This window comes from Ambystoma mexicanum, chromosome 9 (assembly GCF_040938575.1).
Source record: "Ambystoma mexicanum isolate Mex_15411 chromosome 9, UKY_AmexF1_1, whole genome shotgun sequence".
Classification (NCBI taxonomy): domain Eukaryota; kingdom Metazoa; phylum Chordata; class Amphibia; order Caudata; family Ambystomatidae; genus Ambystoma; species Ambystoma mexicanum.
The window spans coordinates 10790628-10862716 of record NC_090931.1 but is presented as its reverse complement, the minus strand read 5'-3'; the positions used below and the strand labels follow the sequence as shown (position 1 = coordinate 10862716).

The window sequence follows — 72089 nt, the reverse complement described above, 5'->3', positions numbered from 1 at the left end:
GTGTCTTGCACCAATAGCACCTCGGACGCATGTACCAATAGAGACTGATGTGCACCAATAGCACCAGGGACGCATGTACCAACGGGGACTGATGTGTCTTGCACCAATAGCACCAGGGACGCATGTACCAATGGGGACTGATGTGTCTTGCACCAATAGCACCAGGGACGCATGTACCAACAGGGACTGATGTGTCTTGCACCAATAGCACCAGGGACACATGTACCAACGGGGACTGATGTGTCTTGCACCAATAGCACCACGGACGCATGTACCAAACTGGACTGATGTTCACCAATAGCACCAGGGACGCATGTACCTACGGGGAATGATGTGTCTTGCACCAAAATCACCAGGGATGCATGTACCAATGGGGACTGATGTGTCTTGCCCCAATAGCACCAGGGACGCATGTACCAACGTGGACTGATGTGTTTTGCCCCAATAGCACCAGGGCGCAATAGCACCAGGGATGCATGTTCCAACAGGGACTTATGTGTCTTGCCCCAATAGCACCATGGACACATGTACCAAGGGGGACTGATGTTTCTTGCACCAATAGCACTAGGGATGCATGTACCAACAGGGACTGATGTGTCTTGCACCAATAGCACCTCGGACGCATGTACCAATAGAGACTGATGGTCACCAATAGCACCAGGGACGCATGTACCAACGGGGACTGATGTGTCTTGCACCAATAGCACCAGGGACGCATGTACCAATGGGGACTGATGTGTCTTGCACCAATAGCACCAGGGACGCATGTACCAACAGGGACTGATGTGTCTTGCACCAATAGCACCAGGGACACATGTAGCGACGGGGACTGATGTGCACCAATAGCACCAGGGACGCATGTACCAACAGGGACTGATGTGTCTTGCACCAATAGCACCAGGGATGCATGTACCAACGGGGACTGACGTGTCTTGCACCAAGAGCACCAGGGACGCATTTGCCAACAGGGACTGATGTGTCTTGCACCAATAGCACCTGGGACGCATGTGCCAACGGGGACTGATGTGTCTTGCCCCATGTACCAACGGGGACTGATGTGTCTTGCACCAATAGCACCAGGGATGCATGTACCAATGGGGACTGAGGTGTCTTGCACCAATAGCCCCTAGGACGCATGTGCCAACGGGGACTGATGTGTCTTGCCCCAATAGCACCAGGGACACATGTACCAACGGGGACTGATGTATCTTGCACCAATAGCACCAGGGAACCATGTACCAATGGGGACTGATGTGTCCTGCACCTATAGCACCAGGGATGCAAGTACCAACGGGGACTGATGTGTCTTGCACCAATAGCACCTGGGACGCATGTGCCAACGGGGACTGATGTGTCTTGCCCCAATAGCAGCAGGGACACATGTACCAACGGGGACTGATGTGTCTTGCACCAATAGCACCAGGGATGCATGTACCAATGGGGACTGATGTGTCTTGCACCAATAGCACCTCGGACGCATGTACCAATGTGGGACTGATGTGGACCAATAGCACCAGGGACGCATATACCAACGGGGACTGATGTGCCTTGCACCAATAGCACCAGGGACGCATGTACCAATAGGGACTGATGTGACTTGCACCAATAGCATCAGGGACACATGTACCAACGGGGACTGATGTGCACCAATAGCACCAGGGATGCATGTACCAATGGGGACTGATGTGTCTTGCACCAATAGCACCAGGGACGCATGTACCAACAGGGACTGATGTGTCTTGCACCAATAGCACCAGGGATGCATGTACCAATGGGTACTGATGTGTCTTGCACCAATAGCACCAGGGACGCATGTACCAACGGGGACTGATGTGCACCAATAGCACCAGGGACGCATGTATCAACGGGGACTGATGTGCACCAATAGCACCGGGACACATGTATAAATGGGGACTGATGTGTCTTGCACCAATAGCACCAGGGACGCATGTGCCAACTGGGTCTGATGTGTCTTGCCCCAATTGCACCAGGGACGCATGTACCAATGGGGACTGATGTGTCTTGCACCAATAGCACCAGGGATGCATGTACCAATGGGGACTGATGTGCCTTCCACCAAGAGCACCAGGGACGCATGTTCCAACGGGTACTGATGTGCACCAATAGCACCAGGGACGCATTAGCACCAGGGACACATGTACCAACAGGGACTGATGTGTCTTGCCCCAATAGCACCAGGGACACATGTACCGACGGGGACTGATGTGCACCAATAGCACCAGGGACGCATGTACCAACAGGGACTGATGTGTCTTGCACCAATAGCACCAGGGACGCATGTACCAACGGGGACTGATGTGTTTTCCATCAATAGCACCAGGGACGCATGTACCAACGGGGACTGATGTGTCTTACACCAATAGCACCTGGGACGCATGTACCAATGTGGGACTGATGTAGACCAATAGCACCAGGGACGCATGTACCAAAGGGGACTAATGTGTCTTCCACCAATAGCACCAGGGACGCATGTACCAATGGGTATTGATGTGTCTTGCACCAATAGCACCAGGGACGCATGTACCAACAGGGACTGATGTGCACCAATAGCACCAGGGACGCATGTATCAACGGGGACTTATGTGCACCAATAGCACCAGGGACGCATTAGCACCAGGGACGCATGTACCAACGGGGACTGATGTGTCTTTCACCAATAGCACCAGGGACACATGTGCCAACGGGGACTGATGTGTCTTGCCCCAATAGCACCAGGGATGCATGTACCAATGGGGACCGATGTGTCTTGCACCAATAGCACCAGGGACGCATGTTCCAACGGGTACTGATGTGCACCAATAGCACCAGGGACTCATTAGCACCAAGGACACATGTACCAACAGGGACTGATGTGTCTTGCCCAATAGCACCAGGGACGCATGTACCAACGGGGACTGATGTGTCTTGCCCCAATAGCACCAGGGACGCATGTACCAACGGGAACTGATGTGTCTTACACCAATAGCACCAGGAATGCATGTACCAACGGGGACTGATGTGTCTTGCACCAATAGCACCACGGACGCATGTACCAAACTGGACTGATATGCACCAATAGCACCAGGGATGCATGTACCGACGGGGACTGATGTGTCTTGCCCCAATAGCACCAGGGATGCATATACCAATGTGGACTGATGTGTCTTGCACCAATAGCACCAGGGACGCATGTTCCAACGGGTACTGATGTGCACCAATAGCACCAGGGACGCATGTACCAACGGGGACTGATATGTTTTGCACCAATAGAACCAGGGATGCATGTACCAATGGGTACTGATGTGTCTTGCACCAATAGCACCAGGGACGCATGTACCAACGGGGACTGATGTTTCTTGCCCCAATAGCACCAGGGATGCATATACCAATGTGGACTGATGTGTCTTGCACCAATAGCACCAGGGACGCATGTTCCAATGGGTACTGATGTGCACCAATAGCACCAGGGACGCATGTACCAACGGGGACTGATATGTTTTGCACCAATAGAACCAGGGATGCATGTACCAATGGGGACTGATGTGTCTTGCACCAATAGCACCAGGGACGCATGTTCCAATGGGTACTGATGTGCACCAATAGCACCAGGGACGCATTAGCACCAGGGACACATGTACCAACAGGGACTGATGTGTCTTGCCCCAATAGCACCAGGGATGCATGTACCAATGGGGACTGATGTGTCTTGCCCCAATAGCACCAGGGAACCATGTACCAACGGGGACTGATGTGTCTTACACCAATAGCACCAGGGGTGCATGTACCAACGGGGACTGATGTGTCTTGCACCAATAGCACCACGGACGCATGTACCAAACTGTACTGATGTGCACCAATAGCACCAGGGACGCATGTACCAACGGGGACTGATGTGTCTTGCCCCAATAGCACCAGGGATGCATGTACCAATGGGGACTGATGTGTCTCGCACCAATAGCACCAGGGACGCATGTACCAACGGGGACTGATGTGTCTTGCCCCATTAGCACCAGGGACACATGTACCAACAGGGACTGATGTGTCTTGCCCCAATAGCACCAGGGACGCATGTACCAACGGGGACTGATGTGTCTTGCCCCAATAGCACCAGGGACGCATGTACCAACGGGGACTGATGTGTCTTAAACCAATAGCGCCAGGGATGCATGTACCAACAGGGACTGATGTGTCTTGCACCAATCGCACCACGGACGCATGTACCAAACTGGACTGATGTTCACCAATAGCACCAGGGACGCATGTACCAACGGGGAATGATGTGTCTTGCCCCAATAGCACCAGGGACGCATGTACCAACGTGGACTGATTTGTTTTGCCCCAATAGCACCAGGGCGCAATAGCACCAGGGACGCATGTACCAACGGGGACTGATGTGTCTTGCCCCAATAGCACCATGGACACATGTACCAAGGGGGACTGATGTTTCTTGCACCAATAGCACTAGGGATGCATGTACCAACAGGGACTGATGTGTCTTGCACCAATAGCACCTCGGACGCATGTATCAATAGGGACTGATGTGCACCAATAGCACTAGGGACGCATGTACCAACGGGGACTGATGTGTCTTGCACCAATAGCACCAGGGACGCATGTACCAATGGGGACTGATGTGTCTTGCACCAATAGCACCAGGGACACATGTACCGACGGGGACTGATGTGCACCAATAGCACCAGGGACGCATGTACCAACAGGGACTGATGTGTCTTGCACCAATAGCACCAGGGATGCATGTACCAACGGGGACTGATGTGTCTTGCACCAAGAGCACCAGGGATGCATTTACCAACAGGGACTGATGTGTCTTGCACCAATAGCACCAGGGATGCAGGAACCAACGGGGACAGATGTGTCTTGCACCAATAGCACCAGGAACCATGTACCAACGGGGACTGATGTGCACCAATAGCACCAGGGATGCATTAGCACCAGGGACTCATGTACCAACAGGGACTGATGTGTCTTGCACCAATAGCACCAGGGACACATGTACCAACAGGGACTGATGTGTCTTGCACCAATAGCACCAGGGACGCATGTACCAACGGGACTGATGTGTCTTGCTCCAATAGCACCAGGGACACATGGACCAATGGGGGCTGATGTGTCTTGCACCAATAGCACTACGGATGCATGTACCAACAGGGACTGATGTGTCTTGCACCAATAGCACCAGTGACGCATGTACCAACAGGGACTGATGTGTCTTGCACCAATAGCACCAGGGACGCATGTACCAACGGGGACTGATGTGTCTTGCACCAATAGCACCAGGGACGCATGTAACAATGGCGACTGATGTGTCTTGCACCAATAGCACCAGAGGCAAGTGTACCAACGGGGACAGATGTGCACCAATAGCACCAGGGAGGCATGTACCAACGGGGACTGATGTGTCTTGCACCAATAGCACCAGGGAACCATGTACCAACGGGGACTGATGTGTCTTACACCAATAGCACCAGGGGTGCATATACCAACGGGGACTGATGTGTCTTGCACCAATAGCACCACGGACGCATGTACCAAACTGTACTGATGTGCACCAATAGCACCAGGGACGCATGTACCAACGGGGACTGATGTGTCTTGCCCCAATAGCACCAGGGATGCATGTACCAATGGGGACTGATGTGTCTCGCACCAATAGCACCAGGGACGCATGTACCAACGGGGACTGATGTGTCTTGCCCCATTAGCACCAGGGACACATGTACCAACAGGGACTGATGTGTCTTGCCCCAATAGCACCAGGGACGCATGTACCAACGGGGACTGATGTGTCTTGCCCCAATAGCACCAGGGACGCATGCACCAACGGGGACTGATGTGTCTTAAACCAATAGCACCAGGGATGCATGTACCAACGGGGACTGATGTGTCTTGCACCAATAGCACCACGGACGCATGTACCAAACTGTACTGATGTTCACCAATAGCACCAGGGACGCATGTACCTACGGGGAATGATGTGTCTTGCACCAAAATCACCAGGGATGCATGTACCAATGGGGACTGATGTGTCTTGCCCCAATAGCACCAGGGACGCATGTACCAACGTGGACTGATGTGTTTTGCCCCAATAGCACCAGGGCGCAATAGCACCAGGGACGCATGTTCCAACGGGGACTGACGTGTTTTGCCCCAATAGCACCATGGACACATGTACCAAGGGGGACTGATGTTCCTTGCACCAATAGCACTAGGGATGCATGTACCAACAGGGACTGATGTGTCTTGCACCAATAGCACCTCGGACGCATGTACCAATAGAGACTGATGTGCACCAATAGCACCAGGGACGCATGTACCAACGGGGACTGATGTGTCTTGCACCAATAGCACCAGGGACGCATGTACCAATGGGGACTGATGTGTCTTGCACCAATAGCACCAGGGACGCATGTACCAACGGGGACTGATGTGTCTTGCCCCAATAGCACCAGGGATGCATATACCAATGTGGACTGATGTGTCTTGCACCAATAGCACCAGGGACGCATGTTCCAACGGGTACTGATGTGCACCAATAGCACCAGGGACGCATGTACCAACGGGGACTGATATGTTTTGCACCAATAGAACCAGGGATGCATGTACCAATGGGGACTGATGTGTCTTGCACCAATAGCACCAGGGACGCATGTTCCAATGGGTACTGATGTGCACCAATAGCACCAGGGACGCATTAGCACCAGGGACACATGTACCAACAGGGACTGATGTGTCTTGCCCCAATAGCACCAGGGATGCATGTACCAATGGGGACTGATGTGTCTTGCCCCAATAGCACCAGGGAACCATGTACCAACGGGGACTGATGTGTCTTACACCAATAGCACCAGGGGTGCATGTACCAACGGGGACTGATGTGTCTTGCACCAATAGCACCACGGACGCATGTACCAAACTGTACTGATGTGCACCAATAGCACCAGGGACGCATGTACCAACGGGGACTGATGTGTCTCGCATCAATAGCACCAGGGACGCATGTACCAACGGGGACTGATGTGTCTTGCCCCATTAGCACCAGGGACACATGTACCAACAGGGACTGATGTGTCTTGCCCCAATAGCACCAGGGACGCATGTACCAACGGGGACTGATGTGTCTTGCCCCAATAGCACCAGGGACGCATGTACCAACGGGGACTGATGTGTCTTAAACCAATAGCGCCAGGGATGCATGTACCAACAGGGACTGATGTGTCTTGCACCAATAGCACCACGGACGCATGTACCAAACTGGACTGATGTTCACCAATAGCACCAGGGACGCATGTACCAACGGGGAATGATGTGTCTTGCCCCAATAGCACCAGGGACGCATGTACCAACGTGGACTGATTTGTTTTGCCCCAATAGCACCAGGGCGCAATAGCACCAGGGACGCATGTACCAACGGGGACTGATGTGTCTTGCCCCAATAGCACCATGGACACATGTACCAAGGGGGACTGATGTTTCTTGCACCAATAGCACTAGGGATGCATGTACCAACAGGGACTGATGTGTCTTGCACCAATAGCACCTCGGACGCATGTATCAATAGGGACTGATGTGCACCAATAGCACTAGGGACGCATGTACCAACGGGGACTGATGTGTCTTGCACCAATAGCACCAGGGACGCATGTACCAATGGGGACTGATGTGTCTTGCACCAATAGCACCAGGGACACATGTACCGACGGGGACTGATGTGCACCAATAGCACCAGGGACGCATGTACCAACAGGGACTGATGTGTCTTGCACCAATAGCACCAGGGATGCATGTACCAACGGGGACTGATGTGTCTTGCACCAAGAGCACCAGGGACGCATTTACCAACAGGGACTGATGTGTCTTGCACCAATAGCACCAGGGATGCAGGAACCAACGGGGACAGATGTGTCTTGCACCAATAGCACCAGGAACCATGTACCAACGGGGACTGATGTGCACCAATAGCACCAGGGATGCATTAGCACCAGGGACTCATGTACCAACAGGGACTGATGTGTCTTGCACCAATAGCACCAGGGACACATGTACCAACAGGGACTGATGTGTCTTGCACCAATAGCACCAGGGACGCATGTACCAACGGGACTGATGTGTCTTGCTCCAATAGCACCAGGGACACATGGACCAATGGGGGCTGATGTGTCTTGCACCAATAGCACTACGGATGCATGTACCAACAGGGACTGATGTGTCTTGCACCAATAGCACCAGTGACGCATGTACCAACAGGGACTGATGTGTCTTGCACCAATAGCACCAGGGACGCATGTACCAACGGGGACTGATGTGTCTTGCACCAATAGCACCAGGGACGCATGTAACAATGGCGACTGATGTGTCTTGCACCAATAGCACCAGAGGCAAGTGTACCAACGGGGACAGATGTGCACCAATAGCACCAGGGAGGCATGTACCAACGGGGACTGATGTGTCTTGCACCAATAGCACCAGGGAACCATGTACCAACGGGGACTGATGTGTCTTACACCAATAGCACCAGGGGTGCATATACCAACGGGGACTGATGTGTCTTGCACCAATAGCACCACGGACGCATGTACCAAACTGTACTGATGTGCACCAATAGCACCAGGGACGCATGTACCAACGGGGACTGATGTGTCTTGCCCCAATAGCACCAGGGATGCATGTACCAATGGGGACTGATGTGTCTCGCACCAATAGCACCAGGGACGCATGTACCAACGGGGACTGATGTGTCTTGCCCCATTAGCACCAGGGACACATGTACCAACAGGGACTGATGTGTCTTGCCCCAATAGCACCAGCGACGCATGTACCAACGGGGACTGATGTGTCTTGCCCCAATAGCACCAGGGACGCATGCACCAACGGGGACTGATGTGTCTTAAACCAATAGCACCAGGGATGCATGTACCAACGGGGACTGATGTGTCTTGCACCAATAGCACCACGGACGCATGTACCAAACTGTACTGATGTTCACCAATAGCACCAGGGACGCATGTACCTACGGGGAATGATGTGTCTTGCACCAAAATCACCAGGGATGCATGTACCAATGGGGACTGATGTGTCTTGCCCCAATAGCACCAGGGACGCATGTACCAACGTGGACTGATGTGTTTTGCCCCAATAGCACCAGGGCGCAATAGCACCAGGGACGCATGTTCCAACGGGGACTGACGTGTTTTGCCCCAATAGCACCATGGACACATGTACCAAGGGGGACTGATGTTCCTTGCACCAATAGCACTAGGGATGCATGTACCAACAGGGACTGATGTGTCTTGCACCAATAGCACCTCGGACGCATGTACCAATAGAGACTGATGTGCACCAATAGCACCAGGGACGCATGTACCAACGGGGACTGATGTGTCTTGCACCAATAGCACCAGGGACGCATGTACCAATGGGGACTGATGTGTCTTGCACCAATAGCACCAGGGACGCATGTACCAACAGGGACTGATGTGTCTTGCACCAATAGCACCAGGGACACATGTACCGAGGGGGACTGATGTGTCTTGCACCAATAGCACCACGGGCGCATGTACCAAACTGGACTGATGTTCACCAATAGCACCAGGGACGCATGTACCTACGGGGAATGATGTGTCTTGCAACAAAATCACCAGGGATGCATGTACCAATGGGGACTGATGTGTCTTGCCCCAATAGCACCAGGGACGCATGTACCAACGTGGACTGATGTGTTTTGCCCCAATAGCACCAGGGCACAATAGCACCAGGGATGCATGTTCCAACGGGGACTTATGTGTCTTGCCCCAATAGCACCATGACACATGTACCAAGAGGGACTGATGTTTCTTGCACCAATAGCACTAGGGATGCATGTACCAACAGGGACTGATGTGTCTTGCACCAATAGCACCTCGGACGCATGTACCAATAGAGACTGATGTGCACCAATAGCACCAGGGACGCATGTACCAACGGGGACTGATGTGTCTTGCACCAATAGCACCAGGGACGCATGTACCAATGGGGACTGATGTGTCTTGCACCAATAGCACCAGGGACGCATGTACCAACAGGGACTGATGTGTCTTGCACCAATAGCACCAGGGACACATGTACCGACGGGGACTGATGTGCACCAATAGCACCAGGGACGCATGTACCAACAGGGACTGATGTGTCTTGCACCAATAGCACCAGGAACCATGTACCAACGGGGACTGATGTGCACCAATAGCACCAGGGATGCATTAGCACCAGGGACTCATGTACCAACAGGGACTGATGTGTCTTGCACCAATAGCACCAGGGACACATGTACCAACAGGGACTGATGTGTCTTGCACCAATAGCACCAGGGACGCATGTACCAACGGGACTGATGTGTCTTGCTCCAATAGCACCAGGGACACATGGACCAATGGGGGCTGATGTGTCTTGCACCAATAGCACTACGGATGCATGTACCAACAGGGACTGATGTGTCTTGCACCAATAGCACCAGGAATCATGTACCAACGGGGACTGATGTGCACCAATAGCACCAGGGATGCATTAGCACCAGGGACTCATGTACCAACAGGGACTGATGTGTCTTGCACCAATAGCACCAGGGACACATGTACCAACAGGGACTGATGTGTCTTGCACCAATAGCACCAGGGACGCATGTACCAACGGGACTGATGTGTCTTGCTCCAATAGCACCAGGGACACATGGACCAATGGGGGCTGATGTGTCTTGCACCAATAGCACTACGGATGCATGTACCAACAGGGACTGATGTGTCTTGCACCAATAGCACCAGTGACGCATGTACCAACAGGGACTGATGTGTCTTGCACCAATAGCACCAGGGACGCATGTACCAACGGGGACTGATGTGTCTTGCACCAATAGTACCAGGGACGCATGTAACAATTGCGACTGATGTGTCTTGCACCAATAGCACCAGAGGCGAGTGTACCAACGGGGACAGATGTGCACCAATAGCACCAGGGAGGCATGTACCAACGGGGACTGATGTGTCTTGCACCAATAGCACCAGGGAACCATGTACCAACGGGGACTGATGTGTCTTACACCAATAGCACCAGGGGTGCATATACCAACGGGGACTGATGTGTCTTGCACCAATAGCACCACGGACGCATGTACCAAACTGTACTGATGTGCACCAATAGCACCAGGGATGCATGTACCAACGGGGACTGATGTGTCTTGCCCCAATAGCACCAGGGATGCATGTACCAATGGGGACTGATGTGTCTCGCACCAATTGCACCAGGGACGCATGTACCAACGGGGACTGGTGTGTCTTGCCCCATTAGCACCAGGGACACATGTACCAACAGGGACTGATGTGTCTTGCCCCAATAGCACCAGGGACGCATGTACCAATGGGGACTGATGTGTCTTGCCCCAATAGCACCAGGGACGCATGCACCAACGGGGACTGATGTGTCTTAAACCAATAGCACCAGGGATGCATGTACCAACGGGGACTGATGTGTCTTGCACCAATAGCACCACGGACGCATGTACCAAACTGGACTGATGTTCACCAATAGCACCAGGGACGCATGTACCTACGGGGAATGATGTGTCTTGCACCAAAATCACCAGGGATGCATGTACCAATGGGGACTGATGTGTGTTGCCCCAATAGCACCAGGGACGCATGTACCAACGTGGACTGATGTGTTTTGCCCCAATAGCACCAGGGCGCAATAGCACCAGGGACGCATGTTCCAACGGGTACTGATGTGCACCAATAGCACCAAGTATGCATTAGCACCAGGGACTCATATACCAACAGGGACTGATGTGTCTTGCACCAATAGCACCGGGACACATGTACCAACGGGGACTGATGTGTATTGCACCAATAGCACCAGGGACACATGTACCAACAGGGACTTATGTGTCTTGCACCAATAGCACCAGGGACGCATGTACCAACGTGACTGATGTGTCTTGCTCCAATAGCACCAGGGACACATGGACCAATGGGGGCTGATGTGTCTTGCACCAATAGCACTACGGATGCATGTACCAACAGGGACTGATGTGTCTTGCACCAATAGCACCAGTGACGCATGTACCAACAGGGACTGATGTGTCTTGCACCAATAGCACCAGGGACTCATGTACCAACGGGGACTGATGTGCCTTGTGTCCTGCACCAATAGCACCAGGGACGCATGTACCAATGGGGACTGGTGTGTCTTGCACCAATAGCACCAGGGACGCATGTACCAACAGGGACTGATGTGTCTTGCACCAATAGCAGCAGGGACGCTTGTACCAACAGGAACTGATGTGACTTGCACCAATAGCACCAAGGACGCATGTGCCAACAGGGGCTGATGTGTCTTGCACCAATAGCACCAAGGACGCATGCACCAACAGGGGCTGATGTGTCTTGCACCAATAGCACCAGGGACACATGTACCAATAAGGGCTGATGTGTCTTGCACCAATAGCACCAGGGACGCATGTACCAACGGGGACTGATGTGCACCAATAGCACCAGGGATGCATGTACCAACAGGGACTGAAGTGTCTTGCACCAATAGCACCAGGGACAAATGTACCAACGGGACTGATGTGTCTTGCTCCAATAGCACCAGGGACACATGTACCAATGGGGACTGATGTGTCTTGCACCAATAGCACTACGGATGCATGTACCAACAGGGACTGATGTTTCTTGCACCAATAGCACCAGGGACGCATGTACCAACAGGGACTGATGTGTCTTGCACCAATAGCACCAGGGACACATGTACCGACGGGGACTGATGTGCACCAATAGCACCAGGTACGCATATACCAACAGGGACTGATGTGTCTTGCACCAATAGCACCAGGGATGCATGTACCAACGGGGACTGATGTGTCTTGCACCAAGAGCACCAGGGACTCATGTACCAACAGGGACTCATGTGTCTTGCACCAATAGCACCGGGACACATGTACCAACGGGGACTGATGTGTATTGCACCAATAGCACCAGGGACACATGTACCAACAGGGACTGATGTGTCTTGCACCAATAGCACCAGGGACGCATGTACCAACGGTACTGATGTGTGTTGCTCCAATAGCACCAGGGACACATGGACCAATGGGGGCTGATGTGTCTTGCACCAATAGCACTACAGATGCATGTAAAAACAGGGACTGATGTGTCTTGCACCAATAGCACCAGTGACGCATGTACCAACAGGGACTGATGTGTCTTGCACCAATAGCACCAGGGACACATGTACCAACGGGGACTGATGTGTCTTGTGTCCTGCACCAATAGCACCAGGGACACATGTACCAATGGGGACTGGTGTGTCTTGCACCAATAGCACCAGGGACGCATGTACCAACAGGGACTGATGTGTCTTGCACCAATAGCAGCAGGGACGCATGTACCAACAGGAACTGATGTGACTTGCACCAATAGCACCAAGGACGCATGTACCAACAGGGGCTGATGTGTCTTGCACCAATAGCACCAGGGACACATGTACCAATAAGGGCTGATGTGGCTTGCACCAATAGCACCAGGGACGCATGTACCAACGGGGACTGATGTGCACCAATAGCACCAGGGATGCATGTACCAACAGGGACTGAAGTGTCTTGCACCAATAGCACCAGGGACAAATGTACCAACGGGACTGATGTGTCTTGCTCCAATAGCACCAGGGACACATGTACCAATGGGGGCTGATGTGTCTTGCACCAATAGCACTACGGATGCATGTACCAACAGGGACTGATGTTTCTTGCACCAATAGCACCAGGGACGCATGTACCAACAGGGACTGATGTGTCTTGCACCAATAGCACCAGGGACACATGTACCGACGGGGACTGATGTGCACCAATAGCACCAGGTACGCATATACCAACAGGGACTGATGTGTCTTGCACCAAGAGCACCAGGGACGCACAAACCAACAGGGACTGATGTGTCTTGCACCAATAGCACCAGGAATGCAGGTACCAACGAGGACAGATGTGTCTTGCACCAATAGCACCAGGGACCATGTACCAACGGGGACTGATGTGCACCAATAGCACCAGGGATGCATTAGCACCAGGGACTCATGTACCAACAGGGACTGATGTGTCTTGCACCAATAGCACCGGGACACATGTACCAACGGGGACTGATGTGTCTTGCACCAATAGCACCAGGGACGCGTGTACCAACGGGGATTGATGTGTTTTGCCTCAATAGCACCAGGGATGCATGTACCAACGGGGACTGATGTGTCTTGCACCAAGAGCACCAGGGACGCACGAACCAACAGGGACTGATGTGTCTTGCACCAATAGCACCAGGAATGCAGGTACCAACGGGGACAGATGTGTCTTGCACCAATAGCACCAGGGACCATGTACCAACGGGGACTGATGTGCACCAATAGCACCAGGGATGCATTAGCACCAGGGACTGATGTACCAACAGGGACTGATGTGTCTTGCACCAATAGCACCGGGACACATGTACCAACGGGGACTGATGTGGCTTGCACCAATAGCACCAGGGACGCGTGTACCAACGGGGATTGATGTGTCTTGCCTCAATAGCACCAGGGACGCATGTACCAACGGGGACTGATGTGTCTTGCACCAATTACACCAGGGACGCATGTTCCAACGGGACCGATGTGTCTTGCTCCAATAGCACCAGGGACACATGTACCAATGGGGGCTGATGTGTCTTGCAGCAATAGCACTACGGATGCATGTACCTACAGGGACTGATGTGTCTTGCACCTATAGCACCAGGGACGCATGTACCAACAGGGACTGATGTGTCTTGCACCAATAGCACCAGGGACACATGTACCAATGGGGACTGATGTGTCTTGTGTCCTGCACCAATAGCACCAGGGATGCATGTACCAATGGGGACTGGTGTGTCTTGCACCAATAGAACCAGAGACGCATGTACCAACAGGGACTGATGTGTCTTGCACCAATAGCAGCAGGGACGCATGTACCAACAGGGACTGATGTGACTTGCACCAATAGCACCAGTGACGCATGTACCAACAGGGGCTGATGTGTCTTGCACCAATAGCACCTCGGACGCATGTACCAACAGGGGCTGATGTTTCTTGCACCAATAGCACCAGGGACGCATGTACCAATAAGGGCTGATGTGTCTTGCACCAATAGCACCAGGGACGCATGTACCAACGGGGACTGACAAGCACCAATAGCACCAGGGATGCATGTACGAACAGGGTCTGATCTGTCTTGCACCAATAGCACCAGGGACAAATGTTCCAACAGGAGCTGATGTGTCTTGCTGCAACAATGCTAGCACTGGACACACGCTGTTTAAAGCTAAGTGCCTCTACGCACCCAGCATCAGCAGCTTCGATGCACCCAGCATCAGCAGCTTCTACGCACCCAGCATCAGCAGCTTCTACGCACCCAGCATCAGCAGCTCCTACACACCCAGCATCAGCAGCTTCTATACACCCAGCATCAACAGCCTCTACACACTGAGCATCAACAGCTTCTACACACCCAGCATCAGCAGCTTCTACACACCCAGCATCAGCTGCTTCTACACACCCAACACCAGCAGCTTCTACAGACCCAACATCAGCAGCTTCCACACACCCAACAACAGTGGCCTCTACGAACCCAGCATCAGCAGGTTCTGCGCACCCAGCATTAGCAGCTTCTACAAACTCAGCATCAACAGCCTCTACACACCGAGTATCAACAGCTTCTACACACCCAGCATCAGCAGCTCCTATACACCCATCATCAGCAGCTTCTACACACCCAACATCAGCAGCTTCTACACACCCAGCATCAGCAGCTTCTACACACCCAGTATCAGCAGCTTCTACACACCCAACACCAGCAGCTTCTCCACAGCCAACATCAGCTGCTTCTACACACCCAACATCAGGAGCTTCTACACACCCAGCATCAACAGCTTCTACACACCAGCATCAGCAGTTTCAACACACCCAGCATCAGCAGCTTCTACACACCCTACATCAGCAGCTTCTACACCATGTAATCAGCAGCTTCTACACACCCTACATCAGCAGCTTCTACACCCAGCATCAGCAGCTTCTACGCACCCGGCATCAGCTGCTTCTACTCACCCAACACCAGCAGCTTCTACACACCCAACATCAGCAGCTTCTACACACCCAAAATCAGCAGCTTCTACACACCCAGAATCAGCAGCTTCTACACACCCAGCATCAACAGCTTCTACATACCCAGCATCAGCAGCTTTTACACACCCAGCATCAGCAGCTTCTACACACCCAACATCATCAGTTTCTACACACCCAGCATCAGCAGCTTCTACACACCCAGCATCAGCAGCTTCTACGCACCCTACATCAGCAGCTTCTACATGAAGTATCAGCAGCTTCTACACACGCTACATCAGCAGCTTCCACACCCAGCATCAGCAGTTTCTACACACCAACACCAGCAGCTTCTACTCACCCAACATCAGCAGCTTCTACACACCCAACATCAGCAGCTTCTACACACTCTGCATTAGCAGCCTCTACAAACCAAGCAGCTGCAGCTTCTACACACCCAGCATCAGCAGCTTCTACACACCCTACATCAGCAGCTTCTACACCCAGCATCAGCAGCTTCTACGCACCCAGCATCAGCTGCATCTACACACCCAACACCAGCAGCTTCTATACACCCAAGATCTGCAGCTTCTACACACCCAGCATCAGCAGCTTTTACACACCCAACCTCAGCAGCTTCTACACACCCAGCATCAGCAGCTTCTACACACCCAACATCAGCAGCTTCTACACCCAGCATCAGCAGCTTCTGCGCACCCAGCATCAGCTGCTTCTTTGCACCCAACACCAGCAGCTTCTACACACGCAACATCAGCAGCTTCTACACACCCAACATCAGCAGCTTCTACATACCCAGCATCAGCAGCTTCTACACACCCAACATCAGCAGCTTCTACACACCCTACATCAGAAGCTTTTACACACCCAACATCAGCAGCTTCTACACCCAGCATCAGCAGCTTCTGCGCACCCAGCATCAGCTGCTTCTTTGCACCCAACACCAGCAGCTTCTACACACGCAACATCAGCAGCTTCTACACACCCAACATCAGCTGCTTCTACACACCCAGCATCAGCAGCTTCTACACACCCAGTATCAGCAGCTTCTACACACCCAGCATCAGCAGCTTCTACACACCAAACACCGGCAGCTTCTGCACACCCAACACCAGCAGCTTCTCCACAACCAACATCAGCTGCTTCTACACACCCAACATCAGCAGCTTCTACACACCCAGCATCAACAGCTTCTACACACCAGCATCAGCAGTTTCAACACACCCAGCATCAGCAGCTTCTACACACCCTACATCAGCAGCTTCAACACACCCAGCATCAGCAGCTTCTACACACCCTACATCAGCAGCTTCTACACCCTGCATCAGCAGCTTCTACACACCCTACATCAGCAGCTTCTACACCCAGCATCAGCAGCTTCTACGCACCCGGCATCAGCTGCTTCTACACACCCAACACCAGCAGCTTCTACACACCCTACATCAGCAGCTTCTATACCCAGCATCAGCAGCTTCTACGCACCCAGCATCAGCTGCATCTACACACCCAACACCAGCAGCTTCTACACACCCAAGATCTGCAGCTTCTACACACCCAGCATCAGCAGCTTTTACACACCCAACCTCAGCAGCTTCTACACACCCAGCATCAGCAGCTTCTACACACCCAACATCAGCAGCTTCTACACCCAGCATCAGCAGCTTCTGCGCACCCAGCATCAGCTGCTTCTTTGCACCCAACACCAGCAGCTTCTACACACGCAACATCAGCAGCTTCTACACACCCAACATCAGCAGCTTCTACATACCCAGCATCAGCAGCTTCTACACACCCAACACCAGCAGCTTCTAAACACCCTACATCAGAAGCTTTTACACACCCAACATCAGCAGCTTCTACACCCAGCATCAGCAGCTTCTGCGCACCCAGCATCAGCTGCTTCTTTGCACCCAACACCAGCAGCTTCTACACACGCAACATCAGCAGCTTCTACACACCCAACATCAGCTGCTTCTACACACCCAGCATCAGCAGCTTCTACACACCCAGTATCAGCAGCTTCTACACACCCAGCATCAGCAGCTTCTACACACCAAACACCGGCAGCTTCTGCACACCAAACACCAGCAGCTTCTCCACAACCAACATCAGCTGCTTCTACACACCCAACATCAGCAGCTTCTACACACCCAGCATCAACAGCTTCTACACACCAGCATCAGCAGTTTCAACACACCCAGCATCAGCAGCTTCTACACACCCTACATCAGCAGCTTCTACACCCTGCATCAGCAGCTTCTACACACCCTACATCAGCAGCTTCTACACCCAGCATCAGCAGCTTCTACGCACCCGGCATCAGCTGCTTCTACACACCCAACACCAGCAGCTTCTACACACCCAACATCAGCAGCTTCTACACACCCAAAATCAGCAGCTTCTACACACCCAGAATCACCAGCTTCTACACACCCAGCATCAACAGCTTCTACATACCCAGCATCAGCAGCTTTTACACACCCAGCATCAGCAGCTTCTACACACCCAACATCATCAGCTTCTACACACCCAGCATCAGCAGCTTCTACACACCCAGCATCAGCAGCTTCTACGCACCCTACATCAGCAGCTTCTACATTAAGTATCAGCAGCGTCTACACACGCTACATCAGCAGCTTCCACACCCAGCATCAGCAGTTTCTACACACCAACACCAGCAGCTTCTACTCACCCAACATCAGCAGCTTCTACACACCCAACATCAGCAGCTTCTACACACTCTGCATTAGCAGCCTCTACAAACCAAGCAGCTGCAGCTTCTACACACCCAGCATCAGCAGCTTCTACACACCCTACATCAGCAGCTTCTACACCCAGCATCAGCAGCTTCTACGCACCCAGCATCAGCTGCATCTACACACCCAACACCAGCAGCTTCTATACACCCAAGATCTGCAGCTTCTACACACCCAGCATCAGCAGCTTTTACACACCCAACCTCAGCAGCTTCTACACACCCAGCATCAGCAGCTTCTACACACCCAACATCAGCAGCTTCTACACCCAGCATCAGCAGCTTCTGCGCACCCAGCATCAGCTGCTTCTTTGCACCCAACACCAGCAGCTTCTACACACGCAACATCAGCAGCTTCTACACACCCAACATCAGCAGCTTCTACATACCCAGCATCAGCAGCTTCTACACACCCAACATCAGCAGCTTCTACACACCCTACATCAGAAGCTTTTACACACCCAACATCAGCAGCTTCTACACCCAGCATCAGCAGCTTCTGCGCACCCAGCATCAGCTGCTTCTTTGCACCCAACACCAGCAGCTTCTACACACGCAACATCAGCAGCTTCTACACACCCAACATCAGCTGCTTCTACACACCCAGCATCAGCAGCTTCTACACACCCAGTATCAGCAGCTTCTACACACCCAGCATCAGCAGCTTCTACACACCAAACACCGGCAGCTTCTGCACACCCAACACCAGCAGCTTCTCCACAACCAACATCAGCTGCTTCTACACACCCAACATCAGCAGCTTCTACACACCCAGCATCAACAGCTTCTAGACACCAGCATCAGCAGTTTCAACACACCCAGCATCAGCAGCTTCTACACACCCTACATCAGCAGCTTCTACACCCTGCATCAGCAGCTTCTACACACCCTACATCAGCAGCTTCTACACCCAGCATCAGCAGCTTCTACGCACCCGGCATCAGCTGCTTCTACACACCCAACACCAGCAGCTTCTACACACCCTACATCAGCAGCTTCTATACCCAGCATCAGCAGCTTCTACGCACCCAGCATCAGCTGCATCTACACACCCAACACCAGCAGCTTCTACACACCCAAGATCTGCAGCTTCTACACACCCAGCATCAGCAGCTTTTACACACCCAACCTCAGCAGCTTCTACACACCCAGCATCAGCAGCTTCTACACACCCAACATCAGCAGCTTCTACACCCAGCATCAGCAGCTTCTGCGCACCCAGCATCAGCTGCTTCTTTGCACCCAACACCAGCAGCTTCTACACACGCAACATCAGCAGCTTCTACACACCCAACATCAGCAGCTTCTACATACCCAGCATCAGCAGCTTCTACACACCCAACACCAGCAGCTTCTACACACCCTACATCAGAAGCTTTTAAACACCCAACATCAGCAGCTTCTACACCCAGCATCAGCAGCTTCTGCGCACCCAGCATCAGCTGCTTCTTTGCACCCAACACCAGCAGCTTCTACACACGCAACATCAGCAGCTTCTACACACCCAACATCAGCTGCTTCTACACACCCAGCATCAGCAGCTTCTACACACCCAGTATCAGCAGCTTCTACACACCCAGCATCAGCAGCTTCTACACACCAAACACCGGCAGCTTCTGCACACCCAACACCAGCAGCTTCTCCACAACCAACATCAGCTGCTTCTACACACCCAACATCAGCAGCTTCTACACACCCAGCATCAACAGCTTCTACACACCAGCATCAGCAGTTTCAACACACCCAGCATCAGCAGCTTCTACACACCCTACATCAGCAGCTTCTACACCCTGCATCAGCAGCTTCTACACACCCTACATCAGCAGCTTCTACACCCAGCATCAGCAGCTTCTACGCACCCGGCATCAGCTGCTTCTACACACCCAACACCAGCAGCTTCTACACACCCAACATCAGCAGCTTCTACACACCCAAAATCAGCAGCTTCTACACACCCAGAATCAGCAGCTTCTACACACCCAGCATCAACAGCTTCTACATACCCAGCATCAGCAGCTTTTACACACCCAGCATCAGCAGCTTCTACACACCCAACATCATCAGCTTCTACACACCCAGCATCAGCAGCTTCTACACACCCAGCATCAGCAGCTTCTACACACCCTACATCAGCAGCTTCTACATGAAGTATCAGCAGCTTCTACACACGCTACATCAGCAGCTTCCACACCCAGCATCAGCAGCTTCTACACACCCAACACCAGCAGCTTCTACTCACCCAACATCAGCAGCTTCTACACACCCAACATCAGCAGCTTCTACACACTCTGCATTAGCAGCCTCTACAAACCAAGCAGCTGCAGCTTCTACACACCCAGCATCAGCAGCTTCTACACACCCTACATCAGCAGCTTCTATACCCAGCATCAGCAGCTTCTACGCACCCAGCATCAGCTGCATCTACACACCCAACACCAGCAGCTTCTACACACCCAAGATCAGCAGCTTCTACACACCCAGCATCAGCAGCTTTTACACACCCAACCTCAGCAGCTTCTACACACCCAGCATCAGCAGCTTCTACACACCCAACATCAGCAGCTTTTACACCCAGCATCAGCAGCTTCTGCGCACCCAGCATCAGCTGCTTCTTTGCACCCAACACCAGCAGCTTCTACACACGCAACATCAGCAGCTTCTACACACCCAACATCAGCAGCTTCTACATACCCAGCATCAGCAGCTTCTACACACCCAACACCCGCAGCTTCTACACACCCTACATCAGCAGCTTTTACACACCCAACATCAGCAGCTTCTACACACCCTACATCAGCAGCTTCTACACCCAGCATCAGCAGCTACTACGCACCCAACACCAGCAGCTTCTACACACGCAACATCAGCAGCTTCTACACACCCAACATCAGCAGCTTCTACATACCCAGCATCAGCAGCTTCTACACACCCAACACCCGCAGCTTCTACACACCCTACATCAGCAGCTTTTACACACCCAACATCAGCAGCTTCTACACACCCTACATCAGCAGCTTCTACACCCAGCATCAGCAGCTTCTACGCACCCAGCATCAGCTGCATCTACACACCCAACACCAGCAGCTTCTACACACCCAAGATCAGCAGCTTCTACACACCCAGCATCAGCAGCTTTTACACACCCAACCTCAGCAGCTTCTACACACCCAGCATCAGCAGCTTCTACACACCCAACATCAGCAGCTTTTACACCCAGCATCAGCAGCTTCTGCGCACCCAGCATCAGCTGCTTCTTTGCACCCAACACCAGCAGCTTCTACACACGCAACATCAGCAGCTTCTACACACCCAACATCAGCAGCTTCTACATACCCAGCATCAGCAGCTTCTACACACCCAACACCCGCAGCTTCTACACACCCTACATCAGCAGCTTTTACACACCCAACATCAGCAGCTTCTACACACCCTACATCAGCAGCTTCTACACCCAGCATCAGCAGCTACTACGCACCCAGCATCAGCCGCTTCTACACACCCAACATCAGCAGCTTCTACACCCAGCATCAGCAGCTTCTACGCACCCGGCATCAGCAGCTTCTACACACCCAGAATCAGCAGCTTCTACACACCCAGCATCAACAGCTTCTACATACCCAGCATCAGCAGCTTTTACACACCCAGCATCAGCAGCTTCTACACACCCAACATCATCAGCTTCTACACACCCAGCATCAGCAGCTTCTACACACCCAGCATCAGCAGCTTCTACACACCCTACATCAGCAGCTTCTACATGAAGTATCAGCAGCTTCTACACACGCTACATCAGCAGCTTCCACATCCAGCATCAGCAGCTTCTACACACCCAACACCAGCAGCTTCTACTCACCCAACATCAGCAGCTTCTACACACCCAACATCAGCAGCTTCTACACACTCTGCATTAGCAGCCTCTACAAACCAAGCAGCTGCAGCTTCTACACACCCAGCATCAGCAGCTTCTACACACCCTACATCAGCAGCTTCTATACCCAGCATCAGCAGCTTCTACGCACCCAGCATCAGCTGCATCTACACACCCAACACCAGCAGCTTCTACACACCCAAGATCAGCAGCTTCTACACACCCAGCATCAGCAGCTTTTACACACCCAACCTCAGCAGCTTCTACACACCCAGCGTCAGCAGCTTCTACACACCCAACATCAGCAGCTTTTACACCCAGCATCAGCAGCTTCTGCGCACCCAGCATCAGCTGCTTCTTTGCACCCAACACCAGCAGTATCTACACACGCAACATCAGCAGCTTCTACACACCCAACATCAGCAGCTTCTACATACCCAGCATCAGCAGCTTCTACACACCCAACACCCACAGCTTCTACACACCCTACATCAGCAGCTTTTACACACCCAACATCAGCAGCTTCTACACACCCTACATCAGCAGCTTTTACACCCAGCATCAGCAGCTTCTGCGCACCCAGCATCAGCTGCTTCTTTGCACCCAACACCAGCAGCTTCTACACACGCAACATCAGCAGCTTCTACACACCCAACATCAGCAGCTTCTACATACCCAGCATCAGCAGCTTCTACACACCCAACACCCGCAGCTTCTACACACCCTACATCAGCAGCTTTTACACACCCAACATCAGCAGCTTCTACACACCCTACATCAGCAGCTTCTACACCCAGCATCAGCAGCTACTACGCACCCAACACCAGCAGCTTCTACACACGCAACATCAGCAGCTTCTACACACCCAACATCAGCAGCTTCTACATACCCAGCATCAGCAGCTTCTACACACCCAACACCCGCAGCTTCTACACACCCTACATCAGCAGCTTTTACACACCCAACATCAGCAGCTTCTACACACCCTACATCAGCAGCTTCTACACCCAGCATCAGCAGCTTCTACGCACCCAGCATCAGCTGCATCTACACACCCAACACCAGCAGCTTCTACACACCCAAGATCAGCAGCTTCTACACACCCAGCATCAGCAGCTTTTACACACCCAACCTCAGCAGCTTCTACACACCCAGCATCAGCAGCTTCTACACACCCAACATCAGCAGCTTTTACACCCAGCATCAGCAGCTTCTGCGCACCCAGCATCAGCTGCTTCTTTGCACCCAAAACCAGCAGCTTCTACACACGCAACATCAGCAGCTTCTACACACCCAACATCAGCAGCTTCTACATACCCAGCATCAGCAGCTTCTACACACCCAACACCCGCAGCTTCTACACACCCTACATCAGCAGCTTTTACACACCCAACATCAGCAGCTTCTACACACCCTACATCAGCAGCTTCTACACCCAGCATCAGCAGCTACTACGCACCCAGCATCAGCCGCTTCTACACACCCAACATCAGCAGCTTCTACACCCAGCATCAGCAGCTTCTACGCACCCGGCATCAGCTGCTTCTACACACCCAACACCAGCAGCTTCTACACACCCAACATCAGCAGCTTCTACACACCCAAAATCAGCAGCTTCTACACACCCAGAATCATCAGCTTCTACACACCCAGCATCAACAGCTTCTACATACCCAGCATCAGCAGCTTTTACACACCCAGCATCAGCAGCTTCTACACACCCAACATCATCAGCTTCTACACACCCAGCATCAGCAGCTTCTACACACCCAGCATCAGCAGCTTCTACACACCCTACATCAGCAGCTTCTACATGAAGTATCAGCAGCTTCTACACACGCTACATCAGCAGCTTCCACACCCAGCATCAGCAGCTTCTACACACCCAACACCAGCAGCTTCTACTCACCCAACATCAGCAGCTTCTACACACCCAACATCAGCAGCTTCTACACACTCTGCATTAGCAGCCTCTACAAACCAAGCAGCTGCAGCTTCTACACACCCAGCATCAGCAGCTTCTACACACCCTACATCAGCAGCTTCTATACCCAGCATCAGCAGCTTCTACGCACCCAGCATCAGCTGCATCTACACACCCAACACCAGCAGCTTCTACACACCCAAGATCAGCAGCTTCTACACACCCAGCATCAGCAGCTTTTACACACCCAACCTCAGCAGCTTCTACACACCCAGCGTCAGCAGCTTCTACACACCCAACATCAGCAGCTTTTACACCCAGCATCAGCAGCTTCTGCGCACCCAGCATCAGCTGCTTCTTTGCACCCAACACCAGCAGCTTCTACACACGCAACGTCAGCAGCTTCTACACACCCAACATCAGCAGCTTCTACATACCCAGCATCAGCAGCTTCTACACACCCAACACCCGCAGCTTCTACACACCCTACATCAGCAGCTTTTACACACCCAACATCAGCAGCTTCTACACACCCTACATCAGCAGCTTCTACACCCAGCATCAGCAGCTACTACGCACCCAGCATCAGCCGCTTCTACACACCCAACATCAGCAGCTTCTAAACACCCGGCATCAGCAGCCTCTACAAACCCAACACCAGCAGATTCTACACACCCAACACCAGCAGCTTCTACACACCCAGCATCAGCAGCTTCTACGTATCCAGCATCAGCAGCTTCTACACACCCAGCATCAGCAGCTTCTATGCACCCAGCAGCTTTTACACACCCAGCATCAGCAGCTTCTACACACCCAGCATCAGCAGCTTCTACGCACCCAGCATCAGCTGCTTCTACACACCCGACAACAGCAGCTTCTACACACCCAGCATCAGCAGCTTCTACACACCCAGCATCAGCAGCTTCTACACATCCAACACCAGCAGCTTCTACACACCCAACATCAGCCGCTTCTACACACCCAACACCAGCAGCTTCTACAGACCCAGCATCAGCAGCTTCTACACACCCAGCACCAGCAGCTTCTACACACCCAACACCAGCAGTTTCTACACACCCAGCACCAGCAGCTTCTACACCCAGCATCAGCAGCTTCTACACCCAGCATCAGCAGCTTCTACACCTAGCATCAGCAGCTTCTACACACCCAGAATCAGCAGCCTCTACCCCCAGCATCAGCAGCTTCTACATCCAGCATCAGCAGCTTCTACACACCCAGCATCAGCTGCTTCTACACACCCAGCATCAGCAGCTTCTACACACCCGACATCAGCAGCTTCTACACCAAGCATCAGCAGCTTCTACGCACCCAGCATAAGCTGCTTCTACACACCCAACACCAGCAACTTCTACACACCCTACATCAGCAGCTTCTACACCCAGCATCAGCAGCTTCTACACACCCAGCATCAACAACTTCTACACACCTAGCATCAGCAGCTTCTACACACCCAGCATCAGCAACTTCTACACACCCAGCATCAACAGATTCTACACACCCAACACCATCAGCTTCTACACACCCAACATCAGCAGCTTCTACACACCCAGCATCAGCAGCTCCTACACAACCATCATCAGCTGCTTCTACACACCCACCATCAGCCGCTTCTACACACCCAGCATCAGCAGCTTCTACACACCCAGCATCAGCAGCTTCTACCCACCCAACAACAGTAGCTTGTACACATCCAGCATCAGCAGCTTCTACACACCCAGCATCAGCAGCTTCTACACATCCAACACCAGCAGCTTCTACACACCCAACATCAGCAGCTTCTACAAACGCAACACCATCAGCTTCTACACACCCAGCATCAGCAGCTTCTACACACCCAGCACCAGCAGCTTCTGCACACCCAACACCAGCAGTTTCTACACACCCAACATCAGTAGCTTCTACACACCCAGCATCAGCAGCTTTTACACACCCAGCATCAGCAGCTTCTACACACCCAGCATCAGCAGCTTCTACACACCCTACATCAGCAGCTTCTACACACCCAGCATCAGCAGCTTCTACACACCCAACAACAGCAGCTTCTACACACTCAGCATCAGCTGCTTCTACACCCAGCATCAGCAGCGTCTACACACCCAGCATCAGCTGCTTCTACACATCCAACACCAGCAGCTTCTACAGACCCAGCATCAGCAGCTTCTACGCACCCAACACCAGCAGCTTCTACACACCCAACATAAGCAGCTTCTACACACCCAGCATCAGCAGCTTCTACACACACAGCATCAGCAGCTTCTACACACCCTACACCAGCAGCTTCTACACACCCTACATCAGCAACTTCTACACCCAGCATCAGCAGCTTCTACACACCCTACATCAGCAGCTTCTACACCCTACATCTGCAGCTTCTACACCCAGCATCAGCAGCTTCTACACCCAGTATCAGCAGCTTCTACACACCCAGCAATAGCAGCTTCTACACACCCAGCATCAGCAGCTTCTACACACCCAACACCAGCAGCTTTTACACACCCAGCATCAGCAGCTTCTACACACCCTACATCAGCAGCTTCTACACCCTACATCAGCAGCTTCTACACCCAGCATCAGCAGCTTCTACACCCAGCATCACCAGCTTCTACACACCCAGCATCAGCAGCTTTTACACACCCAGCATCAGCAGCTGCTTCTACACACCCAGCATCAGCAGCTTCTACAAACCCAGCATCAGCAGCTTCTACACGCCCAGCATCAGCAGCTTCTACACGCCCAGCATCAGCAGCTTCTACACACCCAGCATCAGCTGCTTCTACACATCCAGCATCAGCAGCTTCTACACACCCAACATCAGCAGCTTCTAAAAACCCTACATCAGTACCTTCTACACACCCAGCATCAGCAGCTTCTACACCCCCAGAATCAGCAGCTTCTACACACCCACACCAGCAGCTTCTACACACCCAACACCAGCAGCTTCTACACACCCAACATCAGCAGCTTCTACACACCCAGCATCAGCAGCTTCTACACACCCTACATCAGCAGCTTCTACACACCCAGCATCAGCAGCTTCTACACACCCTACATCAGCAGCTTCTACACACCCAGCATCAGCAGCTTCTACACACCCTACATCAGCAGCTTCTACTCCCAGCATCAGCAGCTTCTACGCACCCAGCATCAGCTGCATCTACGCACCCAACACCAGCAGCTTCTACACACCCAGCATCAGCAGCTTCTACACCCAGCATCAGCTGCTTCTACACACCCAACACCAGCAGCGTCTACTCACGCAACATCAGCAGCTTCTACACACCCAACATCAGCAACTTCTACACACCCAGCATCAGCAGCTTCTACACACCCAACACCAGCAGCTTCTACACACCCTACATCAGCAGCTTCTACTCCCAGCATCAGCAGCTTCTATGCACCCAGCATCAGCTGCATCTACGCACCCAACACCAGCAGCTTCTACACACCCAACATCAGCAGCTTCTACACACCCAGCATCAGCAGCTTCTACACCCAGCATCAGCTGCTTCTACACACCCAACACCAGCAGCTTCTACACACCCTACATCAGCAGCTTCTACACCCAGCATCGGCAGCTTCTACGCACCCAGCATCAGCAGCTTCTACGCACCCAGCATCAGCAGCTTCTACGCACCCAGCATCAGCAGCTTCTACAATCCCAACACCAGCAGCTTTCCTCGCACCCAACAGCAGCAGCTTCTACACACCCAGCATCAGCAGCGTCTACGCACCCATCATCAGCAGCTTCTACGCACCGAGCATCAGCAGCTTCTACGCACCCATCATCAGCAGCCTCTACACACCCAGCATGAGCAACTTCTACACACCCCACATCAGCAGCTTCTACTCCCAGCATCAGCATCCTCTACACACCCAGCATCAGCAGCTTCTACACACCCAGCATCAGCAGCTTATACACCCCCAGCATCAGCAGCTTCTACGCACCCAACACCCAAAATCAGCAGCTTCTACACACCCAGCATCAGCAGCTTCTACACTCAGCATCAGCAGCTTCTACACCCAGCATCAGCAGCTTCTACACACCCAACATCAGCAGTTTCTACACACCCAGCAACAGCAGCTTCTACACACCCTACATCAGCAGCTTCTACACCCTACATCAGCAGCTTCTACAGACCCAACACCAGCAGCTTCTACACACCCAACACCAGCAGCGTCTACACACCCAACATCAGCAGCTTCTACACACCCAGCATCAGCTGCTTCTACACACCCTACATCAGCAGCTTCTACACACCCAGCATCAGCAGCTTCTACACACCCTACATCAGCAGCTTCTACACACCCAGCATCAGCAGCTTCTACACACCCTACATCAGCAGCTTCTACTCCCAGCATCAGCAGCTTCTACACACCCAGCATCAGCTGCATCTACCCACCCTACACCAGCAGCTTCTACACACCCAACATCAGCAGCTTCTACACACCCAGCATCAGCAGCTTCTACACACCCAACATCAGCAGCTTCTACACCCAGCATCAGCAGCTTCTACGCACCCAGCATCAGCTGCTTCTACACACCCAACACCAGCAGCTTCTACACACGCAACATCAGCAGCTTCTACACACCCAACATCAGCAACTTCTACACACCCAGCATCAGCAGCTTCTACACACCCAACACCAGCAGCTTCTACACACCCTACATCAGCAGCTTTTACACACCCAGCATCAGCAGCTTCTACACACCCTACATCAGCAGCTTCTACACCCAGCATCAGCAGCTTCTACGCACCCAGCATCAGCAGCTTCTACGCACCCAGCATCAGTAGCTTCTACGCACCCAGCATCAGCAGCTTCTACAAACCCAACACCAGCAGCTTCTACACACCCAACAGCAGCAGCTCCTACACACCCAGCATCAGCAGCGTCTACGCACCCAGCATCAGCAGCTTCTACACACCCAACATCAGCAGCTTCTACACACCCAACACCAGCAGCTTCTACACACCCAACACCAGCAGCTTCTCCACACCCAGCATCAGCAGCTTCTACACACCATACATCAGCAGCTTCTACACACGCAACACCAGCAGCTTCTCCACACCCAGCATCAGCAGCTTCTACACACCCTACATCAGCAGCTTCTACACACGCAACACCAGCAGCTTCTACACACCCAGCATCAGCAGCGTCTACGCACCCAGCATCAGCAGCCTCTACACACCCAGCATCAGCAGCTTCTACACACCCAGCATCAGCAGCTTCTACACCCCCAGCATCAGCAGCTTCTACGCACCCAACACCCAACATCAGCAGCTTCTACACACCCAGCATCAGCAGCTTCTACACTCAGCATCAGCAGCTTCTACACCCAGCATCAGCAGCTTCTACACACCCAACATCAGCAGTTTCTACACACCCAGCATCAGCAGCTTCTACACACCCTACATCAGCAGCTTCTACACTCTACATCAGCAGCTTCTACAGACCCAACACCAGCAGCTTCTACACACCCAACACCAGCAGCGTCTACACACCCAACATCAGCAGCTTCTACACACCCAGCATCAGCTGCTTCTACACACCCTACATCAGCAGCTTCTACACACCCAGCATCAGCAGCTTCTACACACCCTACATCAGCAGCTTCTACACACCCAGCATCAGCAGCTTCTACACACCCTACATCAGCAGCTTCTACTCCCAGCATCAGCAGCTTCTACACACCCAGCATCAGCTGCATCTACGCACCCTACACCAGCAGCTTCTACACACCCAACATCAGCAGCTTCTACACACCCAGCATCAGCAGCTTCTACACACCCAACATCAGCAGCTTCTACACCCAGCATCAGCAGCTTCTACGCACCCAGCATCAGCTGCTTCTACACACCCAACACCAGCAGCTTCTACACACGCAACATCAGCAGCTTCTACACACCCAACATCAGCAACTTCTACACACCCAGCATCAGCAGCTTCTACACACCCAACACCAGCAGCTTCTACACACCCTACATCAGCAGCTTTTACACACCCAGCATCAGCAGCTGCTACACACCCTACATCAGCAGCTTCTACACCCAGCATCAGCAGCTTCTACGCACCCAGCATCAGCAGCTTCTACGCACCCAGCATCAGCAGCTTCTACGCACCCAGCATCAGCAGCTTCTACAAACCCAACACCAGCAGCTTCTACACACCCAACACCAGCAGCTTCTACACACCCAACAGCAGCAGCTCCTACACACCCAGCATCAGCAGCGTCTGCGCACCCAGCATCAGCAGCTTCTACGCACCCAGCATCAGCAGCTTCTACGCACCCATCATCAGCAGCCTCTACACACCCAGCATGAGCAATTTCTACACACCCCACATCAGCAGCTTCTACTCCCAGCATCAGCAGCTTCTACACACCCAACACCAGCAGCTTCTACACACCCAGCATCAGCAGCTTCTACACACCCAGCATCAGCAGCTTCTACACACCCAACACCAGCAGTTTCTACACACCCAGCATCAGCAGCTTCTACACACCCAGCATCAGCAGCTTCTCCACACCCAGCATCAGCAGCTTCTACACACCCATCATCAGAAGCCTCTACACCCAGCATCAGCAGCCTCTACACACCCAGCATCAGCAGCATCTACATCCAGCATCAGCAGCTTCTACGCCCAGCATCAGCAGCTTCTACACACCCAGCATCAGCAGCTTCTACACACCCAGCATCAGCAGCTTCTACACCCAGCATCAGCAGCTTCTACACACCCAGCATCAGCAGCTTCTACACACCCATCATTAGGAGCTTCTACACACCCAGCATCAGCAGCTTCTACATACCCTACATCAGCAGCTTCTACACACCCAGCATCAGCAGCTTCTACACACCCAGCATCAGCAGCTTCTACACACCCTACATCAGCAGCTTCTACACATTCAACAGCAGCAGCTTCTACACACCCAGCATCAGCAGCGTCTACACACCCAGCATCAGCAGCTTCTACGCACCCAGCATCAGCAGCATCTACATCCAGCATCAGCAGCTTCTACGCCCAGCATCAGCAGCTTCTACACACCCAGCATCAGCAGCTTCTACACACCCAGCATCAGCAGCTTCTACACCCAGCATCAGCAGCTTCTACACACCCAGCATCAGCAGCTTCTACACACCCATCATTAGGAGCTTCTACACACCCAGCATCAGCAGCTTCTACATACCCTACATCAGCAGCTTCTACACACCCAGCATCAGCAGCTTCTACACACCCAGCATCAGCAGCTTCTACACACCCTACATCAGCAGCTTCTACACATTCAACAGCAGCAGCTTCTACTCACCCAGCATCAGCAGCGTCTACACACCCAGCATCAGCAGCTTCTACGCACCCAGCATCAGCAGCTTCTGCACACCCAGCATCAGCAGATTCTACATGCCCAGCATCAGCAGCTTCTACACAACCAACACCAGCAGCTTCTACACACCCAACATCAGCAGCTTCTACACACCCAGCGTCAGCAGCTTCTATGCACCCAGCATCAGCAGCTTCTACACACCCTACATTAGCAGCTTCTACGCACCCATCATCACACCCTACATCAGCAGCTTCTACATACCAAGCATCAACAGCTTGTACACATCCAACACCAGCAGCTTCTACACACCCTACATCAGCAGCTTCTACACCCAGCATCAGCAGCGTCTACACACCCAGCATCAGCAGCTTCTACACACCCAGCATCAGCTGATTCTACCCACCCAGCATCAGCAGCTTCTACACACCCAGCATCAGCAGCTTCTACACACCCTACATCAGCAGCTTCTACACACCCAGCATTAGCAGCTTCTACACACCCACTATAAGCAGCTTCTACACACCCAACACCAGCAGCTTCTACACACCCAACATCAGCAGCTTTTACACACCCAGCATCAGCAGCTTCTACACACCCAGCATCCGCAGCTTCTAAACACCCTACATCAGCAGCTTCTACACACCCAGCATCAGCAGCTTGTACACACCCAGCATCAGCAGCTTCTACACACCCTACATCAGCAGCTTCTACACACTACATCAGCAGCTTCTACACACCCAACACCAGCAGCTTCTACACACCCAGCATCAGCAGCTTCTACACACCCAACACCAGCAGCTTCTACACACCCAACACCAGCAGCTTCTCCGCACCCTACATCAGCAGCTTCTACACCCTACATCAGCAGCTTCTACACCCAGCATTAGCAGCTTCTACACACCCACCATAAGCAGCTTCTACACACCCAACACCAGCAGCTTCTACACACCCAACATCAGCAGCTTCTACACACCCAGCATCAGCAGCTTCTACACAACCAGCATCAGCAGCTTCTACACACCCTACATCAGCAGCTTCTACACACCCAACACCAGCAGCTTCTACACACCCAGCATCAACAGCTTCTACACACCCTACATCAGCAGCTTCTACACGCTACATAAGCAGCTTCTACACTCCCAACACCAGCAGCTTCTACACACCCAGCATCAGCAGCTTCTACACACCCATCATCAGCAGCCTCTACACCCAGCATCAACAGCTTCTACACACCCAGCATCAGCAGATTCTACACACCCTACATCAGCAGCTTCTACACACCCAGCATCAGCAGCTTCTACACCCAGCATCAGCAGCTTCTACACCCAGCATCAGCAGATTCTACACACACAACATCAGCAGCTTCTACACACCCAGCATCAGCAGCTTCTACACCCAGCATCAGCAGCTTCTACACACCCAACATCAGCAGTTTCTACACACCCAGCATCAGCATCTTCTACACACCCTGCATCAGCAGCCTCTACACACCCAGCATCAGCAGCTTCTACACACCCAGCATCAGCAGCTTCTACACCGCCAGCATCAGCAGCTTCTACGCACCCAACACCCAACATCAGCAGCTTCTACACACCCAGCATCAGCAGCTTCTACACCCAGCATCAGCAGCTTCTACACCCAGCATCAGCAGCTTCTACACACCCAACATCAGCAGCTTCTATACGCCCAGCATCAGCAGCTTCTACACACCCTACACCAGCAGCTTCTACACCCAGCATCAGCAGCTTCTATGCACCCAGCATCAGCTGCATCTACACACCCAACACCAGCAGCTTCTACACCCAGCATCAGCAGCTTCTACACACCCAGTATCAGCAGCTTCTACACACCCAGCATCAGCAGCTTCTACACACCCTACATCAGCAGCTTCTACAGCCAGCATCAGCAGCTTCTACGCACCCTACATCAGCAGCTTCTACACCCAGCATCAGCAGCTTCTACACCCAGCATCAGCAGCTTCTACACGCCCAGCATCAGCAGCTTCTACACCCAGCATCAGCAGCTTCTACGCACCCTACATCAGCAGCTTCTACACCCAGCATCAGCAGCTGCCTGGAACCCTGGTGAAGGCAAAGTGGCCCCACAGCTGGGATTCCCAAAGAAAAGGTCACCTTTTCAGAGCAAATGAATTGTGCACAGAGATGCCCGGTGCTCACTTGGCACTGGGGAGAATTCTAGGGAGGGCATTTTTCGCTTCCATTCTGGGGGTGCATTACTCACTGCATTTCTCAATTTTAGGGGGTGGGCGGATCCACGTGGTAATTCCACTCCTCTAAGGCAACAAAAGTACCACCCACCCAGTCTGTTCTTTCATGTGCCGAGGCTTTCCCACCCAGGGGTTCTGGGGCTCTAGCTGAGGGAGACAGACCCATCCCTGAGAGAATCACTGGTGGTTTTTCCCCACGATTTGGTATTTTAAGTAATAGTTTGAAACAGAGCATTTTATAGAACATGTGTCAGAAGAAATTGGGGCAAAAACATAGGATTCGCAGGCAGACGCCCAGCCAGAGTCACTCAACCTGCTGAGCAGCCTTCCCAGCATTGTGCTCCAAGACTCATCACTCAGCTTCTGGTGGGGGTCACAGCATTTCCAGCACTGTAGTTCTTGCCATTGAAAAAAGTCAATGGTGTTTCTTGTCCAACAACATCGACTCATTTAGGATGCAGTCGAAAACTTTAAACCTCCTTGGACCCCGCCCCGTCCCCCCGCAGGGGAAGACACAGGAAGTAGGGGGTGGCCAAGATGGCGACCCCTCCAGGAAGGGCAAAGGAAGCAATAAACAGTGGCATCTATATTTAGATCCTGTGCAGGGGACCCATCATCATGACATCATCATCTACATGATCATTGCGTCATCGATTACCTAGCATGTGGGGCACTGTGCAATCCCCCCCATGCTCTGGGAATGGTCCTGATGGAAATCTGTGACCCCCTAAACCGACCAGACCCCCCCCCCTTTGCATGGACCGGTGAGGGCTGCAGAATGAGCCCCTGCCCTGGCACCTCACCGTTCGGCGCCAAACCTTGGACCCTACCATACATCAGCAATCAATCTCCCATCCTGTGACCCAAAAGGTTGAGCCCATAACTCAATTCACAGTGGGATTGTACATACCTTGCAGGGTGGCATTGGGGGCAAACAGTACCCGACTGCCCATGTTAAGGCTCTTGCGGCAGGCACAGTTCTTCTGTTTGCAGTGGTGGCCCCACTAGTGGCAGAGGATGTGGGCATTGAGGCCCACCGTGCGATCGTTCCACCGCTTCACCAGTGAGGCATGGAACTGCTGCAACAGTGCTGGCAGCATGCCTGCTGTGCCCAGATGTGGTTCCTTGATCTCAAAGAGGCTTTTGCGACGGTCAAAGGCACATCCGCTGAAAATGCCACTGCGGGCCCTCAGCCATGGCAGCAAAATCCTGCAATCTAGTTTGTGGTGGTTGAAGTGTGATTGACATAAAGGCGGTGGAGGTAACAGAGTATTTACAGATGGGCGGTGGAGGTAACAGAGCACTAGCAGTGAGGCAGTGGAGGCAACAGAGTACTGGCAGTGAGGCAGTGGAGGTAGTACTGGCAGTGAGGCGGTGGAGGTAACAGACTACTGGCAGTGAGGCGGTGGAGGTAAAAAAGCACTGGCAGTGAGGCAGTGGAGGTAACAGAGTACTGGCAGTAAGGCAGTGGAGGTAGTACTGGCAGTGAGGCGGTGAAGGTAACAGACTACTGGCAGTGATGTGGTGGAGGTAACAGAGCACTGGCAGTGAGGCAGTGGAGGTAACAGAGTACTGGCAGTGAGGCAGTGGAGGTAGTACTGGCAGTGGGGCAGTGGAGGTAACAGACTACTGGCTGTGAGGCGGTGGAGGTAACAGAGCACTGGCAGTTAGGCAGTGGAGGTACCAGAGTACTGCCAGTGAGGCAGTGGAGGTAACAGAGTACTGGCTGTGAGGCAATGGAGGTAACAGAGTACTGGCAGTGAGGCAGTGGAGGTAACAGAGTATTGGCAGATGAGCGGTGGAGGTAACAGAGGACTGGCAGTGAGGCAGTGGAGGTAACAGAGTACTGGCAGTGAGGCGATGGAGGTAATAATGTACTGACAGTGAGGCGGTGAAGGTAGCAGAGTACTGGCAGTGAGGAGGTCAGGGTAACAGAGTATAGACAGAGAGGTGGTGGAGGTAACAGAGTACTGGCAGTGAGGCGGTGGAGGTAACAGAGTACTGCCAGTGAGGCAGTGGAGGTAACAGAGTACTGGCAGTGAGGCAGTGGAGGTAACAGAGTATTGGCAGATGGGCGGTGGAGGTAACAGAACACTGGCAGTGAGGCAGTGGAGGTAACAGTACTGGCAGTGAGGCAGTGGAGGTAATAATGTACTGATAGTGAGGTGGTGAAGGTAGCAGAGTACTGGCAGTGAGGAGGTCAGGGTAACAGTGCATAGACACAGAGTACTGGCTGTGAGGCAGTGGAGGCAACAGAGTATTAACAGAGAGGCAGTGGAGGTAATAGAGTATTGGCAGTGAGGCGGTGGAGGTAACAGAGTACTGGCAGTGAGGCAGTGGAGATAACAGATTATCGATAGAGAAGTGGTGGAGGTAACAGTGTACTGGCAGTGAGGCGGTGGAGGTAACAGAGTACTAGCAGTGAGGCAGTGGAGGTAACAGAGCACTAACAGTGAGGCAGTGGAGGTAACAGAGTACTGGCAGTGTGGCGGTGGAGGTAACAGAGTACTGGCAGTGAGGCGGTGGAGGTAACAGATTATTGACAGGGAAGCAGTGGAGGTAGTAATGTACTGATAGTGAGGCGGTGGAGGTAGCAGAGTACTAGCAGTGAGGCATTCAGGGTAACAGAATATAGACAGAGAGGCGGTGGAGGTAACAGAGTACTGGTCATGAGGCAGTGGAGGTAACAGAGTATTGACAGAGAGGCAGTGGAGGTAATAGAGTATTGGCAGTGAGGCGGTGGAGGTAACAGAGTACTGGCTGTGAGGCGGTGGAGGTAACAGAGTACTAGCAGTGAGGCAGTGGAGGTAACAGAGTACTGGCAGTGTGGCAGTGGAGGTAACAGAGTACTGGCAGTGAGGCGGTGGAGGTAACAGATTATTGACAGAGAAGCGGTGGAGGTCGTAATGTACTGATAGTGAGGGGGTGGAGGTGGCAGAGTACTGGCCATGAGGCAGTGGAGGTAACATAGTATTGACAGAGAGGCAGTGGAGGTAATAGAGTATTGGCAGTGTGGCGGTGGAGGTAACAGAGTACTGGCAGTGAGGCAGTGGAGGTAACAGATTATTGACAGAGATGCGGTGGAGGTCGTAATGTACTGATAGTGAGGCGGTGGAGGTAGCAGAGTACTAGCAGTGAGGCAGTCAGGGTAACAGAATATAGACAGAGAGGCGGTGGAGGTAACAGAGTACTGGCCATGAGGCAGTGGAGGTAACAGAGTATTGAAAGGGAGGCAGTGGAGGTAATAGAGTATTGACAGTGAGGCGGTAGAGGTATCAGAGTACTGGCTGTGAGGCAGTGGAGGTAATAGAGCATTGGCAGTGAGGCAGTGGAGGTAACAGAGTACTGGCAGTGAGGCAGTGGAGGTAAAAGAGTACTGGCAGTGTGGCGGTGGAGGTAACAGTGTACTGGCAGTGAGGTGGTGGAGGTAACAGAGTACTGGCATTGAGGCGGTGGGGGTAACAGAGTATTAAAAGAGAGGCGGTGGAGGTGGAGGAGGTCGTAATGTACTGATAGTGAGGGGGTGGAGGTGGCAGAGTACTAGCAGTGCGGCAGTCAGGGTAACATAATATAGACAGAGAGGCGGCGGAGGTAACAGAGTACTGGCCATGAGGCAGTGGAGGTAACATAGTATTGACAGAGAGGCAGTGGAGGTAATAGAGTATTGGCAGTGTGGCGGTGGAGGTAACAGTGTAACAGTGTACTGGCAGTGAGGTGGTGGAGGTAACAGAGTACTGGCATCGAGGCGGTGGGGGTAACAGAGTATTAAAAGAGAGGCGGTGGAGGTAACAGAGTACTGGCAGTGAGGCGGTAGAGGCAATTGAGTATTGAAAGAGAGGCACTGGAGGTAACAGAGTACTGACAGTGAGGCAGTGGAGGTAACAGAGTACTAGCAGTGAGGCAGTGGAGGTAACAGAGTATTGACAGAGAGGCAGTGGAGGTAACATAGTACTGACAGAGAAGCGGTGTAGGTAATAGAGAACTGGCAGTGAGGCAGTGGAGGTAACAGAGTACTGACAGAGAGACAGTGGCGGTAACAGTGTACTGGCAGTGCAGTGAGGCTATAAGCAATGGGAGGGTTGGTGGTGCCATGGCGATGGCACTTCTGCCCTAGACCAGGCACCAATGGCTATAAGCAATGGGAGGGTTGGTGGTGCCAGTTGGCAATGGCACTTCTGCCCTAGACAGGGCGCTAATGGCTGTAAGTAGTGTGAGGGTTGGTGGTGCCAGCTGGTGATCACACTTATGCCCTAGACAGAAGGCTAATGGCTATAAGGAGTAGGAGGGTTGGTGGTGCCAGCTGGCCATGGCACTTCTGCCCTAAACCAGGCGCCAATGGCTATAAGTAATGGGAGGGTTGGTGGTGCCAGCTGGTGATGGCACTTCTTCCCTAGGCAGGAGGCTAACGGTTATAAGCAATGGGAGGGTTGGTGGTGCCAGCTGGCAATGGCACTTCTTCCCTAGACAGAAGGTTAATGGCTGTAAGTAGTGGGAGGGTTGGTGGTGCCAGCTGGCGATGGCACTTCTTCCCTAGACAGGTGGCTAATGGCTATAAGCAATGGGAGGGTTGGTGGTGCCAGCTGGAGATGGCACTTCTGACCTAGACAGGAGGCTAACGGCTATAAGCAATGGGAGGGTTGGTGGTGCCAGCTGGCAATGGCACTTCTTCCCTAGACAGGAGGTTAATGGCTGTAAGTAGTGGGAGGGTTGGTGGTGCCAGCTGGCAATGGCACTTCTTCCCTAGACAGGAGGTTAATGGCTGTAAGTAGTGGGAGGGTTGGTGGTGCCAGCTGGTGATGGCACTTCTGCCCTAGACGGGCGCTAATGGCTGTAAGTAGTAGGAGGGTTGGTGGTGCCAGCTGGCGATGGCACTTCTTCCCTAGACAGGTGGCTAACGGCTATAAGCAATGGGAGGGTTGGTGGTGCCAGCTGGAGATGGCACTTCTGCCCTAGACTGGGTGCTAATGGCTACGTGATGATGATGGTCGTTATGGCCCATGGCCCTACACATATATGTGCCCAGAAGGTTACGAAAATGTTAGAGAAAGTTTGGGCAAATGACAAAATTTTCGAAAATTGCTCAGCGCTATGTTCAAGGTTGCATGATTTGCCTACAGCACAATGTGGGAAAGGGGACCTCAACTCCAAGGGGAAGTTTTGGGCCACCTTCTGTCCCCTTCGAAGTCATCCACTTTGATTCTATTGAAATGGAACGGTGTAACACTATGAAATGTGTGTTAGTTGTCATCTGTGCTTTTAGTAAATGGGTCGAGGCTTTTCCTGTAAAAGATGCTACAGCCATGACTACTGAGAAAACCATGTTAAAGGAATAATTTCCACGGTTCGGTCTACCAAGAGTCATCTGGTCGGACAATGGTCCACATTTTGTCGCTGCTGTAATTCTGCAGATATGTGCGGCATTACAGATCGCCAAACGGTTCCATTTGGCCAGACACGCTCAGAGCGCCGGACTAGTAGAAAGACACAATGGTATCATCAAGAACAAGCTCGTTAAGTCGTGTGCCGGCACAAAACTAAAATGGCCGGACGCCTTACCGATCGTGTTGCTAGCCATGCATACAACCCCTCAACCTAAGACTGGGCTCTCTCCATTTGAGGTGGTAATGGGGAGACCTGCTAATATCTGGAACCTTCCTAAATGTCGATCTCTAAAAAATGTCGAAAATGTACTTCTTTCAGATTACTGCAGCCAGTTGACTAAAAACCTGTATTTGATTTATCACCAGGTGCGAGAGGCTTTACCTGTGCGAAACGAGGGCCTGGGCCACAGTATTCGGCCTGGGGATTGGGTGCTTAGCAAGGCATTTGAGCGTTCTTCCTGCCTTGCACCTCGTTGGCAGGGCCCATTCCAGGTCCTGCTGGTCACACAGACGGCGGTGCGTGTCGCAGGCAGGAAACATTGGATCCATGCGACACATCTCAAGAAACTTCCTCACCCAGTGCCACACGATACAGAAGAAACAGAACCCCTCGCTAACGCTGCAACCAATGATCCCGAAGCAGAAAATAGCATTGATAGTGCATCGGAGAATCTCTCTGAACCCGTGAGGCTTGGGGAACCTGTCATTTTGTCTCCACACTCTCCAAAAGTTTCGCTTCTGGAAACTGTCGTTCCGGATCTTGAATCTTCACTTGCTCTTGATACGCCGCTTCCCATGGGAAGTGACGACGCATTGTTCTCGGATCAATCCGTACCGAGAACAGCAAGGTACAATTTATGTCCAAGAAAATAGACTTATGGCACGGTTCGGCAGTGCATGCAATAGACTTACGGCACGGTTCGGCTGTGCATTGGAAGAGGAAAGGAAATTCAACAAGGGCTTGCTTTTGCCCAAGTAATTGTTTGAGGAAAAAGGGGATTCTGTTGGCTGGGGTTGTGGAAGGACTAAGAAGTCACGCGGCCGGGAGGTCGCCAGCTAATGACACTGGGGTTTTTCGTTTGAAGACTGCGATGCCTGCAACCGCTACAGCTCGTACTGGACTGATAAATGATCGTGTGACCGGCTGGGAAAATTGACAAATCTCTTGGGCCCGAAAAGGTATTGCTGTCTTTTTATAATGTTGATTGGTTTCATAATAGTAACTGTGCTAAGTCTCTGGTACCTGGAAGAAGTGCATCCATTCGAAACTTTGTTGCCAACTGAAAATGTACCCACTGTCCCTACTCCTTTTGTGCATTTGCATACTTTGTCTACTAGAGACTTTCAGCATAGACCAAGATATCATAACAATACATTGTTACTCATAATGAATGCCACGCATGCCATTTTTAATAGGTCCAACTGTTGGATCTGCTCGCATTTACCGCAACATGGGGATAAGGGGCTAGGTTGGTATATTCATCCTTTACCTTTAACAACTGCTTGTTATGCTTCTCTTAGAGCACTGTTCTTTGGCCGTTGGAACGATAGCATCTCGGAGAACTTTTATGGCACTAATTTGAATAGTTTTGTGAAACGTGTTCTGACTCCCCTGGGATGCTCGCTTTTTGCAAATAGTAGCATGCTTAACGTTGCTTCTATTAGGCCCTCTGATAGACTGTCTCGTCCCTTTCAATCTTTGATTTCCTTCAAGATGGCTCCGATAGGCAATAAGGATGCCATGGCTCCTTCCTACACTGTTAACCATAGCCCCGATTCAGTTTCTTTTTGCATACAGAGGAATGGTACTCGGTCAATGGGAGATTTTAAAGGTTGTGCCAATGTTGCGAATTTGACTGGGGAAGACAGACCTTTATATGTAGGCGAACCTGTCTACTTTGTTTGCGGTCCCGTAGCATTTCCATGGTTACCCAGGGATTGGCAGGGGACTTGTAATTTAGGGATCCTGTTACCCGGGGTATTCATAGCCAGTATTATAGAGGTTTTAAAGGCTCGTCCACGGTGGGACGAGAATGATGACACACCAGCACAGGTCTTGGGAGATGTAGCAAAATCCTTCGCGCCATTTTGGGGGCAGATAGCGAATTCCAAGGACATCAGAAGACTAGCGAGAGTACTGGAGAGAACCATCAACCGGACCACGGACATACTCTACAATATGACATTAGAACAGAAGGCGATAAGATTAGTAACACTTCAGAACCGGATGGCATTAGATGTCATTCTGGCTGAACGTGGTGGAGAGTGTAAATTGGTGGGGTCCGCTTGCTGTGTTTTCGTGCCAGATTCCTCCCCAACTATCTTCAAGGCAATACAGAATCTGCACGTCCTTAGTTCAGAAGTGCATGTTTCCGAGGGAAAATGGGATCTTAGCGCTTGGTTCTGGGACTCCTTGCGGTCTTGGGGTTGAAAGGTGTTGTCGGTCTTACTGATCATTTTGGGAATTCTGTTATTTCTTTGCTGTTGTATCCAGTGTTTACCTAGTATATGTTCCATGCTAGGGGGATGTTGCGCACAGGCGATAGGTACAATAGGACATAAGGTACATGCCCCAGATAAAAACTCCAAAGAATATGTGTTAAAGGAAATTTTAGCAACTGATCTAATGGCAATAGATATTTCTGACAGTGATTCAGGGTGCATGGACGATGATACATGGAATTGTTTGCAAGAAGATCAGAAGTAGTTTAGCACTTGGCATAGGCCAAAAGGAGGGTTTGTCAAATGGGAAATTATATTGCGCCTCCTACTGTGATAAATATATGTATATTGGCCTACGCCAAGCTGCTCGTAAGCTACATGTGAAGAAATCTGTTTTGCAAGGTCCTGACCTTAGAATCGATGTAAGCCACCATTTTAGGTGAATCCGCCATTTTGGGTTCTTTCTGCAAAGTCACTCTGTGAGCTAAAATGGTGGACAGTGTCATTGCGAATGTAACATGGCCATCTTGACCTCTGTGTTTAAACTAATGCATAACTTGCCTGCAGACTACATGTTGGGGTCGTGAACTTGTCCTTCGTTGACCTGTATGTAAAGGATTACTTGTGCCAATGAAGCTACTCCGCGAGCATATGTTACGAACAATGTATCCAAATACTGAACTGAGAATACTTGTTTAAACTACATTGTATTAATGTTTGAGAAGGCTCTATAAGAAATCCTAAAATACACTGATACCGTCTAGGCTTGTTGGCGAATGTATTAAAGGCAAACCCTAAACGTACAGATGTATGAACTCAGCATGAACCCTAGATCTGTAATGTATTAACAAAATATGAACCCACAGTAGGGCTGGACGTCATGTTTCAAAAGTATATAAGGTACGACTATTCTAATATACAGTCCCACTCACTGAGCACACTGAACCACGCTGGAGTTCGCTGTGTTGTACTGAGGGCCGATAGCTATCTGTTGCTTTGTCCTTTGAAACTGTTCAGTATAAAATAAAGATCTTTGTATGTTCCTTTGTAACCCTTGTTCGGTGTATTTCCTTTTTGGGGTACTCAGCCTCGATATTTTCTCTTTGTTTTCACAGTAGGAGCTGTGCCCCTTCATACTGGCAGGAGCTGTGTCCCTTCATGCTGACAGGAGCTGTGTCCCTTCATGCTGGCAGGTGCTGTGTACCTTCATGCTGGCAGGAGCTGTGTCTCTTCATGCTGGCAGGAGCTGTGTACTTTCATGTTGGTAGGAGCTGGGTCCCTTCATGTTGGCAGGATCTGTGTCCCTTCATGTTGGCAGGAGATGTGCACCTTCATGTTGGCAGGAGCAGGGTCCCTTCATGTTGGCAGGAGCAGTGTCCCTTCATGCTGGCAGGAGCTGTGTTCCTTCATGATGGCAGGAGCTGTGCCCCTTCATGTTGACAGGAGCTGTGCACCTTCATGTTGGCAGGAGCAGGGTCCCTTCATGTTGGCAGGAGCTGTGTCCCTTCATGCTGCTAGGAGCTGTGTCCCTTCATGCTGGCAGAAGCTGTGTCCCTTTCTGATGGCAGGAGCTGTGCCTCTTCATGCTGGCAGGAGCTGTGCTTCCTCATGCTGGTAGGAGCTGCGTCCCTTCATGATCGTAGGAGCTGTGCCCCTTCATTCTGGCAGGAGTTGTGTTCCTTCATGCTGGCAGGACGGTGCCTCCTCATGCTGGTAGGATTTGTGTCCCTTCATGCTGGCAGGAGCAGTGTCCCTTCATGCTGGCAGGACCTGTGCCTCTTCATGCTGGTAGTGTGAAAACAAAAAGAAGATATCGAGTACCCCAGAAGGATATACACCAAACGAGGGTTACAAAGGAAAATACAAAGATCTTTATTTTATACTGAACAGTTTCAAAGGACAAAGCAACAGATAGCTATCGGCCCTCAGTACAACACAGCGAACTCTAGCTTGGTTCGGTGTGCTCAGTGAGTGGGACTGTACATTGGAATAGTCGTGCCTTTTATGCAGTCCAAAACATGATGTTCAGCCCACCTACAAGTTAATATAAGTTAATACAGCACGGATCTAGGGTTTGTGCCGAGTTAATACATCTATACATTTAAGGTTTACCTTTAATACATTCACTAACAAATCACAATGGCAACAGTATGTCTTAGGATTTCTCGTAGAGCCTTCTCAAACAGTTTATACAATGCAGTCAAACAAGTGTTCGCATTTCGTTATTTAAATACATTGTGTTTAACATATGCTCACGGATTAGCTTCGTTGGCGCAGGTAATCCTCTACACACAGGTCAATGAAGGACAAGGTCTCAGTTCATGACCCCAACATGTGGCCTGCAGGCAAGTTATATATTAGTTTGTACACAGAGGTCAAGACGGCCAGGTTACATTCGGAATGACACTGTCCACCATCTTAGAACACAGGGTGACTTTCGAGGGAGAATCTAAAATGGCGGATAGACCTAAAATAGCGGCTTACACTGATCTAGGGTCAAGACCTTGCAATGCGAATTTCTTCACAAGCGGCTTGTAAGCAGCTTGGCGTAGGCCAATATACATATATTCATATAGTATAGGAGGCACGTTATGATTTTCCGTTCGACAAACCCTCCTTTGGTCTATGCCAAGCTCTAACTACTTCTGATCACTTTATGAACAAATCCACGTCTCAACGTCCATACACCCTGAATCACTGTCAGAAATATCTATTGCCATTACATCGGTTATCAGGATTTCCTTCAACACATATTCTTTGGTATTCTTATCTGGGGCGTATACCTTGTGTCCTATTGTACCTATCGCCTGTGCGCAACATCCCCCAAGCATCGAACATATACTAGGTAGACACTGTATACAGCAACAAAGGAACAACAGAATTCCCAAAATGATCAGTAAGACTGAAAGCACCTTCCAACCACAAGATCGCAAGAAGTCCCAGAACCAAGCGCTAAGATCCCAGTTTCCCTCGGGAACATGCACTTCTGAACTAAGGACGTGCAGATTCGATATTGCCTTAAAAATAGTTGGGGAGGAATCTGGCACGAAAACACAAACCCAGCAATTTACACACTCCACCACATTCAGCCAGAATGACATCTAATGCCATCCGGTTCTGAAGTGCTACTAATCTTATTGCTTTCTGTTCTAATGTCATATTTATAGAGTATGTCTGTGGTCCTGTTGACGGTTCTCTCCAGTACTCTCGCTAGTCTCCTAATGTCTTCAGAGTTCGCTATTTGTCCCCAGAATGGCACAAAGGATTTCGCTACATCTCCCAGAACCTGTGCTGGAGTGTCACCATTCTTGTCTCGCCATGGACGAGCTTTTGAAACCTCTACAGTACTGGCTATGAATACCCCGAGTAACAGGATCCCTAAATAACAAGTTCCTTGCCAATCCCTGGGTAACCATGGAAATGCTACATTACCGCAAACAAAGTAGACAGGTTCGCCTACATACAAAGGTCTGTCTTCCCCAGACAAATTCGCAACATTGGCACAACCTCAAAAATCTCCCATTGACTGAGTATCATTCCTCTGTATGCAGAAAGAAACTGAATCGGGGCTATGGTTAACAGTGTAAGAAGGAGGCATGGCATCCTTATTGCCTATAGGAGCCATCTTGAAAGAGATCAAAGATTAAAAAGGACGAGACAGTCTATCAGAGGGCCTAATAGAAGCAACGTTGAGCTTGCTCTTATTTGCAAAAAGCGAGCATCCCAGGGGCGTAAGAACACGTTTCTCAAAACTATTCAAATTAGTACCGTCAAAGTTCCCTGAGATGCTATTGTTCCATCGGCCAAAGAATAGTGCTCTAAGAGAAGCATAACAAGCAGTTGTCAAAGGTAAAGGATGAATATACCAACCTAGCCCTTATCCCCGTGTTGCGGTAAATGTGAGCAGACCCAACAGTTAGACTTATTAAAAATGGCATGTGTAGCATTCATGATAAGTAACAATGTATTATTGTGGTATCTCTGTCTATGCTGAGAGACTCTAGGAGATAAAGTGTGTAGATGCACGAAAGGAGTAGGGACAGTGGGTACATTTTCAGTGGGTAACAAGGTTTCGAATGGATGCACTTCTTCGAGATACCAAAAGCCTAAAACAGTTACTATTATAAAACCAACTAACATTATGAAAAGACAGCAGTATGTTTTCGGGGCCCAAACAGTTTGTCCATTCTCACTGCTGGTCACACGATCATTTATCAGTCCTGTACGAGCGGTAGCGGTTGCAGGCATTGCAGTCTTCAAATGAAAAACCCCAGTGTTTTTTGGTGGTGACCTCCCGGCCGAGCGACTTCTTAGTCCTTCCACAACCCCAGCCAACAGAATCCCCTTTTTCAAACAATTAGTTGGGCAAAAGCAAGCCCTCAATGATTTTTCCCTTCTTCTTCGAATGCACAGCCGAACCGTGCTGTAAGTCTATTTCCTTGGACTCAAATTGTACCTCGTTGTCCCTGGTACTGATTCATCCGAGAACGTTTCATCACTTCCCGTTGGAAGCGACGTATCAAGAGCAAGTGAAGATGCAAGATCTGGAACAACAGTTTCCGGAAGCAAAACTTTTGGAGAGTGTGGAGACAAAATGGCTGTTTCCCCAGGCCTCACGGGCTCAGAGAGAATCTCTGATGCACTCTCAATGCTGTTTACTGCTTTGGGATTGTTGGTTGCAGTATTGGTGAGGGGTTCTGTTTCTTTTGTATCGTATGGCACCGGGTGCGGAATTCTCTTGACATGCATCGCGTGGATCCAGTTTTTCCTGCCTGTTACCCGCACTGCAGTCTGTGTGACCAGCAGGACCTGGAAAGGGCCCCGCCACTGAGGTGCAAGGCAAGAGGATCGCTCAAATGCTTTCGTCAACACCCAGTCACCGGGCCGAATACTATGACCTGAGAGGCCCTCGTATCGTACAGGTAAAGCCTCTCGCACCTGGTGATAAATCAAATACAAGTTTTTAGTCAACTTGCTACAGTTATCTGAAAGAAGTACATTTTCAACATTTTTCAAAGACCGACATTTCGGAAGGTTCCAGATGTTAGCAGTTCTCCCCATTACCACCTCAAAGCCCAGTCTTAGTTTGAGGGGTTGTACGTATAGCTAGCAACACGATCGGTAAGGCGTCCGGCCATTTTAGTTTATTGCTGGCACATGTCTTAGCGAGCTTGTTCTTGATGATGCCGTTGCGTCTCTCTACTAATCCGGCACTCTGAGCGTGTCTGGCCGAATGGAACCGTTTGTCAATTTGTAATGCCGCTCATATCTGCAGAATTACAGCAGCGACAAAATGTGGACCATTGTCAGACCAGATGGCTCTTGTTAGCCCAAACCTAGGAAAATACTCTTATTAACATAGTTTTTGCAGTAGTCATGGCTGTAGTGTCTTTAACAGGGAAAGCCTCAACCCATTTGCTGAAAGCACAGATGACAACTAACACATATTTCAAGTTATTACACCATTCCATTTTGATAAAATCAAAGTGAATGACCTGAAAGGGGACAGAAGGTGGACCAAAACTTCCCCTAGGAGTTGATGTTCCCTTTCCCACATTGTGCTGTAAACAGATCATGCAGTTATGAACATATCGCTCAGCTATTTTAGAGATTTTGTCATTTGCCCAAACTTTCTCCAACATTTGTGTAAGCTTCCGGGCACATATATGTTAGGGCCATGAGCCATGACGACCATCATCATTATGTATGCATCAGGAAGTAGCCATTTTCCTTCAACTACATCCACCCAACACCCAACATCATCAAGTTTCCCCAAGCCCTCAGCCTATTTCTTGGACTCTTCTAATGTGGCATCGGCTTGGATATCTCTTACAGAGTCAACACCCTCATCCATTGCATAGGCGTTTATGGTCTCCCTTGAAATGTGCATATCTGCAGAGAGATTGGTGGCAGTCTGTTTAGCTATCTGATCAGTGAAAGCGTTCCCTTTTCCTATATCATCTACAATCTTTTGATGTGCTGCACATTTCACGACAGCTAATTGGGTGGGAAGTGCAAGCGCTGAGAGCAGTTGAACTATTAGGGAGCCATGATGAATCTTTGTACCGTGTGAAGTTAAGAACCCTCTTTCTGACCAAAGTCTACCAAAGTTGTGAACCACCCCAAAGGCATACTGACTATCAGTATATATGTTTACTGTAAGCCCTTCGGAAAGTTCACAAGCTCGAGTCAATGCTATATTCTCTGTAGCCTGCACGGAGGTATGCGTGATTCTCTTGGTTTCCATGACCGTGCTTAATGTGGTGATTGCATAAGCAGCTGTGGATGTACCATCCGGATGTTTGAAGCAGGAGCCATCACAAAACAGTTCCCCTCTGGATTATTCAAAGGAGTGTCTTTAATGTCAATTCTACCCTTTGTCTCTTGTTCGGTAGTTTACAGGCAATCATGTGACTCTTACTGCAAGCAGTACCTTGTGGAAACGTAAGAGTTCAGCTGGATTAAGAACACAACACCTCTTGACTTGTATGTGGGGAGCAAACAAGATAAATTCATATCTCGTCAACCGTGCGGAAGTGAGGTGTTGCGTTTGAGTTCTGTTCAATAGAACATCTACAGAGTGAGGCACCATCAGGGTTAGAGGATGGCCTAGGACCATTCCCTCACTCTGTTTTACAGACGCAGTAGCGACAGCTCGCAAACATCTTGGCAAAGCACATGCTACAGGATATAGGGTGGAAGAAAAGTAACCACATGGCATATACTTCCCTCCATGTTCCTGCATTAATACAGCCAAAGCACATCCATCACATTCATGCACAAACAACACAAAGGCCTTTTCATAGTTTGGTGGGTCCAAAACCGGTGCTGAGCACAATGCAGTCTTGAGCAGATCAAATGCACGCTGGTGCTCCATGTTCCACGGCAATGGCGAAGAAATGCCTTTCTTCGTCAAAACCAACATCGGCTTAATCACTAGTGAGAACCCGGGAATCCACTGCCTACAGTAAGAAGCCATACCTATCAAGGCTCTAACTTCCTTCTGTGTATTTGGGACAGACATGCCAGAAATGAGTTTTATCCGTTCAGGTGTCAATCTTCTTCCCTCCTTTGACAGGAGATAGCCTAAATAGGCGACCTCCTGACAACAATATTGAAACTTTTTAAGCAGAGCTTTGTGTCCATGCTTAGCCAGGTGTATAAGTAATAACACAGTGCCCTCCTTACAAGCGCTCTCTGAGTCGGCAGCCAAAAGCAAGTCATCAACATACTGAAGCAGTGTACAAGTAGAGGGCAATTCAAGGGTATCAAGCTGTTATTTCAACGCCCTACTGTAGATGCTAGGAATTTTGCATGCAACCTTGAGGTAAAGGGCAACGAGCGTCCCACTAAGGTGAACCCAAACAGGTATCTACTGTCCTTGTGTATAGGGATACTGAAGAAAGCATTCTTCAGATCCACAATACTAAAGTAAGTAGCTGAAGCTGGAATCATTGTTAATATTGTCGTTACATCAGGCACAATTGGGAATTGTGGAGCAACAATCTTATTGATGGCACGTAGATCAATTATGAAACGAAAAGGAATTGCATTATCACCTTTTTCGTACACGGGCAAAATCGGACTAATGCACAAACTACCTGCAATTTCCTCAATCACCCCGCGATGCACAAAATCAGAGATGATGCATTTCAAAGCTTGCTCACCCTCAACTGAAATCTTATATTGTGGAATACGTGGCAGTTTTACTCCATGTTTCAAAACTATTTTAACAGGCTCAATCTGTAAAACACTGACATCATTGTCGTCAATTGCCCATAAACACTCTGGTACACCACTGAATTGTGGCGCAAAGGTCAAGCCAAGAATTAGGAAACGGAAAGTTGCTGTGGTGAAATCGTCAAATGCACTCCATCAGAAGAACAATGAATTACCACATTTAATTCCTTCAACAGATTCAACCCCAGCAAATTCTCTCCACAATTCGAAGACAAAAGGAATGGACAGTGGTCCGTGAAGGGACCCAAAGAAATATGTACCGGCGAAGAAACCGGACAGACAACTGGTGTGCCAGAAAACCCTACAGAAACATTGGTTTGCCCTGACAGTGGAATGTTTGGAACCCGAGAATGATGAATGGAACACTTCTGTGCCCCAGTATCTATCAAGAATAGATGTTTCCTATTTCCCATTATCATTTCAACGTAGGGACCTTTCTGATTAACGGGAATAGGCGTTGGTTCCAAACCTTGCTTCGGGCAATCCTAGCGAGACAGAATGTCATCAAAAGGGAGTTCTTTAGAGAGGTAAGTGGCAGAAGGATGGTCGAATATGTTTCTAGTATCCACACTTGGTACCTGATTGTCCTGTGAAAAAGGTTGCTGTGGATCCTGTGCAAACTGACCTCTACCAGGGCCCCCTACACCCGGGCGACCTCTGGATCGTCTGACCACATTTCCAAATGCGTTATTTAACCTTTGTCGAAGGATCGGGCATTGTGCACACCAATGACCCTCTTGTCGACAATAGGCACACTGGTTATTGTTTACAGGACCAAAGGGCACATTTCCTTGTGGAACACATTGACCTCTAATTTGTGAACTACCCCCTCTAGGGCCTCTAACAATTTGCTGTAATAATACGTTTGTCTTTAAATCACCTTTTCTCTTTTTGACTCTTTCCTTTTCATTATTGACACGATTCTCATAGTACTGAGCCATGTGCAGTACTTCTGATTGGGACTTCGCCTGCCAAGCGCTCTCAGAAGACATCATTTGTGACTCCACGCACAAATTTGTCTACGAATAATCTTTTCCCAGACTCTGTGCCTAAGTCTTGTCCACTGAAATCCGAGAATACTTGTTTGAACCGATTGAAGAACTCGGTATGACCCTCAGACTTCCCTTGGACACAGGCCATAAGGTTGTCCCAAATAATTCTCTTTTCGGGAATTATGGTTTTCAATTTCGCAATGATTCTGTCAGGTAAAGTTAGTATCACCTGAGGTGGTCTCTCACCAGCTGGCCTTTCTCCATCGAGTCTAATTATGTTAGCCCATGTATCTCCTAACCCTGCTACATCATCTATAGTCCTAACCTGTTTCCACAAATCTACGGGCAGGAGTGCAGGAAATAACAGATCAATATCACCTAAGGTGAATACTGAGGACTGCAAGACAGACTCTATTTCTGTCAGATTTTTCCTAATGTCGAGAATAGATTGTCTAATGGTGTTCACTTCCTATCTTGAGAACGGGATGTGAACAAACTGCGACACATAATGTGCAGGAATATCTCGAGCAGGTGTACCTGCTGCAGCATCAGCGGGAATCTCAACTTTTGGGACAAATGTCGGAGGAACCTCTCTCGTAGGCAACTAAGAAGTAGGCAACTCCGAACGCTTCCTAAGCAACAGAGCCAAATCGAGCGCTAAAGCAGCCGAAGAAGTGTCAAGTGAAAAAGCTCTCTTATAAATACTTAATAACTCTGTGGGACAACAAATCTTTCTTTTTACACACTCATCCTGTAGGTACTCTACCATTACCTGTATCATCTTCCTCTGCATTTCTGGCGTATACTGACTATAAGTGTCATATACTTCAATTGGAGTTATCGACATGTCTGAGACCCATCTAATTACGTCTTTCGTGCAAATTTGTGTTTCCTCGGATATCGATTTACGACAAGGGAGGAACCGCTTCTGTACATACATACTATCCTCATCTTCATGCTCATTCTGTAACCTTTCCAACTCCTTTCTGACCTCAAATATCCTCTCAACATGCTCTTATACTTTCTCCACAGTGTCTCTAGAAAGTGCTAAGTTGTTCAAATCCCTCAACCCTTGTGGAAGATCTGTATTGTTTAATCTGTCCCACATTACACATAAGTGAATTCCTAATCCCTCAATGAAAACATTTTTCTCAGGAAAATTGTCCGTATTGGAAAGTGTGGCAAAAACATTAGCTCGATCATCCCTTTCTGTGCAATGCTTAGCCCATGCAATCAAGTTACGTTTCTTCTCTGGAGATACAGTATTGTGAGTGACAACCCTCGATCCCACTCCCTGATCGACTACAAGCGGTGCAGGACCACTTGGAAGAGGGAGAGCAGGCAAATTCAATGGAGGTACTATTACTGGTACAATAGGAAAAGGCAGAGGAGCAGGTGGAGGAGCAGCAACAAACGGAGGAACAACGACTGGAGGAAGAGGAACAACAGGAGGAGCAGGAACAGCAGGCAGAGCAGGAAGAACAGGAATAACAGCAGGAAGAGTCAAAGCAGCAGGAAGAGGAACATACGGAGGTGGCGCAGTGGCACCAGGCCTTCGTTCATTTACCAATTTGTCGATAAATTTGTCGGAAACATGAAAGTCTTTAGAAGGATAGATTTTCTGAATGCCAAGTGAGAAAGCCCTATCCATATTCCTAGCCGACTCAGACTGTTTATCTTGGTCATATAACAAAGCTTTTTCAGCGTTTGTCTTATGACGGAGCGCATGTTTTTCTCTACTCTTAAGCTGTGACAAAGCTTCTTTCTTCCAATTCTGTAAAACATCGAATGCTGCAGGTCTAGCCTTTTTCTTTAATAAAATTGACTCTAGATACTCAATACGAGGGATTTCAAAACTACCATTGATTGGCCACTGAGGTTCGGAAGCATGTATACTTTGTCTGTGCCAAATATCATTAAACACTATACTACCAATGCCATGCTTACAGTATATATTACAAGCCGGCGACCCCTCCTGTGGTGCCGGACGTTAAAATTCCAAAGATTGCCTATCACTGCGGAATAATGCCCTGATGCAGGTAGACAATTTCCCAGGCATATCAAAATATTGGTGTTACCTGGTCAATAATTGTATTTGAATATACAATTCGCCAAAACAAATTATCAGGCTACTTAAGAATCGGGTCACGACTCACCTGATCAATCCTAAGGAGGTCCGATCGGATTTCAAAATACTTTTCTAACTAATTTTCCCTCGTGTTTGGTGATTTCGGCAAATCTGCTGCCTCGATAAATGGACCATCGTCAAGATGCCGACTCGGACCGCGTGCTCATCGTTCAGGGATCGGGCCGTGCAGCGCTGTTGAGGTGTTGCGTCTCTTTTGAAAAGGGGCCCCTTTTTTTGTCACACCGTCCGATCCCAGTCCGATAGCATGCGTCAACCTTAAAAAAGAGGTGGCATCAATCTTGAGGGTCCCTATTCGGGCGCCATCTGTGAAAACAAAAAGAAGATATCGAGGCTGAGTACCCCAAAAGGAAATACACCAAACACGGGTTACAAAGGAAAATACAAAGATCTTTATTTTATACTGAACAGTTTCAAAGGACAAAGCAACAGAAAGCTATCGGCCCTCAGTACAACACAGCGAACTCTAGCTTTGCTCGGTGTGCCCAGTGAGTGGGACTGTACATTAGAATAGTCGTGCCTTTTATGCAGTCCAAAACATGATGTTCAGCCCACCTACAAGTTAATATAAGTTAATACATCACAGATCTAGGGTTCGTGCCGAGTTAATACATCTATACATTTAAGGTTTACCTTTAATACATTCACTAACAAATCACAACAGCAACAGTATGTCTTAGGATTTCTCGTAGAGCCTTCTCAAACAGTTTATACAATGCAGTCAAACAAGTGTTTGCATTTCTTTATTTAAATACATGTTGTTTAACATATGCTCGCGGATTATCTTAGTTGGCGCATGTAATCCGCTATACACCGGTAAACGAAAGACAAGGTCTCTGTTCATGACCCCAATATGTGGCCTGCAGGCAAGTTACATATTAGTTTGTACACAGAGGTCAAGACGGCCATGTTACAATCGGAATGACACTGTCCACCATCTTAGAACACAGGGTGACTTTAGAGGGAGAATCTAAAATGGCGGATAGACCTAAAATGGCGGCTTACACTGATCTATGGTCAAGACCTTGCAATGCAAATTTCTTCGCAAGTGGCTTGTAAGCAGCTTGGCGTAGGCCAATATACATATATTCATATAGTATAGGAGGTGCGATATGATTTTCCATTCGACAGTAGGAGCTGTGTCCCTTCGTGCTGCTAGGAGCTGTATCCCTTCATGCTGACAGAAGCTGTGCCCCTTCCTGATAGCAGGAGTTGTGCACCTTCATGCTGGCAGGAGCGGTGCCTCTTCATGCTGGTAGGAGCTGTGTCCCTTCATGCTGGAAGGAGCTGTGCCACTTTATTCTGGCAGGAGCTGGGTGCCTTCTTGCTGGTAGAAGCTGGGTCCATTCATGCTGGCAGGAGCTGTTTCCCTTCATGATGGCAGGAGCTGTGCCCCTTCATGCTGGCAGGAGCTGTGTGCCTTCATGTTGGCAGGAGCTGTGCCCCTTCATGCTGCCAGGAGCTGTGTGCCTTCATGCTGGGAGGAGCTGTGCCCCTTCATGCTGCCAGGAGCTGTGTGCCTTCATGCTGGGAGGAGCTGTGCCTCTTCATGCTGGCAGGAGCTGTGTCCCTTCATGCTGGTAGGAGCTGTTCCCTGTTATGCTGGCAGGAGCTGTGTGTCTTCATGCTGGCAGAAGCTGTACCTCTTCATGCTGGCAGGAGCTGTGTCTCTTCATGCTGACAGGAGATGTGCCCCTTCATGCTGTCAGGAGCTGTGCCTATTGATGCTGGTAGGAGCTGTGCCCCTTCATGATGGCAGGAGCTGTGTCCATTCATGCTGGCAGGAGCAGTACCTCTTCATGTTATGTTATGTAATGTTATGTTATTTTATCTTATACCGCGCCAAAGCCCGTTGGCATCCAGGCACCGAGAGACAGAACCTGCAGGCTACCTATAAGGAGAGAGAAGTACTAATGGAAGAGATAGGTCTTTAACTGTTTCCTAAAAGCGAATAGATCCTCGGTCTTATGCAATGTAGCCGGTAACGCATTCCAGGCTTTAGCGCCTTGGATATGAAACGCTCTGCCAAGCCCGCGGTATCGTTTCACACGATGTTGGACTAGTAGGAGATCTTCCGCTGATCTGAGTCTTCTTAAGGGTTGGTAAACCCTTATAACATCCTTCAGATAGATTGTTGCAGTCCCAAAGACGCATTTGTGACAGATGGTGAGAAGCTTAAACCGAATTCGGGCCTCAACAGGAAGCCAGTGTCGTTTTTCCCTAGCAGCGGTAATTGGTTCTGAATATTTCATGTGGAAGATGATGTGGGTAGCTTTATTTTGTACTTTTTGGAGTTCAAGGATGTTTGCTTTACTTGCCCCACATAGGAGAGCATTACAATAATCCACACGTGGTAGAATGACAGCTCTCACCAGTTTAGTACGGTTTTCGATGGAAACAAGTGGGGCACCTGCCTGAGCGCTTTAAGATGGTAGTTGGTACTCTTTGAGATAGCAGCGACGTGAGCGTCACAATCTAAGCTACTCTCCATGAAGGTACCTAATGTTTTAACTTTCTGTACAACTTTTATATCACTACCATCAATCCTGAAACCTGAGTACGCCTGGTCCAGATTAGTTAATACCTGACGGGGTCCAAGTAGCACGAGCTCTGTCTGTGAGGCATGAAGGCAGAGCCAGTTAGTAGACATCCACTTTTTATCAGTTGATACACCATATCCACCAGATTCTGGTCTGTGTCATCATTACCAGTGATGTCAAGAACCAATTGGAAGTCATCCGCATAATTGCAAAAGAAAATCTGAAAGAATTCCAATTCATTGCAAAGAGGGAGGATGTAGATATTAAACAATAAAGGGGAGAGACAGACCCCATGTGGAACTCCACAGGTCAACAGTTGAGGTTCCGAGGCACAGTCCCCCCAGTGTACCTGCGATTGACGACCCTCTAGAAACGATCTCAGCCAGTCTATGGCATTAGCAGCGAGGCCCCGGACTGACTGCATTCTATCAAGAAGTATGTTATGATTAAGCAGGTCGAAGGCTGCCGATAGGTCCAACAGCTTAGAAAGCATAAAGGTCTGCAAGTCCAGGAGGGCAGTCTCAGTGCCAAGGTGGCTTCTAAAGCCTGACTGTTTAGTATGAAGTATATCAGCCATCAATACATAATCCTGCAATTGGATGGTTGCAACCTTGTCTTTCGTGCTGGTAGGAGCTGTGTCCCTTCATGCTGGCAGGAGCTGTGGCTCTTCATGCTGGTAGGAGCTGTGTCCCTTCATGCTGGCAGGAGCTGTGCCCTTCATGCTGGCAGGAGCTGGGTGCCTTCATGCTGGCAGTAGCTGGGTCCCTTCATGCTGGCAGAAGCTGTGTCTCTTCATGCTGGCAGGAACTGTGTCCCTTCATGCTGGTAGGAGTTGTGTCCCTTCATGCTGGCAGGAGCTGTGCTTCTTCATGCTGGCAGGAGCTGTGTCCCTTCATGCAGCTAGGAGCTGTGCCTCTTCATGCTGGCAGAAGCTGTGCCTCTTCATGCTGTCAGGAGCTGTGTCCCTTCATGCTGCTAGGAGCTGTGCCTCTTCAAGCTGGCAGGAGCTGTGTCCCTTTATGCTACCAGGAGCTGTGTCCCTTTATGCTGGCAGGAGCTGTGCCCCTTCATGCTGGTAGGAGCTGTGCCCATTCACGCTGGCAGGAGCTGTGTCCCTTCATGCTGGCTGGAGCTTTGTCCCTTCATGCTGGCAGGAGCTGTGTCCCTTCATGCTGGTAGGAGCTGTATCCCTTCATGCTGGCAGGAGCTGTGCCCTTCATGCTGGCAGGAGCTGTGCCCTTCATGCTGGCAGGAGCTGGGTGCCTTCATGCTGGTAGTAGCTGGGTCCCTTCATGCTGGCAGGAGCTGTGTGTCTTCATGCTGGCAGGAGCTGTGTCCCTTCATGCTGGTAGGAGCTGTGTCCCTTCATGCTGGCAGGAGCTGTGCCTCTTCATGCTGGCAGGAGCTGTGCCTCTTCATGCTGGCAGGAGCTGTGCCTCTTCATGCTGGCAGGAGCTGTGTCCCTTCATGCTGCTAGGAGCTGTGCCTCTTCATGCTGGCAGGAGCTGTGTCCCTGGCAGGAGCTGTGTCCCTTTATGCTGGCAGGAGCTTTGTCCCTACATGCTGGCTGGAGCTTTGTCCCTTCATGCTGGCAGGAGCGGTGTTCCTTCATGCTGGCAGGAGCTGTGCCTCTTCATGCTGGCAGGAGCTGTGTCCCTTCATGCAGCTAGGAGCTGTGCCTCTTCATGCTGGCAGAAGCTGTGCCTCTTCATGCTGTCAGGAGCTGTGTCCCTTCATGCTGCTAGGAGCTGTGCCTCTTCAAGCTGGCAGGAGCTGTGTCCCTTTATGCTACCAGGAGCTGTGTCCCTTTATGCTGGCAGGAGCTGTGCCCCTTCATGCTGGTAGGAGCTGTGCCCATTCACGCTGGCAGGAGCTGTGTCCCTTCATGCTGGCTGGAGCTTTGTCCCTTCATGCTGGCAGGAGCTGTGTCCCTTCATGCTGGTAGGAGCTGTATCCCTTCATGCTGGCAGGAGCTGTGCCCTTCATGCTGGCAGGAGCTGTGCCCTTCATGCTGGCAGGAGCTGGGTGCCTTCATGCTGGTAGTAGCTGGGTCCCTTCATGCTGGCAGGAGCTGTGTGTCTTCATGCTGGCAGGAGCTGTGTCCCTTCATGCTGGTAGGAGCTGTGTCCCTTCATGCTGGCAGGAGCTGTGCCTCTTCATGCTGGCAGGAGCTGTGCCTCTTCATGCTGGCAGGAGCTGTGCCTCTTCATGCTGGCAGGAGCTGTGTCCCTTCATGCTGCTAGGAGCTGTGCCTCTTCATGCTGGCAGGAGCTGTGTCCCTGGCAGGAGCTGTGTCCCTTTATGCTGGCAGGAGCTTTGTCCCTACATGCTGGCTGGAGCTTTGTCCCTTCATGCTGGCAGGAGCGGTGTTCCTTCATGCTGGCAGGAGCTGTGCCTCTTCATGCTGGCAGGAGCTGTGTCCCTTCATTCTGCTGGGAGCTGTGCCTCTTCATGCTGGCAGGAGCTGTGCCTCTTCATGCTGACAGGGGCTGTGCACTTTCATGCTGGCAGGAGCTGTGCACTTTCATGCTGGCAGGAGCTGTGTCCCTTCCTGCTGGCAGGAGCTGTGTCCCTTCGTGCTGGTAGGATCTGTGCCCCTTTATGCTGGCAGGAGCTGTGCCCCTTCATGCTGGCAGGAGCTGTGTCCCTTTATGCTGGCAGGAGCTGTGCCTCTTCATGCTGGCAGGAGCTGTGTCCCTTTATGCTGGCAGGAGCTGTGCCCCTTCATGCTGGCAGGAGCTGTGGCTCTTCATGCTGGCAGGAGCTGTGTCCCTTCATGCTGGCAGGAGCTGTGTCCCTTTATGCTGACAGGAGCTGTGTTCCTTCATGATGGCAGGAGCTGTGTCCCTTCATGCTGGCAGGAGCTGTGTCCCTTTATGCTGGCGGGAGCTGTGCCCCTTCATGCTGGCAGGAGCTGTGGCTCTTCATGCTGGCAGGAGCTGTGTCCCTTCATGCTGGCGGGAGCTGTGCCCCTTCATGCTGGCAGGAGCTGTGCCCCTTCATGCTGGCAGGAGCTGTGCCTCTTCATGCTGGCAGGAGCTGTGTCCCTTTATGCTGGCAGGAGCTGTGCCCCTTCATGCTGGCAGGAGCTGTGGCTCTTCATGCTGGCAGGAGCTGTGTCCCTTCATGCTGGCAGGAGCTGTGTCCCTTTATGCTGACAGGAGCTGTGTTCCTTCATGATGGCAGGAGCTGTGTCCCTTCATGCTGGCAGGAGCTGTGTCCCTTTATGCTGGCGGGAGCTGTGCCCCTTCATGCTGGCAGGAGCTGTGTCCCTTCGTGCTGGTAGGTAGGAGCTGTGCCCACTTATGCTGGCAGGAGCTGTGCCCCTTCATGCTGGCAGGAGCTGTGTCCCTTTATGCTGACAGGAGCTGTGTACCTTCATGATGGCAGGAGCTGTGTCCCTTCGTGCTGGTAGGTAGGAGCTGTGCCCTCTTATGCTGGCAGGAGCTGTGCCCCTTCATGCTGGCAGGAGCTGTGTCCCTTCGTGCTGGTAGGTAGGAGCTGTGCCCTCTTATGCTGGCAGGAGCTGTGCCTTTTCTTCACAGTGATAGTTGTCCCCTCTGCCTCCTCGTCGGAGCAAGAGGTGAGAGGCCACTTTTTCTAGACTACTTCCAAAGAGAGGCCTTTCGCAGCTTGGCGAGCCTGGCACGATTCCTCGCCATAGCTGCACGTACTGCAGTGAACCTATAGTTTGCATTCCTTTCCTCCGCAACTCTTGTCAATTTGAATAAGTTCCAGTGTGAGTTTATCGCAGAGGACGCCCCCATGCCCCCCTCGAGGTGAGTGGAGAAAAGCCCCCCCCCCCCCGCCCCTCCCCCACCCGGGCCGGGCCCTGGGTCAGAAACTAAAAGGCCTTCATTAAAGTTCCCCGGAGCTTTCATCTGGAGGCCGATGAGGAGCTGGCAGCCCGCCCCCGCTGCTGCCGGGCGCCATGAATAGGGGGCGCGCAGATGCGAGGTGACAGCCCGGCACCTGGAACCAATGGGCACGTGATTTTAATAAATGTTCCCATCTCTGATCTCACGCGCCCTTTCATCCCGACTTATTGCCTGAATTCTTCGCGAAGAGTTTGGCTCCAGTCGTGTCCAATTGAATTCTCTTTCCATGAGTTATAAACCGGCGCATTCCCCGGGAGTGCGTCAGAGGCGGCGCCGCGCTGCGGTTCGCCATCATCCCGCGCGCCTTCCCTTCTTTTACACTTTCGATAAGACTACTTTATTGTGAATTTTCGTGCGAGGCAGAAGCCAGTTCGCTATTAATTGAATGATGGCACACACACACATATTCACAGAGTAAAAACAGCAGGGCAATGCCAAAGTCAGAAAGAGCAACACAGGGGGCACAATTGGTACAGAGGTCTCCGGGCCTCTACGGTGAGCACAGTGCCCCAAAGCCCCTCTGCTTCGTGCAGGGTACTCTCCACTGATGCCTGCCCTGGGGTCACTCCTGCCCGAGCCTGCCACGTGTTGGACCCATGAAATCCATGAGGCAACTGGCGCTACTGTAGGGCTGCACGTTGCCCTGCCAGGTACCCAGACCATCTGGCACAAGCCTGGCCAATAGGCGAAGATGACTCGGTTCTGACCCCATCAAATGGCACCGGCCAGTCCCAGTGCCACTGTGAAAAAGCTGTGCAGTCTGGCTGCGTTCTGAACGCCCAATTAGGTGCCAGTCTGGTCCCAGTGCTTTAAGTGGGGCACAGCCCTGCTGGGGCTCCCTAATGTCCCGGGTAACCGAGCCCACTAGAAGCCAGAGCAGGTTTTCTACAGCCTGAAGCTCCCCTGTGACAGATTCAGGCTGTACAAAGAAAGCATAGCCATTTCTTCCTGTGTGTGCAGACACCCGCCAGGCAGCCCTTTACCTTGAGATACAGGGATCGTCAACTCAGTTCACAATGGCATTGTACATACCCTGCAGGGTGGCGGCATTCAGACGGGGTAAGTGTATCCGGGTGTGCCCCCAACATCCCTCTGCTACTGTCCTCTCCACCGCTGTCTGCCCTGGGTTTATTCCTGCACGAAAAGGGGGCAAGGCGCAACAGGGGCCTGTCCAATAGGAAATGATGACTGGGCTCTAATCCCTCAATTAAATGGTGGCCATCCAAGCCCCTCTGCCAGTGTGAAAAGACTCTCCAATAGGAAAGTCTGCCTGGGTTCTGACCCCCTATTAAATATTGGTCTGGTCCAGATCAATGCCACAAAGAAAAGACTCCCTTGCTGCGTGTGTTCTACAAGCACATGAAACCTTGTCCAGCTCGGCCACCTCATTCCTGGTAGAACCGCCCCTCTCACATACATGGTCGGAGGAGGCTTCATTTCAGGGCTCATGTTAATTGAAGGTTGAGCTCATATGAGGAACGCGGGCACACCATGCAAGGGGATAAACCAGGTTTGTTCACGAAACACAGCACATTATAGAGTTTTCAGAAGTCCAAAAATGAAGCACACTGCTTTTGCATCTGTGTTAGTCCCATTTTGCACAGTTACTTCTTGTGCAGACAGCAAACGTTAAGGAACATCAGCTGGCAATAGTGTGGATCAAGCACAACATCCAATGTAAATTGCCAGCCAGGCCCGCGGTGCTGCCTGCATCTCCTGCATCTCCTGCATCTTCTGCATCTCCTGCATCTCCTGCATCTTCTGCATCTCCTGCATCTCCTGCATCTTCTGCATCTCCTGCATCGTCTACATCTCCTGCATCTCCTGCATCTCCTGCATCTTCTACATCTCCTGCATCTCCTGCATCTTCTGCATCTCTTGCATCTCCTGCATCTTCTGCATCTCCTGCATCTCCTGCATCTCCTGCATCTCCTGCATCTTCTGCATCTCCTGCATCGTCTACATCTCCTGCATCTCCTGCATCTTCTACATCTCCTGCATCTCCTGCATCTTCTACATCTCCTGCATCGTCTACATCTCCTGCATCTCCTGCATCTTCTACATCTCCTGCATCTCCTGCATCTTCTACATCTCCTGCATCTTCTACATCTCCTGCATCTCCTGCATCTCTTGCATCTCCTGCATCTCCTGCATCTTCTGCACCTCCTGCATCTCCTGCATCTCCTGCATCTTCTGCATCTTCTGCATCTCTTGCATCTCCTGCATCTCCCGCATCTCCTGCATCTCCTGCATCTCCTGCATCTCTTGCATCTCCTGCATCTCTTGCATCTTTTGCATCTTCTACATCTCCTGCATCGTCTACATCTCCTGCATCTCCTGCATCTTCTACATCTCCTGCATCTCCTGCATCTCTTGCATCTCCTGGATCTTCTACATCTCCAGCATCGTCTACATCTCTTGCATCTCCTGCATCTCTTGCATCTTCTGCATCTCCTGCATCTTCTACATCTCCTGCATCTCCTGCATCTCTTGCATCTCCTGCATCTCCTGCATCTTCTACATCTCCTGCATCTCCTGCATCTCTTGCATCTTCTGCATCTTCTGCATCTTCTACATCTCCTGCATCGACTACATCTCCTGCATCTCCTGCATCTCCTGCATCTCCTACATCTCCTGCATCTACTGCATCTCTTGCATCTCCTGCATCTCCTGCATCTCTATCATCTCCTGCATCTTCTACATCTCCTGCATCTCCTGCATCTCTTGCATCTCCTGCATCTTCTGCATCTCCTGCATCGTCTACATCTCCTGCATCGTCTACATCTCCTGCATCTCCTGCATCTTCTACATCTCCTGCATCTCCTGCATCTCTTGCATCTCCTGCATCTTCTGCATCTTCTGCATCTCCTGCATCCTCTGCATCTCCTGCATCTATTGCATCTCCTGCATCTCTTGCATCTTCTGCATCTTCTACATCTTCTGCATCTCCTACATCGTCTACATCTCCTGCATCTCCTGCATCTCTTGCATCTCCTGCATCTTCTGCATCTCCTGCATCTCTTGCATCTCCTGCATCTCCTGCATCTTCTACATCTCCTGCATCTCCTGCATCTCTTGCATCTCCTGCATCTTCTGCATCTCCTGCATCTCTTGCATCTCCTGCATCTTCTGCATCTTCTGCATCTCCTGCATCTTCTACATCTCCTGCATCTTCTACATCTCCTGCATCTCCTGCATCTCTTGCATCTTCTGCATCTCCTGCATCTCCTGCATCTCTTGCATCTTCTGCATCTCCTGTATCTTCTGCATCTCCTGCATCTCCTGCATCTCTTGCATCTCCTGCATCTTCTGCATCTCCTGCATCTTCGGCATCTCCTGCATTTCCTGCATCTCCTGCCTCTCCCGCATCCTCTGCATCTCCTGCATCTACTGCATCTCCTGCATCTCCTGCATCTTCTGCATCTACTGCATCGTCTGCATCTCCTGCATCTCCTGCATCTCTTGCATCTTATGCATCTCCTGCATCTCCTGCATCTTCACATCTCCTGCATCTCCTGCATCTCCTGCCTCTCCCGCATCCTCTGCATCTCCTGCATCTTCTGCATCTCTTGCATCTCCTGCATCTCCTGCATCTTCTGCATCTACTGCATCTTCTGCATTTCCTGCAGATCCTGCATCTCCTGCATCTTCTGCATCTCCTACATCTCCTGCATCTCCTGCATCTCCTGCAACTCTTGCATCTCCTACATCTCCTGTATCTTCTGCATCTCTTGCATCTCCTGCATCTCCTGCATCTCTTGCATCTTCTACATCTCCTGCATCTCCTGCATCTTCTGCATCCCTTGCATCTCCTGCATCTCCTGCATCTTCTGCATCTTCTACATATCCTGCATCTCCTGCATCTTCTGCATCTACTGCATCTTCTGCATTTCCTGCAGATCCTGCATCTCCTGCATCTTCTGCATCTCCTACATCTCCTGCATCTCCTGCATCTCCTGCAACTCTTGCATCTCCTACATCTCCTGCATCTTCTGCATCTCTTGCATCTCCTGCATCTCCTGCATCTCTTGCATCTTCTACATCTCCTGCATTTCCTGCATCTTCTGCATCTCTTGCATCTCCTGCATCTCCTGCATCTTCTGCATCTTCTGCGTCTACTGCATCTTCTGCATCTCCTGCATCCCCTACATCTCCTGCATCTCCTGCATCTCCTGCATCTTCTTCATCTCCTGCATCTCCTGCATATCCTGCATCTCCTGCATCTCTTGCATCTCCTGCATCTCTTGCATCTTCTGTATCTCCTGCATCTCCTGCATCTCCTGCATCTCCTGCATCTCCTGCATCTCTTGCATCTTCTACATCTCCAGCATCTTCTACATCGCTTGCATCTCCTGCATCTCCTGAATCTTCTGCATCTACTGCATCTCCTGCATCTCCTGTATCTTCTGCATCTCTTGCATCTCCTGTATCTCCTGAATCGCCTGCATCTCCTGCATCTTCTACATCTCCTGCATCTCCTACATCTCTTGCATCTCCTGCATCCTCTGCATCTCCTGCGTCTTGCATCTTCTGCATCTTCTCCATCCTCTGCATCTACTGCATCTCTTGCATCTGTTGCATCTCTTGCGTCTTCTGCATGTAGACAAGGCTTGATGCAACAGATGCAGAAGATGCAACATGTATTTCCTTCTTCCCAAGGTGAAGGCTGTGTATTATTCCTTGTGTATGCTCAGGAATGTGCTCCCCTTTGTGGCAGCGGAAGACCACCCAGTGGTCATAGGGGTGTTAACTAACTCCCACCTCGACTACTGTAACAGTCTTCTGACAAGGATCCCAGCAAAACAGATGATGAGACTGCAAAGGACCCAGAATGCGGCAGTTAGGCTGATTGCCCATCTGGGAAAAAGAGATCAATTGTCGGCCTCGTGCAGATCTCTCCACTGGCTGATGGTGGAAGATCGGGTAAAGTTCAAGATGGCTTGCCTTATGCATAAATGCTTTTACGATCAGGCACCAAAATATTTGAGTGCCCGGATCCACCACCTCCAGCTAACGAGAGATCTCCGCTTGGGAGATAAAATGCTAATGACCATACCCCGGACTAAACAGATCTCAAAGGGGGATAGGAGGTTCTCGGTGTTTGGTCTGAAGTTATGGAATCAGCTACAACTTACCATTCGCTCATGTTCACTGCTGGAAAGCTGTAGAAAAGCACTAAAAACCTTCCTATTTAAGTAAACCTAAGAGATCTATACTACAGCCGCTATACCTTGATCAATGTACAAACTATAGTTAACATCTGCGCCCGAATGCAGATTCTGCTTGGTGCGTGTAAAAAATACTCAAAATCAAAATCAGTCCCTGGACACTGTCTCAGCTCCACATTGAGAAATTCATCTGTGGGAACATTGCACAGAGTTTATATGATTGTGAGAAGGTTCAAACGGCCTTCCAAAACAAAATCATTAAGGCCAGAGAGAATATCCTTAATTGCCAGAGTTACAGCCCACCGACCCAAGACACACTTAATGAAAGCAAGGCCGAAACTGAAACTACTAAATTTCATTTTAGACCTATAACAATCGAAGAGATGAAGAAAACGCTCTCTAACTTCAGAAGCACTACATGCTCAGAAAATGTACTGTCACCTAAACTAATACTAGAAAACCCAGACATTTTCGCTCCCTTCCTTAGAAAAATGGTAAACGCATCTTTCCGGGATCAATCAGTACCTACTATAATTAAAACAGTCACGGTTACCCCATTGCCAAAGAAACCTGAACTAGACCAACAAGACCCTGCAAATCTAAGACCTATTACAAATTGCAACTTCCTGTTGAAAATATTAGATAAAGTAGCCACTGAACAGCTCCAGAACTATGTAGACGAGAACAACCTGCTGCACCCCCAACAGTTGGGCTTTAGGACAGGCCACAGCACCGAATCAGCCTTACTAGATCTGCAGACCGAGATGCTAGGTATATTGGACAAGGGCAAATCAGGTCTCCTGATATTACTGGACCTCTCGGCAGCCTTTGATCTGCTCGATCACAAGAAGCTCCGAGAGGCCCTAGAACTCTCAGGAAACTGCTCACTAGAGGCAGCAGAATGGATATCATCATTTCTACAAGACAGACAATCCAGGATTGTCTGGGGAAATAAGGCCTCCGGAACCAAACCAGTGGACTGTGGAGTCCTGCAGAGAGCTAGTTTCTCTCCCCTACTGTTTAACCTGTATATGCAATGCCTATGTACCATGCTAACTCAACTGGGAATATTCTTCACTAATTTCGCCGACGATACTCAATTAGTCTTCGAGCTTAGTGGAGACTATAATCAAGACAGTGAAAAACTTACGACTATATACAACATCGTCGAGGGCTGGATGAAAGACAACGGGATGTGTTTGAATGGGACCAAAACGGAACTAATGATCTTTGGATCCACACACGCCAGGAAAAAACAAACTCCTTCATACGCCGCATTCAGTTTAAAAAATGCCCAAATCCCAATATCCGAGAAAGTAAAGAAACTGGGAGTCTACTTACAAGCCTCACTAGGAGCAGAGGCCCATACAGCATGCCTAAAAAGGAACCGTCAATACCACCAAAAACTCCTGAGAAAAATTAGAACCAAGTTCAATCAAAGAAACAGCATTACCATCGCCAGAGCAACTATATTGTCTAGATTGGACTACGGCAACTCCTTGCTCCTGGGAGCAAATATGAAATGCCTGAAGCAATGCCAGGTAATTCAGAATAATGCTGTAGGGACAATCACGGGTAGGCCAAGGAGGGAACACATCACAGGCGATAGGAAAGACCTACACTGGCTGGCCAGGGAGGAGAGAATTACTTTTAAATCCCTCACAATGGTCCACCAATGCTTGTATGGCAAAGCCCCAGCATACTTGAAAAAACACTTCAAGTGGCATGAACCATCTAGAAATTTAAGATCCTCCAACAAAGGTCTTCTCCAGACAACCCCAGCTAAAAAGCAAAACGACCTGGACAAGGCCTTTCCAAACAGAAGCATCCATAAATGGAATGAACTGCCCGTCTCCTTGAAATTAGAAACCAACTACATACTCTTCAGAAAGAAGTTAAAGACCCTACTATTTAAATAAACTGGACTAGCGACCTCTCTCAGCCCCCCATGATATGATCTTCTGTGTGTCTATTCTTGTCCCGTTTTTGTAATCACTGTCCTGTCTTTTTGGAAGGGGGGCCCCGGGGGGAACGCGAAGCGTTTCCCCCCGGGGAAGTTTTTGGCGCTGCACACAGCCAGCGAGTGGCCGTGGGGGCAGAGCGCCCCTCTGGGGTATTTAAGGGGGCAGGGAAGGTTCGGGAGGCAGGCGACGGTTGGACTTGGCGATTGTGAAGTCCTGTCGCCTGCTCCCGAGCCTTCCCTGTAACTGGGCCTAAGGTCGTGTGAGGCGGTGAGGTAGGGGTTAGCCAGGGTTTAGTGGCGGGTGGTTAGGTATAGCAGGGTAGTGGGGAGAGGTGACGGCGGTGTTAGTAGTATAAAAAAAAAAAATATTAATAATAGTTGTGGCTGGGAACGCGTCATATTTGGGGGTATCGTAAATAAGTAACCCCCCCCACCCTCTCTTACCGGAGCTGCCGTCTGTGGGGGTTGTGTTGATCCGGGCGGGCAGGTTTTGTAGGCTGGGGCTGCGGTTTTCGTTTCCCGGGTGGGTTGCCTGGGAGGGAGCCGGGTCGCCGCAGGGAGTGGGGGAAGAGGTACGTCCCTCAGTGGGCAGTGGGAGGAGAGGCCCCCCCGGAGTGTTTTAGGCACCCGGTGCCGGCCCCGCTTCGCCCAGGGCGCGCTGGTGCGGTGGTGCGGCTGGGGGGCCGTTGTCAGAGCCCGTGTGTCGGGCTTTCTAGGTCCTCGCGTGCGGTGACGGCCTCTGGACTAAAGGGGGCAGAGCGGTCCTCTTAAAGGGACCGCTCCTTTTTCTTGGAAGTGGACTGCAGGGCACTGCAGTGTGGCGGGTGGGCCACTAGGGGGCGGGCTGGTGAGGTGAGTATTTTCACAGGGGTGCCCAGGAATAATATTAAAAAAAAAAAAAAGTACAGGAGAGAAAGCAAAGGGTTTTTTCTGTGTGTGCCCAGCATCAGTGGTGAGTGGGGGGGCACCGTGGGGGTTTAATAGTAGCTTAGCGAGAGAGCTATTAGGAGGGGTTCTCTAGAGGACTGGGGGTGTTGGCGAGGTGGGGTTTTTTTAAAAAATAAAAATAAAAAAAAAATATAGGGATAATAAGGTTGCTTGGAGCGGGGGTTATTTAACTCCTTTGGGGTTTAGCGGTTAGCACAATTTCTTTAGGGTTTCGCCTCTACTAAGGGCTCTTCTTGCCACGGGTAGGTCCCGGCTCAGGGGCTTAGGTAGCGGGGAGCGAAAAGGGGCATATTTTAGTGCGCCAGTAAGTGTTGGTGCACGATGGTGGGACAAGGTGCAAGCAGGGAGGGGTTGGTGGATGCGAGGGCGCTGAGGGAGGCCCTGGCCATAATTAGCAGGGCAAATAAGGCCCAGCTGGAAGGGGCGGTGTGGGAGGTCACGGGTGAAGGGGAGACAAGTGGGGGTAGGCCGCAGCGGAGAGCGGCAACTGATGGGGCTCTCGCGGCAGTGGTGGTTTGTGCCCCCGCAGCGGGAGGTTTGGGAATCCAGGGGCAGGAAGATGAGGAGGGAGATAGACAGGAGGGCGTCCGGGGAAGAAAGGATTTTGGGTGGGCAGCCACGTGGGGAGGGAATGAGGGATAGCATGAAGGGAGCAGCGAGTGCGCAAATGGAGGTGGCTCAAAGGAACCACGGTGGGGCTATGGTTGAGGTGCAGAAGGGGGTGCAAGGGCAGCGGGGAAGAGGGGGAAATACCTACGGAAGAGTGCGGGTGGGAGAAGGAGAGGGAGGACCCCATCAATTGAGGTGGATAGGGCGGGACGCGGAACGGCTACCCCGCTGGTCAAATGGAAGTAGAGGGTTTGAGAGTGGCCCCCTACTCGGTCAGCGTACGGAGAGCCTAGAGGGTGCAGCACTGCCCCTAGCAATGAAGACCCCAGGGTGGAGGTCGGAGCGCCTCGCCCGAGAGAAGAGGACCAGGCAGGGGTTTCCACGGCCCTGCCGAGAAGACGTCAAAGGAGTGGCGGGGGGACATCCCGGGCTCGCAAGAGGAAGAGCAACTCGACTGGGGCACAAGCTCGCAGCCACAATGGTATTTGATGGGTGAAAGGGGGGAGGAGAGAAGAGGTTGGTCTTGGGATATGGAAAGACAGGCGCAGGGGGGTCGGGGGCAAGAGGGCGGGGGAAAGGTTGGCTGGGTGAGTCTGCTGACATGTTTTGTCCCCGCAGTAGGAGCCCGATAAGGAAGGAGATGAGGAGCATTGGTGTGGACGCAAGGCAGCAGACGGCGGGTGCAGAAAGAGGTGAGCGGGAAAGGGAATGGTCATCTGCATGGCAGAGAGGGGTCCCAAGAGGGGGGACGGGAAATGAAGGGTCGGTTTGCAAGGGCTAAGGAAAGAAGTGGGGGTACAAGCCATGGGAGACTTGGGGGTCTAGAAGGGCATCTGCTCTGTGGAGGTCCAAAAGGATAAGGTGGGGGAGCCATTGGTACTCAAGGGGCAAGCTGGGAAAGAAAAGGAGTTGGAAGTGAAAGAAAAGGAGAAAAAACTGCCAAACATGGGGATAACGAGACCTTTGGGGGCGCACTTGATGGCGGCGACCAGGGAGAAGATTCAGGGGGGAGAAATTTGTAGACGTTTTTAAATTGCTCCATAGGGAGGTGAGAGCTCCATAGGGAGGTGGGGTCTAAGGAAGAAGAGAGGGAGCTAGCTGCGCACCCAAGGGTACCGGTGACGATTGAGAATTGGACATCGGCATTTATCATTTATGCCAGTGTTTATTGTGAAAAATTCCCTGAGCGTTGTGTGGCCCTACTTAAATATATGGACGTAATTAGGAAGGCTTTCACGAGTTTTGGGGGTTTTGCATGGGTGAGGTATGACGAGGAATTCAGAGCGAGAATGGCGGAGGACAGTCAAGCGGTCTGGGGGGAGATAGACATGGATTTTGGCTGCAATGGATGGCTCCGAGGCCTGCCCCGACATTGCACACAGCAAGTGGGCTGCCGGTGCCCTTCCGGCCCTTTCTTGGTCGCCCTGCCCATGAAGGGGTGGGGGGAGGGGGCAGAGGGTAGTCCTCAGCAGCATGTTGGGCGTTCAACAAGGATGGCTGCACAAGGACCTTGTGTAGGTTCAGGCATGAGTGTAGCAAGTGTGGTGGAAAACACCCGCTTACGCAGTGCTTCCAACAGGGAGACATGGGGAGGGGGAGAGGTTCAGGCAAAGGGGTTGTGGGGAAAAGCTTTTACGCCAATTAAGGTGGGGGTTCTGCAAAAATGGTTGCAATTTTATCCGGACAGGGATGGGGCGAAGATTTTGAGTGAGGGGTTCTGTCAAGGTTTCAGATTGGGGTATCAGGGCCCAAGGGTGCGCCGGTGGGCTGAAAATCTGAAGTCAGCCAAAGAAAATGAGGAAGTGGTAAGGGAAAAGTTGAGCAAAGAAATAGCGGCGGGAAGGATTGTGGGGCCATTTGATGACCTGCCGGGTGACCTAGTCATATCCCCATTGGGGGTGGTGCCCAAGAAAGCTCCGGGGGAGTTTCGATTAATACACCATTTGTCTTGGCCGGAGGGCATGTCAGTGAATGATTTCATTGCCCCGGAAGAATGTGGGGTGGTATATGCAAGTGTTGACCAGGCAGGAAAGAAGGGCTGGGGGGGGCCTTCATGGCCAAGTGTGACATCAAAGCGGCATTCAGGTTACTGCCGGTGCACCCGGAGGATTTTTGGTTGCTAGGTTTGCAGTTTGAGGATCGCATATACATAGACAAAGCCTTGCCAATGGGGTGCGCAATTTCCTGTACGCTGTTTGAACGATTCAGCTCATTCCTACAGTGGGTTTTTTCATTTAACTCGGGTTGGGAGAGTGTGCTGCACTATCTGGACGATTTTCTGTTCATTAGCGGGGCAGATAGAGAGGGTGAGTGCAGAGGCATGCTAAAGTTGTTTCAGGAGCTAATGGAGGAGTTGGGTGTGCCGTTAGCGGAAGACAAAACAGAAGGGCCTGCAGTGGTATTGACATTTCTGGGAATTGAACTGGACTCAGTGGCTATGACCTCACGCTTGCCGCACGACAAGGTGAGCAAACTGGTGGTGTTGCTGGAAAAGGCGGTGGGGGCCAAGAAAATGACGCTGGTTGACATGCAGAGATTGGTAGGGCATCTGAATTTTGCATGTAAGGTGGTAGCCCCAGGAAGGATGTTTTGTAGGAACATGGCGAGGGCTATGGCGGGAGCAAAGTGCCCACATCACCGGATAAGAGTATCGGGGTCAGTGCGGGAGGACTGCAGAATTTGGCTGCGTTTTTTGGAGAAGTTTAATGGGGTGTCAATGTGGTTGCAGGGGGACCCGGTGACATGGGAGGTACAGATATTTTCGGACGCAGCAGGAGCGGTGGATTTCGGAGTATTTTGGGGGGGAAAATGGTGTGCAGAGAAATGGCCTGAACTGTGGTTGAAGGAGGGAAGGAGTATAGCATTCCTTGAGTTTTTCCCACTACTGGTGGCATTGGAGTTGTGGGGGAAGGATTTGCGGGATAGGAAAGTGAATTTCAATGTTGACAATGAATGCGTGGTCCATGTGGTAAACAGGCAGTCAGCAAGGGATCAGAGGGTGGTGAGGTTGATGAGAGAGTTTGTGCTGCGCTGCATGGAATGGGATGTGGTGTTTAAGGCAACACATGTGCCGGGGAAGGATAATGGCATCGCTGATGCATTATCTCGTCTTCAATGGCAGAGATTCCGTGGATTGGCTCCAGAGGCAGATCAGGAGGGGCAGCAGATTCCCGAAGAGCTGTGGAAGATGGGAAGCTGAGACCGCTGGCTTTGGTGGAGGGTTCATTGGCCGGGGCGTCTACGGAGTCATACAGGAGGGTCTTGGAGGATTTTATTGGAGGGGGAGCGTTTAGTTGGAAGGGCAGATGGGATGCGGAAGAGAGGAGGAGGGATGATGTTGAGAATTTCCTCCTGAGGTGTATGGACAGGGGCTGGTCAAGAGCGACTATAGCGGGGAAGTTAGCAGGAATTGCTTTTTACGGGAAGTGGTTTTGGGGGGAAATGGCGAGTAGGATGTTGGAAGGATGGGCAAGGGAAAGTAAGAGGGACAAGGACAGGAGGAGGCCAATATCGACGGAATTGCTGCAGAGGTTGGTTAAGGCAGTAGGGGGAGTTTGCTGGTCGGTATGGGAGGGGGAGCTGTTTGCGACATGTTTTACGTGGTTATTTTTCGGGGCCTTTTGGGTTTCGGAGTTGGTGGGGGGAAAAGGGGAGTCTGGGGGTTTGCAGTGGGAGGATGTGCAAATTACAGAATCGGGTTTGGACATCAGGATTAATAAGTCTAAAACGGACCAGAAGGGAAAGGGTTCCTGGGTTTTGTTGGGGCGGGGGAGCAAGGATTTATGCCCAGTGCTGGTAGGTAGGTTGTGGAAGGAGCGCTGTGGGGGGAAGACAGGCTTGGTGTTCAAGCATGAGGATGGGTCATCGGTTTCAGCGGCACAAGTTTTGGGGTATTGCGGAAGGCTCTTCTGGTGTTCGGAGAAAAGGGCGAGGAGTTTGGTACACATTCATTCAGGATGGGAGCAGCATCGGAGGGAAAGAGGTTGGGTTTCACGGAGGATAAGGTGAAAA

The 72089-nt window shown here is 50.9% G+C and overlaps 2 protein-coding genes across 2 annotated transcripts; both read left to right on the top strand.

Moving 5' to 3' along the window:
• Positions 1–15249: 15249 nt before the first annotated feature.
• On the top strand, positions 15250–34193 carry LOC138487214 (mucin-3B-like). Its single transcript, XM_069613854.1, has 10 exons — positions 15250–15865; positions 15963–17194; positions 17487–18815; positions 18912–25099; positions 25343–26113; positions 26157–27129; positions 27832–28987; positions 29450–30217; positions 31208–32389; positions 33151–34193. The coding sequence occupies exons 1-10, from the start codon at positions 15250–15252 to the stop codon at positions 34191–34193; spliced, it is 15258 nt and encodes a 5085-aa protein (XP_069469955.1).
• Positions 34194–36131: 1938 nt separating this feature from the next.
• On the top strand, positions 36132–63993 carry LOC138487213 (ice-structuring glycoprotein-like). The gene is made up of 4 exons (XM_069613853.1): positions 36132–36137; positions 61010–62823; positions 63020–63105; positions 63290–63993. The coding sequence occupies exons 1-4, from the start codon at positions 36132–36134 to the stop codon at positions 63991–63993; spliced, it is 2610 nt and encodes an 869-aa protein (XP_069469954.1).
• The last annotated feature ends 8096 nt before the right edge of the window (positions 63994–72089 follow it).

What these genes read in the sequence shown, in the direction of transcription:
- LOC138487214 (XM_069613854.1), top strand. Translation starts at nt 15,250, where the DNA reads ATGTACGAACAGGGTCTGATCTGTCTTGCACCAATAGCACCAGGGACA. An exon ending in CAGCAGCTTCTACACACCCA is followed by an intron (nt 15,866 to 15,962) that starts GTATCAGCAGCT and finishes CTACACACCCAG; the next exon opens with CATCAACAGCTTCTACACAC. An exon ending in ACACACCCAACACCAGCAGC is followed by an intron (nt 30,218 to 31,207) that starts GTCTACACACCC and finishes CTACACACCCAG; the next exon opens with CATCAGCAGCTTCTACACAC.
- LOC138487213 (XM_069613853.1), top strand. An exon ending in TCTTCTGCATCTACTGCATC is followed by an intron (nt 62,824 to 63,019) that starts GTCTGCATCTCC and finishes CATTTCCTGCAG; the next exon opens with ATCCTGCATCTCCTGCATCT. An exon ending in TTGCATCTCCTACATCTCCT is followed by an intron (nt 63,106 to 63,289) that starts GTATCTTCTGCA and finishes CATTTCCTGCAG; the next exon opens with ATCCTGCATCTCCTGCATCT.